The sequence below is a fragment of the Rosa chinensis genome, chromosome 5 (genome assembly GCF_002994745.2).
Source record: "Rosa chinensis cultivar Old Blush chromosome 5, RchiOBHm-V2, whole genome shotgun sequence".
Lineage (NCBI taxonomy): Eukaryota > Viridiplantae > Streptophyta > Magnoliopsida > Rosales > Rosaceae > Rosa > Rosa chinensis.
Window position 1 is genome coordinate 62,463,303 of NC_037092.1, and position 72,089 is coordinate 62,535,391.

The following is a 72,089-nucleotide window of genomic DNA, read 5'->3' on the forward strand; positions in this document are numbered from 1 at the left end:
TGCACCTCAACCCAGAAAAATGTTTCTTTGGCGTCACCGCCAACAAATTTCTGGGGCATATTGTCAGTGAGCGGGGCATTGAGGCCAACCTTGACAAGGTGCAAGCCATCCTCAACTTGAAGGACCCGGAATGGAAGGTGCACGTCCAATGCCTCTAGGGCAAGCTAACCGCCCTGTCTCGATTCATCTCCAGACTGACCGACAGGTGTGCCCCATTTTTCAAAGTCCTTAAAACAACCCACAAGAAGGTCATCGATTGGAACCCAGAGTGCCGGGCGGCGTTCCAAGGCCTGAAGGAATACCTGGCGGCAGTTCCACTCCTCTCCATTCCTGTCCAAGGAGAAGCATTATACATTTATCTAGCGGTATCTCAGTCAGCGGTGAGCTGCGCCATTGTCCGGCGGGAAGGCCAGGATGAGCTCCCAGTTTTCTATGCCGGTAGGGGCATTAAAGGAGCAGAAACACCGTATCCTCCATTGGAGCAGCTTGCTCTCGCACTCATCGTTGCCGCCAGACGCCTCCGCCAGTACTTCCAAGCCCATACAATCCATGTGTTAACCAATCAACCGCTGAGACAGGTAATACAGAACCCTGAACATTCAGGGCGCCTCAGCAAGTGGGCCATTGAGCTCAGCGAGTTTGACATAGATTACAAACCACGAACCGCCATGAAGGGCCAAGCGGTGGCAGACTTCATTGCTGAGCTCACCGAGCGTCAGCCTGAAACCAAGATCGACGTACCGCCAGGAACGGAAATAGTTACGGCCGAGGAGCCGGATCCCCAACAATCAGACTGGAACCTACACGTGGACGGTTCCGCTTCCGCCAAGGCCAGCGGCGCCGGAATCATCTTAATAGGACCAGGGGGGCTTAGCGTCGAGTACGCGTTGAAATTCAACTTCAAAGCTTCTAACAACATGGCGGAATATGAGGCACTCATTGCCGGCCTACTCCTCGCCATTGATTCAGGGGCCGACAGTGTCAACATCTTCAGCGACTCTCAGCTGGTCATTAACCAGGTCAACGACAGCTTTCAGGCCAAGGATCAGTAGTTAGCGGCATACTTAGGGTACGCCAAGACGCTGCTCAAGAAATTCAAGTTCCACACCATCACACAAATCCCCAGAGAAAAGAACGCCAAGGCTGATTCACTGGCAAGACTGGCAACCGCCCAGCCACACCAGAGCCCAGCGGACACAAGAGTAGAGTCTCTGGACAGGCCAAGTATCACAAAAACCCTGGCGGAGATCTTTAACATCGAGACCAATCCTAGTTGGATGGACGAAATTATTCAGTAAAAGCGCAACGGGACATTGCCAGAGGACAAGATCAAGGCGCGACAGCTCCAGCGGAGAGCAACCCGTTACAACATGCAAAGCGGCAAACTCTACCGCCAAGGATTCACTCACCCCAACCTCTGCTGTCTAACCCCAGAGGAGGGAAAGGTCATGCTGGCAACAATACATGGCGGGGAATGCGGAAATCATTCAGGCGCCAGATCCTTGGCTAATCGCACAATGCGACAAGGCCACTTTTGGCCTACGCTTGGTGATGACGCCCGGCGGATATCAAAATCTTGTCACAAATGCCAATAATATGCTGATCTTCCACATGCCCCAACGGAACCTCTGTCGGTTATCGTCAGTCCCTGGATTCACTCAACGTGGGGCATGGACTTGATGGGAAAATTCCAAACCGCCAAAGGTCAGTTCAAATACATCATTGTCGCCATCGACTACAACAGCAAATGGATAGAGGCGGAGCCTTTGACGGCAATAACTACCGCCAAGGTAATTCACTTCCTCTGGAAGAATATCTACTGCCGATACGGTGTCCCGCATGCAATCATCACAGACAACGGCACACAGTTCAACAATAAGGAACTCATCTCTTTCACCGCCAACTTGGGCACCAAGATGCGTTTTGCATCTGTCGCCCACCCCCAAACCAACGGCCAGGTCGAGGCGGCAAACAAGATAATCAAGAAACTGTTACAGAAGAAGCTCGCTGAGGCCAAGGGTTTGTGGGCGGAGAAGCTCCCGGAAGTTCTATGGGCCATCAGAACAACCCCAACCTCCGCCACAGGTGAAACTCCCTTTTGTATGATGTTCGGAACTGAGGCTGTCCTGCCTATCGAGGTAACCCAACCAACCGCTAGGGTCGAAGGCTACTGCCCCGAGACCAACACCGACGGCGTTAACCTCGACAGGGATCTACTAGAGGAAAAGCGAGACGCAGCCCATTAGCCCAATCTCCAGAACAAGAGGCGGGTATCACGTTTCTACAACGCCAGGGTCAAAGCCCGCAACCTCCAACTGGGGGACTGGGTAATGAAAGAAGTCATACCACCGCCAACAAAACTCCGCCCAACTTGGGAAGGTCCATACAAAATTGTAGAGGTCGTTAGCCCAAGCACCTTCTACTTAATGGACAAGAATGGTGTCACAACGACCCACCCTTGGAATACCGAACACCTTCGGTATTACTACAAAGAGTCATACCGCTACCCAAGAGCATCTTGACTTAACTAAATTTTTGTTCAATATTTAGCTAAGGGAGGCTACCCAACGGGCACGACCCCGCTTTTGTAAACGCTGTTCAGACAGCTATCAATGAAACGAGGAATTATTCAAACCATTGTTACCAAGTCTAGCACTGAGGAGCAACTGGCAACGCCAGTCAGCGGACCACGTCGGCTACAGTGCACTGGGACCAATTTTAATTCCTTTAATGTTTCATTCATGGCCAAAAAAAAAAAAAAAAACGAAATTGTCATGACCTCTAGCGGTACACACATCATCACAAAAAAAAAAAAAAATTGAGTATAGGAGCTCAGGTTCCAAAAATTTCATTTATATCCCACAGAGAATTACACAATATTTATGCCTCAGCAGCTACAAAAAATTTCCTACTCCTATTTTCAGGGGTTGGCGGGGTTGGCAAGGTCGGCTCCGCTACCTTCAGCATTTCCACCGGCGGCTTGCGGTGGATGGGAACGGCTTGTCTGGTCGGACCCTCGGGCTGTGGGACTGGGGGTCTCTATTGTGCCATCCGCCCGGGTGTGGGTCGCCAAGAACCCAGCACGGGACACCTCGGACTGCGTAGGCGTCCGCTGGGAGTCACCCTCTGGAAGCCCGCCACTATCCCCGCTACCCGAGCAGGCTCCCTCAACATGACCAGGAGCGGCAGGAGGAGCGGTACTTGTTGTTGGCGGAGCTTCCTTAGTGGGCTGCCCGACCGGCATCGACGCTTTCGCCCAGTCGATGGCGCCCTTCTGCTGCAGCATCTCCACATTGGCCAGGGCACCGGCCTTCGATACTTCAGTCAGCGCCTTCTTGTACTCCGCTGACTGCTTGTACGACTCAACAGCAGCGGCTGCAGCACGGCTTCCCTCAGCCTCCAGGCGTGCGACTTCACCCTCTAGCCACTAAACCTCGGCCTGTTTGGCGGCGGACTCCCGCATAAGGATCTCAACCTTCTTATCCTTGGCGGCCACCCGATCCCGCAGCAGCGACATGTCTTGCTCCAACTTGGCGACCTGTTCGTTCCGCTCCAAGTGCCGCTCAATGGCAACGTTTAGCTTGCCACGGGCGTCTGCCGCATCGCAGTCGGCCTTTTTCAAGCGTCGCTCGACATCAGCCAACTTTTCCTGGGCCTTCCCCAATTCCCTCTGTAGGCCCGCCACCTCCTTCCTGAGCTCCCGCTCAACCAGGGGCTGTTTTGACACCGCCTGGAACATCTCATGCAGCCCAATGGCGACGTGCCCAAAAGCTGTGCTGAAGGGCGACTCGCTGACAGCGGTCGACCGAACAATCCCTTCCAAGCCGCCGAACCCCAGCCGCTCGCAAAGGTGATACAGGAAGTCCCGCTCACCATCGTTGAGGAATTCAACGTAGGCGGCAAAAGAGTCCAAGCCGCTTGTACCCGCCGCTTGTACCCACCGCTTTCGCCACGTCGGCGAGAGCCTCGGGCGGAGCCTGCCTCGACTTCTTCAGCTGCTCGCGGGCCCCGGTTACCTCCACTTCCTCCTCTTCCCCGCCCGAGTCGGGCTAACGGCGTTTTCGCTGAAGCACCCGCGTGCTTCCAGCAACGGCAGGCCTCGAACCCCCCGTCGGCGGCTCCAGCCCCGCTATGGTAACACCCTCGGTGGGGCGCACTGCTTTCTTCGGCACCCCGCGCCGCAGGGCCGGCGCACTCTCTTTCCGCGGCGCCGCCTCACTCACCTTGCAGGTCCCCGCCTGAACGGCAGGCAGCCCGTCACCACCAAGATGAGAGTGGTGCGACATTGGCAGCACCACAGGAACCTCTGACTGGCTCAACACCAGCGTCTCTGGGTCCACCACCGTCTTCTGCGCCGCCATCCCTGAAGCATACATGGCTTCCAGGAAGTTGTAGATTTCTGCGCGGTCCATGGCTTTTGCAAAGGCGTCACGGCTAGCCTTGTTTCCCGGCGGAGTCTCTACAAAAAATATAGTGGCAGGCCAGTTAGCATGAGGCAACCTCACAAAGGGGTGCGGTACGGCGGAGAGTACTTACCAATGGCACGCGTCAGCTATTGAGCTACCAAAAACTCCCACCCAGTAAGGAGACGGAAGTCTAGTAAGTTGCGATTCCGCCAGCAACCCCTGATGCGTGCTACGCGGCACTCTTCCTCACGAGTTAGGCTGTACCGCAACCCCGCTGCACAAAAAAGGTCATTATCAGTATTAAAAAAAAAAAAAAACTGAAACCCCGCCAGTCGTGTTCAGCGGAAATGACAAACAACCTCGGATGGGCTGAAACTCCGACTTAATTCTAAACGTCGGCTCCCCCTCGTTGGACCCCGCTTGGTACTCCCACCCCGCCGTGGCAATGTAAAAGGAACCCCGCCAGTACGACATTGAGTCCCTCAGGTTCTCGATCAGTTTGGGGGCTCCTTGGCGACGACTGAGGTTTACCTGCCCTCTACAACCCTGGCGCTTCACGTACACCAGTTCGTAGAAGTGTAATACCTCCGCCACGGTCGGTCCTTCGCAATCAGACAACCGCCACAATGAGTTCAGCGCCAGCAGTAACCGCCACATGTTGGGGCACACTTGCCCAAAGGCGATGCCGAACTCGCACACCAGGATCTGTAGATTGGGCACCAGCGGGAAGGTCACTCCCTCGCGGAATATATTCTCGTGCACCCGGCGTGGCCCACTGGCAGGATCGAAGCCTTCTCCTCTACCGTTGGCGGACGCAGCTTCACCACGCCGGGTTAACGGATCACTCGCTTCAGCCGGTTGACGGCAACAGCGGTCATCCTACCTCCCGCCTCGTCAACAGGGGTGCCGTCCTCGAACACCCACGCCGACTCGGTATCCTCTCCCGCTACACCTCCCCCGCCAGCTGAACTGCTGGCTGCACTATTACTTTCTAGCCGCTCTTCGTGCAAAGTGTGTGCAGCGGCAGCCTCCCCCGCCCTAGAACTCTCCGGACGCGATGCACGACCCATATCTACGTCCCACGGAATCGTCTGTAGCGACTCGACCTCTAGCGATTCTGGCAGTGAGGTTCCTGCATGGGCAGACGGACGCAACGAGTCAATAAAATTTCTATCCGCCGCGCTGAACGACACTTCAGATCCGGAATCCTCACTGCTTGAAATCTCTATGACGTCGGCCATCCCAAAACCCTAAAACCCAAATCAGTTAGCTCACACATGATCTAACCTATCCCTATATCAGTCAGTGCCCAAGAACATCAACAACACCCAACCCAGAAAATACCAAAACATGAACAAACGCACTCAAACCCAGATTCAACCATCTAGAAAATCCCTAAAAACCCCAATTCTGTCAAACACAGCAACCCATCCCCAAACCCACTCTCACATCCTCACAACACTTCAACAAAGGACATACCACAAAAACACCCAAAAACCCAAAAATCACCATGCCAGACATCCAATGAAACAGGGATATAAGTCAGACTACTAACCTCAATGATGGTGTCTCTGACAGCGGTGAGAGCGCTTGTCTTCGGGGACGGAGGTAGTCGGTTCTTCCACGTACGAAAACTCGGCAGTATCGCCTCAACCTTCTTCTCCGATCTCAGACGCAGAAAGCTTTAAGACGACGAAGCACAGTTCAAAGTTAGAGCAGTGTCAAAAATGCTAACTTCCCCTCCCCCCTTTTTATGTTAAGTCAACGTCAGACAGCCCTACGCCGTCCATTAAAAAAACGACATCAGATGTCAGCCGTACACGTGTCCCACAACTACAGTTACTCTCCGGATTACTAACATTAATGGCGAGGAGACGGCTAGGCGGAGGAGACACGCCTCCGCACGCTAACCCTTTAGGGGTTCGCCACGTGTCAACCACCATCAGACGAAGCGTCTGGTAGAAGTCACGACTTTTGGGAGGAAGGCACCAATCGTCGGCCGATGCCGCTGAGCGAAACCCCGCCAGCGGAACTTCACTTGTCATCTTCCATGTGTTGAAACCCGCTGAGCGAAACCCCGCCAGTGGAACTTCACTTGTCATCTTCCACGTGTTGAAGCCCGCTGAGCGAAACCCCGCCAGCGGAACTTCTCACTTGTCATCTTCCAACTGTCGAAGTCTGCTGAGCGAAACCCCGCCAGTTGAACTTCTCACTTGACATCCGTCGAATTCTCCAATAAGCGGATCCCAGCTAGAAAACTTCCACGTGTCAATTCGCAAGGGGCAGCCTCAGCTATACGTGGCACCGCCGGCAAAACCCCTTCCATCTTGCAAACCATGTACGTTGCTGAGCGCAACTCCGCTCACTAACCACCACCAAACACGTCTACGCGACGCTGTTTCCTGCTACATCCAGCGGGGGGTATCCGCCAGCGGCGAATCCCGAGGCTACGCTTCACTCTGACAACGACCACTACTCAGCGTTACGGTCAGATCATCCCTACGGGACACGGGGACTTGTCAACAGTCTACGACGACCCTGATCAGGTACGTTGACCCCCGTCACCTGGGTACTAAGATTGGGCTCGCTACCCAACACCCTCTGCACCGCGCAGCTTCCCCTCAACAAACAATTTGCCGACCATCCGGAGGTCCGTCTTGGCTAGGGAGTGGGGGACTCCCTGGCGGGCCTGGCAGGGGCCCACCCGAAAGGGTATAAAGCGTTCGCTCAGTAAATCTATGGTTGACAACGCACTGACGCTAATTATGTTGTTACAAGTCTAGCGGAAGTAACGCTTCACACCGCCGATCAACTCCCCAACCAAGATTGCCCTCCTTGACTGGGCACTTGGGGGACTTGTACCTACATGTACCAGAACGAGCATAATTAGCTATAATGAGCCACGATCATTGCACCGCCAGAGGTACCGACTCCCACCAAAGGGGTGACCTGCGAAGGCACGGCCAGGCAGGCTACCGCTTGAGCCCTGGACCGCCCCCAGATCACCGCTGACGCGTCGCCACACGCCGCGTCAATATAGCATCAGAAGCTCCAGACGCTGGGAACCGAAGCACGTCAGTCCCACATCGGAAACACGAAGAAGATCAACCTCTTCCTCAACTATAAAAGGTTCTCTCCTCTCTCCTCATTAATTACGCAATTACTACTCATTTATTATTATGCTGTCCATATACAGTGACTGACTTAGGCATCGGAGCAGTGAAGACCGCCCAGCGCGGTCTCCCTCTAACGCCCTGTCTATCGTGTTGCAGTAAACGGGAACCATATAATCCTCGGAGTAGCGGTCCGCCCACCGGACCCGCGTTAAACAAGGAATCGGCTACTGCCGGACTTGAGCATTAACACGTTCAGATGAAAAGAATGATGGGCCTATTCAGTTTGAGAAAGGCGCCTGCGATTTCTATGCAGAAAAACTTGATTATGAATCCAATTACTTCAAAGAAATTATGATAGTCGACGGCTGCTTTCTAATCCAACTGTTTCGAAAGTGTACTGATGTGCAACCTAGGGGTAGTGATGACCCGTTGTTCAACATGGATTGCATGTTCCATTTCTTATGCCATGACCTTTTGCTGCTTGAAAACCAACTACCCTGGTTTGTTCTCGAAACTTTATATAGCCTTGTCCTTGCCTATTCCGGAGGTCCTGGCCCTTCCCTCTCTATCCTCATACTTGACGCCTTCAAGCATTTACCCTCACTGAAGCATTGTTAATCCTATAGAGATCATCTTCTTCAATACCATCCTCATAAACAGAATTGTCGGGGTCATGGCTATGCTGACGTTCTGCACATACTTGATCTTATGAGAGATTCAATAGTTGTACCAATAATGTTCAAAGAGCAGACAGAAAAGAGATTTGAACAAGCCTTCCTCGATCCAGATATACATGGAATATACACTGCAACTGCTCTGTCAAAGGCGGGGCAACAAAACAGAAAACATAATGGACATACAATTCGAAGAGGGCTGGCTATTCTGCAATGGAGTTCTTAAGATTCCGCAGCTGAACGTCGGAATGCTAACCGAATCATTATTCAGGAACCTCATAGCTTTTGAGCAATGCTATCATGGTATTTCAAATGAAATAACATCTTACGCAGTGTTTATGGATAACCTCATCTCTTCCCAAGAAGAAATGGAATTACTTTGTAAGGCAAAAGTAATAGGTAACTGGCTGAGCGATGAAGAGGGTTGCAATTTCTTCAACAACCTTTACAAAGGCATCCCGCGCACCAAGTTCTAGTATGGTCCTCTCTGCAAGAAAGTGAAGAAACGTTACGAAATGAATTGGTATACATATGTGGCTTCATTCAAGACTCAAAAGCTTTCTAATCCATGGGCAGTGCTTGCCTTTGCACAGCTCTTATCCTTCTCGTTCTCCAGCTATGGAACAGCACAAATAGCGTCCGATCCTTCAGGAAGCAAAACCATGGTTTTTGACATCTTCTTCCGAGTTGAATTTCAGCCACTTGTGGCTTTTCTCCTCGTGAATATCGCCTTTGGCTTTTCTCCTACTACTGGAACGATCAACTTAATTTCGCAATGTATTTTGGTCATTAGATTTGTTATTTTGGTTCCCTGGGTCTTGAAATAGAAATGTGGAGTTAGTGAAGTTAAAAAAAATTCAAGCGCGTGAAGTTAATAAAATTCAAGTGCATTTTCAACATGTATTCCATTACAAGTTTAATTAAAATGAAGAAGGTATTCTCCTAGATAAATTAAAAAAGGAGTTGCGTTTCCTAACTTCTAATTACAGTAAAATATTGTCTTTGCAAAAGATGATTTCATTGATTTGTAAGTCAAAAGAGTTATTGTTTGTCACCGAAACTGAGTAATTAAGCAGCAATGTATGATGTATGAGACAACCACATAATTAAGTGATTAACAGCACGGCAAATGCAATACGATAGTTAATTCTGTCACTAGAACAAATGCAATTTAGGGAAAATTTTGAGAAGGGTACATCAACTTAAGGTCACTATGCATTTCAGTACATCAAGTTCCAAAATATAAACTCTCTCTCTCTCTCTCTCTCTCTCTCTCTCTCTCTCTCTCTCTCTCTCTCTCTCTCTCTCTCTCTCTCTCTCTCTCTCTCTCTCTCTCTCTCTCTCTCGCAAAATAGAGGGCACGGCTAGATGGCTCGTAGCTCGCACCCATCTTCTTCAGACCCAATTTCTCCACCACACCACCACCACAAACTAACCCACCTCCGTCGCCCAAAATCTCATCTTTGACAACAATTTCTTGATGTAGAAATTGCCCACCGTCGCCCACATCGAATTTTCCATGAACTTGCCCACCATCGTCGCCCAAAATCCCATTTATATTAATCCTGGCATGTTTTGTCTTCCAACATTTACTGGAGACTCTCCAAATGACGCTGCAGTCTTCTTCTCCAATATGAAAGCCCTCTCACTTCCTCTTCAAGCTCAACCAAATAGTTAGAATCATACACACCCACCAAATCAGGAAGAGAGAAAAAGACAGACACAATCAAATCAAAAGCAACCCATCTGAGTAAGAAAAAGAAGAGGGCAGAGGTTTCAACCCCTCACAGCCACCAATTGTTCCAGATCAAGCAAACGAGAACCAAAGGAGGACGAGGAGGAAATGGAGGTGGAGCAACGACGGGGAGATTTCGGCGACGGAAATTATGGGAATTCTTCTATTTGGGGTTAGGGTTCTTCGTTTGGGGCTTTTCCATTCTGGAAATTTCGGGGGTCTGATAGAGAGTGAGAGTCATGGGCCTTCTGAAGATGGCGGAGAGATATGGCGCCGACCTTCTGCAGGTGGCCTATCTCCGGCCTGGTAAGCTTCCGGTCGCGGCCATGGAAGAAGAGAAAAGGGATGGGTTTGGAAGGTGGATGAGATATGGTGGTCGTGGACATGGAGGAGAGAAAGAGGATGGGTCTGTGTACATAGAGAGAGAGAGAGAGAGAGAGAGAGAGAGAGGAGAGAGTGAGTCAGAGAGCGTGTGAGAGTGAGAGTGAGAGATTGAGGAAACTGAAAGTACTAAAGTACCCTTAGACAAATGAATAATGACACAAGAGTTAACACCGTTATTGACGTGTGTACATATATTGGGTCGGGTTTGCAATTTGATGTACTAAAGTTTATATTTTGAAACTTCATGTACATAAATTAATAGTGGGTCAAACTTCATATACTATTTCTGAAATTTTCCCTTACAAAAAATCCAAAGCAGTCATGATCCTAAGAGGTAGCTAGTACTTCTTGGAGTCGTATGGCGGTCTTTTTTATTTTTAATTAGCATTGGTGCAGGTAATGTACTTGCATTGTAACTAGCTAGGTCATGGCCCAAGTAACGTCCACAATTCGTACCCCTTGATCAAGTCCCAAAGCATTCCACACAGCTGCAGAGCCGTCAATAATATTGCTCAAGCACGGCGCCTGACGGCCATGTTCTCCGTTACCTCCAGCACGCGAATCACATTCGTCCGCCACTTTAGCCATCACACCCGCCCCATTAGTTGCCGCAACTGTTATCATGCTCCCACAACGGAACCCACTATTGTACCACCCGGTGGATAGTGCCACACTGCCACAATTAGCTCACTGTTGTCATGATACTGCCCGTCACACTCCTATGGGTGCCCGCCGTCACCGCCTTTGCTGAAATCATTGAGGGTCAGTTTGGCTCCAGTTGGTGACGTTACCGGCGGCGAGCATGTGAATGTAGGGAAACATCCTGGCAAACTATAGAGCTTGAGGGATCACAAGAGAGAGTTGAGGCGACGGCATTGAAAATGAGGAAAAGAGAAATCAACATTACTAAAGTAGTTTCCATTCTTTATTGGGACAGATTTGAGCTGAGGAAGGAGATTGATTTCCATGCACTTACACAGTACTGAATTAACCTGAGGTCTATTTTACTTCTTCTGGCATGCAGAATGTACATGCATGTCCATTTGCAAGCATAATTAGCTATAATGAGCCACGCTCATGGTACCACCGGGGGTACCAACGCCCACCATATGAGTGACTGACGTAAGGACAGTTAGCCGGGTTACCGCCTGAGCCCCGGATCAACCCCAAAGCACCGCCGACGCGCCGCCACGCGCCGTGTCAAGATGGCATCAGAAGCTACTGAAACTGGGAACTGAAGCACCATCAGTCCCACATCGAAAACAAGGAGAAGATCATCCTCTTCCTCACCTATAAAAGGTCCTCTCCTCTCTCCTCATTTATTACGCATTCAATACTTACCTACTGTTACTTTGTCAACATAAATACATTGACTAACTTAGGCATCGGAGAGTTGAAGACCGCCCGGCGCGGTCTCCCTCTGACGCCCATTGTATTTTATTTGACAGGTAACGGGAACCATTCACAACAAAGGTATCGATCCGCCTGCCGGATCAGCGTTAACTAAGGTCCAGCTACCGCTAGACTTTTAGACATTAACATTGGCGCCGTCTGTGGGAATCCTTGAACGGAAGGTCATCCCATCACAGTTACCATGACTAACGGTAGCGGGGGAAATATCGGGGAGCAGGCAGACCAGTCCGCCGTTCCCCAACCCGCCCGCCCAGCGGTAAGCATCAACCGCGCACTATTCAACACCCCGGTCAACCCAGGCGGTGAAACAAATCCAAGCAGCAGCCGTCCCCCAGGTCAGGACCTCACCGCCTTGTATGAATTGGCGCTGGCGGACCTCCACAAAGCAAACAGAGAGCGCGAGCAGGAACGCAAGGAGAAGGCGGAGGCCCAAAACCAAGTGGCCACGCTGATGACACGTTTCGACGAACTAAGGCGAACGCTGGACGCAAACGCCAACCCTGCACGAAGTGAGCAGTCACACAGCACCAGACACAGCCGGCCTACCGCTGGTATAGGACCCATCGTGCAAATGCAGGTACCGCTAAGCCCACCTGAGCTGGTAGGAATGGGACCACCCCCTATCCCACAACTGCCGGAGCAGGAGGCGGAGTCATCGCTGCGCACCCACCACTCGAGGACTAGAACAAGGACTGAGGGTAATCTACCCATTCCCGGGCGGGGGTTCGCTCCGCGGAACGCCCGAGCGGGCCCCGCTGGCGACGCAACCACCCAAATTTTGGAGAGGATGCAGCAATTAGAACGGAGATTAATCCTGGCGGAGGCAGGCACCCCGGCGCCAGCCCCAAACCCACTCTTCGCGTCCAGGCCAGGCCCATTCACCGCCACAATTTTGCAAGCCGTCAGACCAGCGTTTGCAAAGACCCCAAAAATGTCACATTATAGCGGTAAGACCGATCCCTTCGTCCACATGGACACGTTCAAGAAGGTCACCAACAACAAGGGATTTGATGACCCCACCCTGTGCCACTTGTTCAGCGAAACGCTGGATAGTGAGGCAATGAGTTGGTTTTTCGAGTGTCCGCCAGGGTCCATCGACTCATTCCACGCATTATCTCATGCTTTCCTCTCTCGATTCATCTTGTTGTCCGCCGGTCATCACAACACGAGCCAGTTGTTTGGCGTCAGACAGGGAGGGGACGAATCATTGAAGGCATTCGTCACAAGATGGCGAGCGGCAGCATCTCAGTGCCGCGATCTCGATAAAACAATGGCTTCGGCGGCTTTCAAGCAGGGACTCCTCAAGGGACCATTCCTATATCACCTCAACTACAATCATCCAAATGCGGCGTATGATCACATTATGAGTGAGGCGGTCATTCATGCCCAGGCAGAGTTTATCACATATGGAGAAACCCCACCGCCACCAGCAACACCAACAAAGTCATCTCAACCCTCCTCCAGCCATCAAGAGACCGCCAGCAAAGCCCCCACTGCACCGCCAGCTGACAAGAGGAGGGAGTGGCAGCAGGGCGGTTACCAAAGCAAGAGGCAGAAAGACAACCACTACAAGGGCAACCGCCAATCCCAGGGGGACAATCGCAACAAGCAGACGGAATCCTCTCAGCGGTATGCAGTGTTCACCGTCCTCACAGCCTCGTACGAGGAGATTTACAATCAGTGCAAGGATCAGATACCACCGCCACCCTCGCCGAGATTCCCCAAAAAGGGTAAGCCAAGAAACACCGGCATGTGGTGCAAGTACCACGAGGACAGCGGTCACAATACCAACAGTTGCAACGCTCTCAAAACAACCATTGAGACCCTATACCGGGACGGCAAGATGGATCAATTCAAGGTGCGCCAACCGCCACCTGTGATTGCCAACATTGAGCCACTGGGCCACATCAACACCATCGACGGCGGGGCTCCAATCACCAACATGTCTCACAGGGCAAGAAAGCGTTACGCACGCGCCAATCACCCAAAGGAAGTCTGTAACATCCGCTACGAGAGATCCACCAAACTCCCAAAGTCTGGTTGGGAGCCCATCACCTTCTCAGAGGAGGAGGAGCGAGGAGTGCATCTACCCCATGACGACCCATTCCTGATCGATGCCATTCTCGACAGATGGTCAGTAGGAAGAATCTTGGTGGATAGCGGATCTGCTGTCAATGTCATATTCAGCGGTTGTTACAACAACCTTAAGCGGAACAAGAAACTACTACAAGACCATGAGCCGTTGCTTAGCTTCTCCGGCGATATCACTCAGCCGCTGGGCTCTGACTACATGCGGTTAACCATCGGCTCCAGTCCATGTATGGCGGAGGTACATACCGAATTTATAATTGTGGACTGTTTCAGTTCGTATAACGCCATCATAGGACGGCCGGCACTCAACAAGCTCAAATGCATCATCGCCGGATACATGCTTCTCATGAAGTTCCCCACACCCAACGGCACAGGCTGTGTCAGGGGAAGTCAGCAACTGGCACGAGAATGCTACTCTACCACCATTGCGCGGTCAACCCGCCGCCACGAAATCCTAACGGTAGGAAATCAGGCACCGCCACCGGATATCTTCGAGGATCCTAGGGATGAGGAGGAGAAATACGTAAGGAAGGAACCGGTCAATCCTGAAACATCGTTGAAGGTCATCAGCATCTCTGACGAGCACCCAGAGCGGACAGTCCGCATAGGAGCTCAGCTAGACCCAGAAGTAGCCGCAGAACTCACTCAATTCCTGCGGGACAACGCTGCCGTTTTCACATGGTCATATGCGGACATGCCAGGTATCTCTCCCGAAATCATCACACACAAACTAACCATTAAGCCATCCTTCCATCCCATCAAGCAGAGGCGAAGGGCCTTCGACGAGGAGAAATACCGCGCCATAGGAGAAGAGGTCGCCAAACTCCAGGGCATTGGATTCATCCGCCAGGTAATCTATCCCCAATGGATCTCCAACCTGGTCATGGTCAAGAAGCCTAGCGGCAAGTGGCGGATGTGTGTCGACTTCAAAAATCTCAACAAGGCGTGCCCAAAGGACAGTTTCCCTCTCCCACGCATTGATCAGCTGGTTGACGCAACCGCCGGGCATGAACTCCTCAGCATGATGGACGCTTTCTCCGGCTACAATCAGATCAAGATGCATCCCAGCGATCAGGAGTGTACCACCTTCACCACCGACAAGGGCCTCTATTGCTACAATGTTATGCCTTTCGGTCTGAAGAACGCCGGAGCAACTTATCAGCGGCTGATGAATGCTATGTTCGCTGAACATTTGGGCAAGATAATCGAGGTCTACGTGGACGACATGTTGGTCAAGAGTATAAAAGCCAGCGGACACGTGGCAAACCTCAAGATCATAGTTACCATCCTCCTGGCCTATGGCATGCGCCTCAACCCAGAAAAATGCTTCTTTGGCGTCACCGCCAGCAAATTTCTGGGTTATATCGTCAGTGAACGAGGCATCGAGGCTAACCCGGACAAGGTGCAGGCCATACTCGACCTGGCAGACCCTGAGTATAAGGTACACGTCCAATGCCTCCAAGGCAAGTTAACCGCCCTCTCTCGATTCATCTCCAGGCTCACTGACAGGTGTGCCCCATTTTTCAAACTCCTCAAAACAACTCACAAGAAAGTCATCAACTGGAACCCAGAATGTCAGGCGGCGTTTCAGGGCTTGAAGGATTACCTGGCGGCAGTCCCACTACTCTCTATCCCTGTGCAAGGAGAGACACTGTTCATATACCTAGCGGTATCGGTATCAGCGGTGAGTTGCGCCATTGTCCGGCGGGAGGGACAGGACGAGCTCCCAGTTTTCTACGCCGGCAGGGGCATGAACGGGGCAGAAACAAGGTATCCACCCTTAGAACAGCTAGCTCTTGCACTCATCGTTGCCGCCAGGCGCCTCCGCCAGTATTTTCAAGCGCACACAATCCACGTGCTGACCAATCAACCACTGAGACAGGTAATGCAGAACCCTGAACATTCAGGGCGCCTCAGCAAGTGGGCCATCGAGCTCAGTGAATTTGACATAGACTACAAGCCAAGAACCACCATGAAGGGTCAGGCGGTAGCGGACTTCATCGCCGAGCTCACTGAGCGCCAGCCCAGTCCCAGCACGGAGAATGAGCCCGGGACGGAAATGGTCACCGCTAAGGAGCCAGCTCCCCTACAATCAGATTGGAACCTGCATGTGGACGGCTCCGCCGGCGCCAAGGCCAGCGGCGCAGGAGTCATCCTCACAGGCCCTGGGGGCTGAATGTGGAATACGCACTAAAATTCAACTTCAAAGCCTCCAATAACATGGCGGAATACGAAGCACTCATTGCCGGCCTACTCCTCGCCATCGATTCAGGGGCTGACAGCGTCAACATCTTTAGTGATTCCCAGTTGGTCGTTAATCAGGTCAATGACAGCTTCCAGGCCAAGGACCAACAGTTAGCGGCATACTTGGGGTACGTTAAGACACTCCTCAAGAAATTCAAATTTCATAACATCACACAAATCCCCAGGGAAAAGAACGCCAAGGCTGATTCACTGGCAAGGCTAGCAACCGCCCAGCCACATCAGAGTCCAGCGGACACAAGAGTGGAATGTCTTGACAAGCCAAGTATCACAAAAACCCTGGCGGAGATCTTCAACATTGAGGTCAATACCAGCTGGATGGACGAAGTCATTGAATACAAGCGCAACGGCACATTGCCGGACGACAAAGTTAAGGCGCGACAACTCCAGCGGAGGGCAACCCGCTACAACATCCAGAACGGCAAGCTGTACCGCCAGGGATTCACCCATCCCAACCTCCGCTGCCTAACCCCAGAGGAGGGAAAGGTCGTTCTGGCAGCAATTCATAGCGGAGAATGCGGAAACCATTCAGGCGCCAGATCCTTAGCCAATCGCACAATGCGACAAGGCTATTTTTGGCCTACTCTCGGCGACGATGCCCGCCAGGTAGCAAGATCATGCCACAAGTGCCAACAATTTGCTGACATCCCGCATGCACCGGCGGAACCACTATCGGTCATCGTCGCCCCATGGATCCACTCAACTTGGGGCCTGGATCTGATGGGAAAATTTCAAACCGCCAAGGGCCAGTTCAAGTACATTATAGTGGCTATCGACTACGACAGCAAGTGGATAGAGGCGGAACCACTAACAGCAATAACTACCGCCAAGGTAATTCACTTCCTCTGGAAGAACATCTACTGCCGTTACGGTGTCCCACACACGATAATCACCGACAATGGCACGCAATTCAACAACAAGGAGCTCATCTCTTTCACCGCCAACTTGGGTACTAAGATGAGTTTTGCATCTGTCGCCCACCCCCAGACCAACGGTCAGGTCGAAGCAGCAAACAAGATAATCAAAAGGCTGCTGAAGAAAAAACTCGACAAAGCAAAGGGTCTATGGGCGGAGAAACTCCCGGAAGTTCTATGGGCCATCAGAACAACCCCAACTTCCGCAACAGGTGAAACTCCCTTCTGCATGATGTTCGGAACGGAGGCTGTCCTGCCCATTGAGGTCTCTCAACCTACCGCCAGAGTCGAGGGCTACCGCCCAGAGACCAACACTGACGGCATCAACCTGGACAAGGACCTCCTGGAGGAAAAGCGACACAGGGCCCACCTATGCAACCTGCAAAACAAGCAGCGGGTATCGCGTTTCTACAACGCCAGAGTCAAGGCCCGGAACCTCCAACTGGGGGACTGGGTAATGAAGGAAGTCATTCCACCGCCAACAAAGCTTCGCCCAACTTGGGAAGGTCCATAAAAAATTGTGGAAGTCGTTAGCCCAGGCACCTTCTACTTAATGGACAAGGACGGCGTCACAACGACCCACCCTTGGAATATCGAACACCTTCGGTATTATTACAAATAGTCATGCCGCTACCCAAGAGCATCTTGACTTAGCTAAATTTTTGTTCAATATTTAGCTAAGGGAAGCTACCCAACGGGTACTACCCCTCTTTTGTAAACGCTGATCAGTCAGCTATCAATGAAACGAGGAATTATTCAAACCATTGTTACCAAGTCTAGCACTGAGGGCAACTGGCAACGCCAGGAATCGTCAGCGGACCACGTCCGCTACGTGGTGCACTTGGACCAATTTTAATTCCTTTAATGTTTCATTGCTTGGCAAAAGAAAAATCTCTACGTCAAAACTCTAGCGGTACAAACACATCATGACAAACGTCAAACTCTGAAATTTCATTTCAGGGCTGGGACTCCCCACCCAAAATAGTTCAGTATTACAGTGTAAAAAAAAAAAAACCCCTATGGAAGTCTCAGCTGGCTTCAGCGGTTGTCTTCGGCTTCTCCGGCTTCAACTGGCGGCGGCACGACCGATCGGCTCGCCTGATCGGACCCTCGAGCTGTCGGACTGGGAGTCTCCATTGTACCATCCGCCCGGGTGTGTGCCTCCAGAAATCCGGCACGTGACACCTCCGACGGGGTCTGCTGGGGAGTCTGCCGGGACCTTTCCGGCGGATGGGAGCCACTTTCCCCGCTGCCCGAATGGGTACCTGCCGCAGTGGGAGGCACGACTTCTGTCTCCGGCGGGACACCCTCGACCACCGGCACGTCGGGCTGTGACGCCTTTACAAAGTCAATGGCGCCCTTCCGCGTCAACATGTCTATATTTGCCCGGGCCCCAGACTTCGCCGCTTCGGTCAATGTCTTTTTATACTCCACCGACATCTTGAACGCTTCAACGGCGGCGGCTGCAGAAGAACTCTGTTCATTTTTCAGGCGGTTGACCTCCCCGTCCAGCCGCTGCATCTCACCCAGTCTGGCGGCAGACTCCCGCTGCACAATGATGAGCTTCTTATCTTTAGCGGCTATCCGCTCCTGCAGCAATGCGATCTCCTGCTCCAACTGGGAGACGCGTTCATTCCTCTCCAGGTCCCGCCTTATGGCCGCATTAAGCTTGCCGCGGGCGTCCGCATAGTCACACTCCGCCTTGGCCAGCCCCTGCTCGGCCTCCGCCAATCTCTCCTTGGCCTCCGCCAGCTCCCTCTGGAGACCTCCGATCTCCCCCCTGAGCTCTTCCTCAATCCGGGGCTGCTTAGACGCCGCCTCGAACATATCATGTAACCCCGCAGATATTTGACCAAACGCCGAGCTGAAGGGCGATTGGTCAATTGCCGTCGGGCGCGATATGCCCGCCAGACCCCCGAACCCCAGCCGCTCGCACAAATGGAAAAGGAACGCCCGCTCCCCTTCTGTCATGAATGGCGCATACTCGGCAAAGGAGTCCAGATCACTGACGGCTGCTGCCTCCCCCTCCGCCACTGCACCCTTCGACGCAGCTTCTCGAGCCTTCTTTTGTTGGCGGACTCCGATCACCACCTCTTCTTCCTCTTCCTCGACGGGGGAGTCAGGCTGCCGGCGTTTTTTCTCCAACGCCCGTTGTGTCCCAGCAGCGGCCCTCGTCACCCGCACCGGCGGCTCACCCCGGGACTCGGTGGCAGTCCCCGTCGGCTGCACCGTCTTCTTTTGAGGACCGCGCCTGGTGGTAGGCATCCGCTCCCGCGGCCTTGTACCAACATTCCCCCTCTCCCCGCCACCCACTTGGGTGTCCGCCTGCACTACCGGCAGGCCATCCTCACCCAGATGGGAGTGGTGCGGCATCGGCAGCTCCACCGCAACCTCAGACTGGCTCAGCACCAGCGTCTCCGGGTTCACCACCGTCTGCTGGGCCGCCAGCCCCTCGGCATACATAGCCTCCAGAAAATTTTCTATCTCGGCACGATCCATTGCTTTTTCGAAAGCGTCGCGACTAGATTTGTTACCGGGCGGGGTTTCTGAAAAGAAAAACACAAACACCCGTCAGTCCGGATCAAAAAAAAAAAAAAAAAAAAAAAAATGATGAGGTGTGGCGGAGTGGCTCTCACCAATAGAGCGAGTTAGCCCCAGGTCAACCAGCAATTCCCAACCGGTCAGAAGACGGAAGTCAAGCAAATTCCGGTTCCGCCAGCAGCCGCGGATCCTCGCCACGCGACACTCCTCTTCGCGCGTCAGAATATACCTTAGTCCCGCTGCACAAACACAATAATCATTAGCAAAAACCGCAGGTTTGCAAAAGTTTGAAACCGCCAGTTAGTTTTAGCGGAAACCAGTTGCCAACCTCGGATGGGCTGGAATTCCGACTTAGTCTTAAACGTCGGCCCCTCCACATTCGACCTAGTATGGTACTCCCAGCCATCTGTGGCGACGCAGAAGGTCCCCCGCCAGTAGGACATTGAGTCCCTTAAGTTCTCAATCAACTTGGGCGCTCCCTGGCGGCGGCTTAGGTTCACGCACCCTCTGCAACCTCGGCGCTTCACATACACTAGCTCGTAGAAGTGAAGCACTTCCGCCACGGTAGGCCCCTCGCACCCCGACAAGCGCCACAGGGAGTTCATCGCCAACAGCAACCGCCACATGTTGGGACAGATCTGCCCAAAGGCAAGCCCAAACTCGCACACAAGAATTTGGAGATTGGGCACTAGCGGGAATGTCACTCCTTGGCGGAATATGGCCTCGTGCACGGCAGCACATCCCGCTGGGAGCATCGAGGCCTTCTCATCCGCTGTCGGGGGGCGCAGCTTCACCGAGCCCGGCAACCGGAACGTCCGCTTCATCCGGTTAACAGCGGCGGCATCCATCCGCCCACCTGCCTCGTCGACGGCGGTGCCATCTGAGAGGTACCACGCCGACTCGACATTTTGGCCCGGCGCTTCCCCTTCGCCAGCGGAGCCGCTAGCAGCGCTATTGCTCGCCAAGCGCTCGTCACGCCTAGCCAACTCACCCGCCCTAGAGCTCTCTGGACGCGAGCCACGATCCATAGCTATTTCCCAGGGGATGGTCCGAAGTGGCTCAACTTCAAGCGGTTCTGGCAGTGAGGTTCCTGCATGGGCAGACGGACGCAACGAGTCAATAAAGGTCATATCCGCCACGCTGAACGACACGTCAGACCCGGAATCCTCACTGCTCGAAATATCTATGACGTTGGCCATCCCAAACCCTAAAACCCACATCAGTTAGCACAAATACAGATCTAACCTACTCTCACATCAGATACAGCCAAAGATGCCAAGAACAACTACCCACAAAAATACCAAAACAAAAACAACCGCACGCTCAACCCAGATTAGACCGTCTAGCAAAACCCAAAACCCCAACTTTCTGTCAAACACCATAACCTCCCTCAAATCTCTCCCTACACCCTCCGAAAACAGCACAGAGGCAATATCATACCATTAACAGAAATACCAAAACCCAGAAACCACCATTGCAGATTCAATGAAACAGGAAGAGGATCCGAAATACCAACCTCACGTCGAAGACTTTGGAGTGCAGTTCGTCTTCACTAACAGTTTTCGTCCTCTCCAGTCCGACTACTCCACGCAAGCCCGGAGATCTCCTTCGCAATTCGCAGGCGAACAAGGCTCGAAGCAGGCAACTCAGATTTGAAGATTTTCCAGAAATGTCGAAACTCGCTCAGTTCCCCCCTTTTTATGTCAACATCAAATAATCCTGAGCCGTCCGCTACAAAACTACATCACGTACCAACCGTACACGTGTCCCACGTCTTCATTAACTCCCTGGATTAACCGAGGCGTCGCCTCGGTTACGAGATCCATCATTACTCGCATTAATGACGAGAAGACGGCTAGGCTTAGGAGGCAAGCCTCCAGACGCTAACCCTCTCAGAGTTAGCCACGTGTCCACCGTCATCATTCTTTGGCTTCCAAGGGAAGTCACCACCTGACAAGTAAACCCCCCAACCATGGCAAGTCTCCGCTGAGCGAAAACCCCGCCCAGCGGATCCATCCTCACTTGTCATCTCCCAAGTGACGGAGTCTCCGCTGAGCGAAACCCCGCCAGCGGATCCTCACTTGTCATCTCCCAAGTGACGGAGTCTCCGCTGAGCGAAACCCCGCCAGCGGATCCTCACTTGTCATCTCCCAAGTGACGGAGTCTCCGCTGAGCGAAACCCCGCCAGCGGATCCTCACTTGTCATCTCCCAAGTGACGGAGTCTCCGCTGAGCGAAACCCCGCCAGCGGATCCTCACTTGCATCTCCCAAGTGACGGAGTCTCCGCTGAGCGAAACCCCGTCAGCGGATCCTCACTTGCATCTCCCAAGTGACGGAGTCTCCGCTGAGCGAAACCCCGCCAGCGGATCCTCACTTGCAGCTCCCAAGTGACGGAGTCTCCGCTGAGCGAAACCCCGCCAGCGGATCCTCACTTGTCATCTTCCAAGTGACGGAGTCTCCGCTGAGCGAAACCCCGCCGGCGGAGCTTCTCTCCTCATTTGGTAAACGGGGCGTCCTCCGCTACACAGCGCACCGCTGGCTGACCCCATTTCTCATCTGACAAGCTGCGTACTTTATTCAGCGCAACACCGCTCAATAAAATACCAAGCACGTCTACTTGACGCTGCTTCCTGCTACATCTAGCGGGGGGACTTCCGCCAGCGGCGGATCCCGAGGCCACGCCTCTCTGACAACGCCGCCACGCGGAGTTACGGTCAGAATGTCCCTACGGGACACGGGGACTAGTCAACAGTCTACGACAGCCCTGATCAGGTACGTTGACCCCCGTCACCTGGGTGCTAAGATTGGGCTCGCAACCCAACACCCTCTGCTCCGTGCAGCGCTGCTCCGTGCAGCTCCCCCTCAACAAACAATAACAACGACCATCCGGAGGTCCATCTTAGCCGGGGAGTGGGGGACTCCCTGGGGGCCTAGCAGGGGCCCACCCGAAAGGGCACAAAGCGTTTGCTCAGTAAATCCATGGTTGACAACGCACTGACGCTAATTATGCTTCTGCAAAGTCTAGCGGGAGAAACGCTTCAAACCGCCGATCAACTCCCCAACCAAGATTGCCCTCCTTGACTGGGGATTTGGGGGACTTGTACATGCATGTCCATTTGCAAGCATAATTAGCTATAATGAGCCACGCTCATGGTACCACCGGGGGTACCAACGCCCACCATATGAGTGACTGACGTAAGGACAGTTAGCCGGGTTACCGCCTGAGCCCCGGATCAACCCCAAAGCACCGCCGACGCGCCGCCACGCGCCGTGTCAAGATGGCATCAGAAGCTACTGAAACTGGGAACTGAAGCACCATCAGTCCCACATCGAAAACAAGGAGAAGATCATCCTCTTCCTCACCTATAAAAGGTCCTCTCCTCTCTCCTCATTTATTACGCATTCAATACTTACCTACTGTTACTTTGTCAACATAAATACATTGACTAACTTAGGCATCGGAGAGTTGAAGACCGCCCGGCGCGGTCTCCCTCTGACGCCCATTGTATTTTATTTGACAGGTAACGGGAACCATTCACAACAAAGGTATCGATCCGCCTGCCGGATCAGCGTTAACTAAGGTCCAGCTACCGCTAGACTTTTAGACATTAACACAGAACAAATGAAAAAGAGCCATCACATGATTCATACTGCGGCCAACTCCAATGGGCACGGAACGGCTGTCCATCATTTCTGAGATTTAAATGGCATACATGAAGAATAATTATAGTTAAGAAGAATAATTATAGTTAATATAGAGGACCTACACATATACGTTAGTAATCAGGTCAGCGTCTATTATATGTTTGTCAAGAAGATGACAAATAATTGTAGTTCATAGGGCAGTTTATTGACTTGAGGAGATTTTTCTTTATCTATTTCAAAGTTAAATAAGCCGTAGGTCTCCAGAGAAAAGAGAAGTTCACAAGCTGTACACAACTATGTGAAAAGCCACCCTGATGGCCTGATAAATATTCCCGAAGAATTGCTCTTAATTCTGTCTCATCAGAGCTCTCGCACTGTGAGAGTCGCCATAAACCCTAATTCCTATTTCACCGAGTCCGCTGCTTAGCCTGTTATTGGGAATTGCACAAAGTGCAGGTAGGACGTTTCTCTATCTTATAAGCAACCTCCTTTTCAGCTTATGATGAAGCTTCTCCATCTACGTTACTAAGGCTACCTCCAACTCAACAAACCAAAGTGCTAAAGTAGGGGTCGTCAACGGGCCGGGCCGGGCCGGGCCTTGCTATATTTTTAAATAATTGCGGGTCGGGCCTGGCCGGGCTTTATTAAAAATCAAATTATCCAAGCTCGTTCATATAAAGCGGGCCTTGCGGGCTTTTTCGGGCCATGGCCGGGCTTGGCCTTGCGGGCTTTTTTGGGCCGGGCCTTGCGGGCTTTATTTATAAATAAATATTTAAAGGCACAAGTTTTTTTTTTTTTAATCAAGCTTTGGAAATTCAATGGATAATGATCAAATACAACCAAAGATAACAATCTATATAACTATATTGTACCAAAAAAAATCTACATTTATATATAGATACTAATTTGTTGATAAATAAATTTTTAAAGACACTAATTTTTTATAAATCTATATTTATACATCATACACTCCAAAGGGCTCTATATAGCAATTCAAAGAAAATGAGAAACCGACCGTTGGATGAGTTTATTACAATAAATTACGAGTGTGGTAAAAAATTTAGCTAATTTCACCATATTTTTGAATCCGATCAGATTGGTCAACCGTAGTCACTTATATGTTTTATTGGTTGACCGATGACATGGCAATAGTGAAACGTGCTTATTTTTTCACATCACGTTTGTATATATTCCATCGATGGATGTGCGTGGACATAAAAAAAAAAAAAATTAATTTTAATTACAAACACATTGGACTATACCAATTTTATTCCTAAAGTTATATGACTTATACATTGCATTTAAATTGTTTAGGTTCATTCAAAAGCAACCATGAAGTGGAAAATGAATTCGGAGAAACCAACCGCTTGATGGAGAGATTGTAATGTTTTATGGTAGTTGTAGAAAATCCAGCCAATTTGGTTCACGTTTCGAATTCGATCAACTAGGTCAAACGTAGTTACTCTTATAAACCTATATTTATATATCATACACTCCAAAGAGCAACCCCTATCAATTCAAAGAAAATGGAAAAACCGACCGTTGGATGAGTTTATTACAATAAATTATGAGTGTGGTAAAAAATTTAGCCAATTTCACCATATTTACGAATCCGATCGGATTGGTCAACCGTAGTCACTTATATGTTTTATTGGTTGACCGATGCCGTGACAACCGCGAAACGTGCTTATTTTTTCACATCACGTTTGTATATATTCCATCAATGGATGTGCGTGGACATAAGATAAAAAAAATTAATTTTAATTACAAACACATTGGTCTGTACCAATTTTATTCCTAAAGTTGTATGACTTATACATTGCATTTAAATTGTTTAGGTTCATTCTAAAGCAACCATGAAGTAGAAAATGAATTCGGAGAAACCAACCGCTCGATGGAGAGATTGTAATGTTTTATGGTGATAGTAGAAAATCCAGCCAATTTGGTTATCGTTTCAAATTCGATCAACTAGATCAAACGTAGTTACTCATATAAATCTATATTTATATATCATACACTCCAAAGAGCAACCCCTATCAATTCAAAGAAAATGGAAAAACCGAACGTTGGATGAGTTTATTACAATAAATTATGAGTGTGGTAAAAAATTTAGCCAATTTCACCATACTTTCGAATTCGATCGGATTGGTCAACCGTAGTCACTTATATGTTTTATTGGTTGACCGATGGCGTGACAACTGCGAAACGTGCTTATTTTTTCACATCACGTTTGTATATATTCCATCAATGGATGTGCGTGGACATAAGATAAAAAAAAATTAATTTTAATTACAAACACATTGGTCTATACCAATTTTATTCCTATAGTTGTATGACTTATACATTGCATTTAAATTGTTTAGGTTCATTCTAAAGCAACCATGAAGTAGAAAATGAATTCGGAGAAACCAACCGCTCAATGGAGAGATTGTAATGTTTTATGGTGGTTGTAGAAAATCCAGCCAATTTGGTTCTCGTTTCGAATTCGATCAACTAGGTCAAACGTAATTACTCTTATAAACCTATATTTATATATCATATACTCCAAAGAGCAACCCCTATCAATTCAAAGAAAATGGAAAAACCGACTGTTGGATGAGTTTATTACAATAAATTATGAGTGTGGTAAAAAATTTAGCCAATTTCATCATATTTTCGAATCCGATCGGATTGGTCAACCGATATGTAGAATATATATATATATATATATGCACATATTTTATATAGAAGTATAATAGTATAAGAACTTCCACACACACACACACACACACACACACACACACATATATATATATATATATATATATCTCTCTCTCTCTCTATACACACACACATATATATTAATATATATATATATATATAAACACACACACACATATATGATATATTGATATATATATATATATATATATCTATATATATATATCTATATAAACACACACACAAATATATATCTATATGTGTCTATATATATATATATATATATATTTATAAACACACACACACACATATAGATATATCTATATATAACACACACACACACACATATATATATATATTAATATATATATAATAAACACACACACACACACACACACACATATATATATAATAAATATTTTGCGGGCTTTTACGGGCCGGGCATTGCGGGCTTTTACGGGCAGAGCCTAGTGGGCTTTTGGCGGGCCGGGCCGGGTTTTTGCGGGCTTTTTTGCGGGCCTCCATCGGCCCACCAAGGCGGGCTTTTGCGGGTTTTTTGACGGGCCGGGCCGGCGGGCCTCCATCGGCCCACTTGATCCGCGGGCTTTTTGATGAGGCTTATGCTAAAGGGCCATTTTTTAGCCTAATCCAACTCCAACCCAACAAGCTAAGGATCAAAGTGTTAAAAATTAGGGCTAAAGGTGAGTATATATGGCTACATTAAGGCCATCTCCAACCCAAAGGGCTAAAAATGGGGCTGGGGCTAAATTTTAGTCCTAAATTCTGTACTATTTATTGATTTGACATCAACCGTCTCCAACCCGTCAAGGCTAAATTATAGCCCTAAAATATATTTTAACATTTTGAATTGGTTATATATATATATATATATATGCTTATTTTTTAAAGTCAATTGACTTATAGTAATTGAAATAATTTATATAATAAAAAATATTTTTTCGGTTGTATGTTTTTTAAAGATAATTAAAAATATCTTTAGCTAATTTTGAAATGAAATAAAACTGGAATCATATTTTTAATATTTATTTTATTCATGACTTAAACATTTAAAAGTTACACAACAAAGTAAGAAAATGCAAACACTTGTCAGTGACAACCCTGACAATTATTAAAATCAGAAATTGAAAGCTTTGAAAACTCGATCACATGCTACTACAAAAATTGAATCAGACGACACCTCTCAGACGACGCATCATAGTTTTCTGTCGTCTGATTGATTTTTATTTTTTTGTACGTCGCTTTTATAAAACCTGTCGTCTGATATGGTATAATGAATTAGTTCAAAAGACGTTTAAGGATAAAACTGTTGTATGACCTTAAAGTAATTGAGCAGCAATTTTCCTACCATGTCTGTGGTGCCGAACTCTTCTTCAAACCCAAATTTTTCCCCCAACATGTAGTAATCATACGACGAGAAACAATAAAAATGTCGTCTGATTAATATGTGTGGCAGAAAGTAAGGAGATTTCCCACCATCATTTTTCTCCAACTCCCCAACAAGGGAAGCCAAATAGATAGGAGACAAATTTCAAATTTAAAACTCATATACTCATACCACATTGTTATAAAATTTTGTTGTGTGAGTCTGTGTGGGGGCTTATCCAAATTCATAGGACAGGGCTTGAAACCCTACATTTAGGCAAAAAAAACATGAACTTTTCACCTAAAAACCAAAACCATCACTCCTCACTCTCGACAGTTGCCCACTCTCTCTCGACACAAAGCCAGAAGCCCAGAATCAAAACCCTTACTCGATCTCTTCTTCGAGAAAGCTCTCTCTCGCTCCCCCCGACCCCGACCTCGACCTCTCTCTCTCTTTGACAAACCCTATCTCTTATTCCACAAACCCCAAAGAAAGCTCTCTCTCTCTCTCTTCGACAAACCCCAATGAAAGCTCTCTCTGACAAACCCCGACCAAAACCTAATTGGATCTGGGAAATAGCGAAGGCCTTCATTGAGACCACTCTGAGCTCGCCGTTGACCTCTACACCCAGGACATCGCCGTCGATCCCAACAACTCTGAGTTCTACTCCGATCGGGCTCAGGCCAACATCAAATCCAACAATCTCACCGGTAACAACCCCCTCTTTCTTGCAATTTCTGACGCCAGTTCTTCGTCGTCTTCTTGTTTCGTTTCTGAGACATAAAAATTGAAGGAATTAAATTGCATTTTTTGTGTGAACTGATTGGTTTGGGGTTTTCTTGTTCAGAGGCTATAGAAAACCTAATGGGTAGACCTCTAGTGTTCTTCAGATCTTTCGACAGTGGCGTGTTGTTTTTGGAGGATTTGAAATTCAACTATGGGTAACCAAGATTTGAATTCGAACATTGGAGCTGTGGATTTGGGATTGAAGGCAAAAATGTCAATATTGGGGCTAAGAAGATAATTAAGAAGGTTTCTGGGTAAGTTTTGATTCAAAGTTTTAGTCTTTTGATTATGGGTAACTAAGTTTTGATTCAAATGTCAAAATTGTTAGGTACCGGACATATGATGATCCAAAGCTAAATGTAGAAGTTTAGAAGAAGAATCAGGCTCGATCTCGAGTCCTTGAAGCATTAAATGCAAAGAGGGTGAGTTGAAGTTCTTTGTTTTGAATTTGGCTGCGTCGTTAACAATGTCGATTGAGCTCAAGCTTTCCCGGATTAATCGAGTTTATCGTCCTTCTGTAATTCTCTCTCTTTGAAATTCTTTATCATTATTTATTTTATATTAATGATGAAAGGTGATATTGGAATTTTCCAGGAACTGGTTGAGGGCAAGATCATAGTGAAGTCTGCGTCTTCAATCTCGCACTATGGAATTCGCATCGCGGTTTATGGATCTATCAACTTGCAGGTTCGAATTTCACCGTCCGTGTTATAAAATGAAACGTGGTTTAACTTGAGAAACTGGGTAAAGGTGGTGTGGTGAATTATAGGTTTCTTATTTTTATTTTTATTTTTGCTGTTGTGAAGGTTCGGGGAGGGACGGCCGGAGTTATAGAGACTTTGGTTGGTGCAGCCAAGCCTATTTCGATTCTGCGAGTGACATCTTTCTTAGCTTTTGGAGACATTACATCTTTTAGTAGTATGCTTTGTTTTTAATTATGTATGTATAGATAGGGAAAAATGGAGTGAAGTTTGATGTGTTTCTGGTGTGTTACTCTCCTGTTTTGGCTAATACGGAAGTGTTCTGCAACCAATTTGTTTTTCTCACTTGAAAGCAGGAACAAAATTGTTGAGCTTAGACCTGCTGGAAAGATTGCTTCAGGCATAACTGAGGTACGAATAACAAGTTGTTTAACTTTAGCAGTGCATCCTCTAGCCACTTTCGATTTTCCAGTTGCAGTAAATTATGGTGGATTCGAATTCCTATTATACCATTTGCGAATTAAAAGTTCTGTGTTTGTGGCAGATACCGTTTTCTATGCATATTAGACAACCAAGAGAAGATAACCTCGAAAAGTTCTATGAGACATTCCATGGAGGAAATATTAACATTCAGGTGCATCTTTCTGCCTTGGAAAGTACACATGTTCAGTAGTTAACCTTATTAGTTGGGAATGTATCATTGCTTCTGATTGCCTTTGAAATGCATTTTCCTTTTTCATACTTAACCGAGACATGATAATGAATTGTGCCATAGTATTTAGTGACTGTAGATATATCGAGAGGATACCTGTATAAGTCGTTATCTACAACAATGGAGTTCATAGTTGAAAGTGATAAAGGTATGTATTGACTATAGATTAAGATGCTATCTGATTTTATTCTGTGTGGTTTCATTTACATATATTAGTTAAAGTAACTTGCTTTCTGATTTTGTATTTAATCAGCTGATGTAATTGAGCGACCAGTTTCTCTAGAGATGGTTGTCTTTTACATTACTCAGGATACCCAAAGACATTCGCTACTTCCTCAACTGAAATTTGGTTTGCTGGTTACTTCCTGTTATATCCTATCTGTCTCTAGTTACTGTTCTTAAAAGTTTGGAGTATTGTCAGCCTTAGGGAATGCTCATTTTCTTTTTCATGATACCATGACTGACAAGAGGTATTGCTGAATAGGTGGATTTCTTTGTTTTTAACAAAAGTTTTCTTTGGCCTTTGCTTATTTTGTCATGAACGATACCTCTAAATTGAGGAAAGTAGGAGCAATGGTTGTGTTCAGCACTTGCAGGGTTTAGTTTTTGTTTACTCATGTGCATATATTCGGTTTGGAATGAATTATTTTTCTAACTTTCTTTGTTTTTCTGGTGGGTTTTGGGTCTTGCCGAGATGGTTATTTATGTAATTGAACTTGGTAGCTGCAAGTGTGTTTGGGTAGTATTAGAGATATACTGATTTGATAATGAGGTTTTGTGTACTGGTGTTAATCTCACTGCCACCCCCCTGAGGTTTTGTGTACTGGTGTTAATCTCACTGCCACCCCCCTTATCATATCCATCACAGAAAATAGTTTCTGCGAGGGAGAAGGAGAGCCCCTTTGAGTGAGAGTGAGAGAGTGTGAGAGAGAGAGAGACAGATTTTCATATATTGTTGTTTTCACCATAAATTGATAAAGCTGTGGCCTATCCCTCATGTCAGCACAGTTGACTTGATGCACATTTACGCAAGCGCACGTATCGTTGTCAAGATAGGGAAATATTATGCCCAAAGTTTATCGTACCACGGGGATTAGTGGCTAACCCACAATCCTTGAGTAATCGGAAATAAAGACACTTAGCAAACAAAGAAAAAGAAAAAAAAAAAATAAATAAATAAAAATGCTACTCTAAGGCACCAAGCCTTAGCAATGCTCGGCTTTGGTTTGCACCGAAGCCTAATCAAAGCTATGAGCCTAGTGATGACTATTTACAATGAAGTAGAAATTGTCACTAAAAATGTAATTTGCATTTCTAATAACTAAAGTGCAAGAATTTAAATAGAAACTTTAATTAATAACTAAATTAAATAAAGGAAGGAAAAGTAACAAATGAATATAGATATGGGATTGGTAGTTAGGGGTGATTCCTAACCCTAATTCAATGCTCTAGATGCTAATTTGATTTACGTGCAATCTATTAAAGATGGTAGAAGCCGTACCCAAGGCTTTTCAAGGCTCAAGGGTCGAAATTCCCTTTTATGGTATTCCTACTCCGGTTCAAGGGCCGTAGGAACTCACTTGACATGAATTAGAGCTAGTTCAAGGGTCACTAATTCACATCAAGAGGCCTAGAGTTCGAGGAATTAGGCAACCAAGCTCACCATAATTGCGATCAAGCTAATCATGTAGTGAACCATGCTTGTACTTCCCACGAATATTAAATCGGGGTTCTAGCTCTAAAATCTAAGGATGTCATCCCCTAAATTTTAATCTAGAATATTAAAACACATACCCAAGAGTTGACAATTCCTAAGCATGCATTCTAATCGATTATCACAAAACACAAGCATCCAATCATTAACAAATTTCATATATAAATAAAATTAAGCATCCATTACATCAAATTTGGGCTAGGGCACACAACCCTAACCCCCAACAAAGAAATTACTCACAACCCATAATTATGAACATCAAAGATACAAAATTCAAAGAGAAAAGATTATAGAAGTGTAGGAGAAAACAAAGGTAGCCACAATTAGCTAGAAAACTAATATGACTTCCCTTGAATTACAACTCCCACAAATACCTAAAGCTTGAATCTTGTAGCTCTTGATGAAATCTTGAAGCTTGTGTGAGAAATTCTATGAATACCCAAAAGAAAACTAAAACTATTATGAAAAATGGAGGAGGATAATGGGAAAGAGAGCAGCCCAAAAGGGCTGCCTCTGTTTTAGGTGTGGTGCGGCCGTCTGTTGGTGTGTGTCTCTAGAGGAAGAGATAGGGATTAATATATATATATATATATATGGCTTGCTGTTCGTGCAGGAAGAGTGAAGGATGGAATGGGCTGCCATGTGGCAGCATGCTAGTGGCCAAAGAGAAAACAATGAGGTGATGGTGGGTGAGCAGCACGTGCAGTGCGTTTTGGTAGTAAAAGAGAGAAAGAAATGTTGTTCCTCCTTGAATGATTAAACCCCGATGTTTAATTGTATTGATGCCATGTGTCAAAAGGATAATTAAGCAATGGGTGATTAACCCATCCTTCCTTGCACATGGGCACGTTTTGTTTTGTGCTTAATTAGACTCATGAATATATCTGAAGGTAAAATTTCACTGAAGTATCATATCTGAGTCAAACATCTTTGGCCTCCAAACTCACTGATCTGTTCTGCAGTTTCTGCTGTGCCTTGTTTCTGACCTCTGTTACTTGGAACATTATATCTGAAGATAAGAAGGTTCAGATCAAAAACTGTTTCTTCTGCATATAGAGGACATGTGAAGATACATCTATGAAAATTGTTAGCTCCAAATTGCTTGGGATGTGGAAGGGGTAGCTTCCCAAAGTCACTCGACAGTAGCTATCTCTGTTCTGAACTTCATGCATTGAACATTAAATAACTCGAGTTTGAGTGACTGGAAGGGGTTGAAATTTCTGCACATGACAATAGACATATAGGAGAATACCTCCACAAAATTTCAGCTCAAAGTACTATGTAAGTCAGAAGCTATCGCCATCCAAAGTCAACTGAACTTTCTAGACAAAAACTGCACACTACTACATTCTTGCTTTCTTCACACTTCCAACTCCGAACACCTCCCATCCTCCAAAAAAGATGGCTAAATAGCCTTATTGATGCAAAATAAACAAGAAAATTACAAAACTACTAGGGTTGCCTCCCTAGAAGCGCTTGTTTTTAAAGACCCCAAGCCGGTCTATAGAACTTGGTCTCTTCAAGGTGGCTCTTTCTTTCCACCACCACCCACACAAGCCTTAGTCGAACTAGAACCTCCACAAGATGGTGCAAGAAATTTGAGGTTCACCGGAGTGTTCCACTCAAGATACCCTTTCTTCTTCTTCTTTTTCAACCCACAAATCTCCTCTATTGTCTTGATTTGATTCTTTTGCTCCTCACTCAATGCGAGATCCTCATTCACATTTATCTCATTAAGAGTAGAAATTGCAAACACTTGGCATGGAGAGGAAGAATTAGAAACCAATGGCTCTTGGTTGTGGTGTGGGACTTGGTTCAATGGGCCAAAAATTCTATCTCTCTTTGCTTCATTGCCCTTGACCAAGTTAATAGAAAGCACACTTTTTACCACCTCCGGAGGATAAATGAGTTCAAGACTCTTGAGTAATACTTTTTCTCCCAACACCTTCATTTTGATAGTGCCCTTTTGAACATTAATTTTTATCCCCGCGGTCGCCATAAAAGGTCTACCCAGAATGATAGGTATGTCCTTGTCACAATGAGGCTCATCATCCATATCTAATACCACCAAATCCGCTGGTAAGTAAAACTTGTCAACTTTGATTAATACATCTTCAACAACACCCATGGCTCTAATGATGCTCCGGTCCGCAAGTTGCAAATATATAGGAGTGGCTTTAATAGGTCCAAGGTCAAGTTTCTGAAAAGTCTCAAAAGAAATAATGTTAACACTTGAACCAAGGTCCATCAAAGCTCTATCAAAGACTTTCTCTCCAATAGTGCAAGAGATATTGAAGCTCCCCGGATCCTTGAGTTTTGGGGGAATTCGTCTTTGCAAGATAGCACTAACCTCCTTACAAATTTCAAACCGCTCATCATTCTTTATCTTCCTCTTATGGGTGCACAAGTCCTTTAGAAATTTTGCATAAACCGGCATTTGTCGAATGAGCTCAATCAAAGGTATATTGACATTGACCTTCTTCAAAATATTATGCACTTCGGACATCAAGCCAAATTTCTTCTTTTTCCCACCCTTTTTCACATTTTCCTTTCTTGGCACATTAGGGTAAGGAAGTTGAGGCTCCGGTATACTCAAATCAAGAGGTGGATCAAAGGTGAGGCTCCCGGTGGTGCCCCTAAGGGTAGTCACGGTCCCACTAGGGTTCTTAGCCCTCAAGGCCTCTCCTAGTGATGAGTGGACCAGACCACTCCTATCCCTAGAGCTACCATGCACATGTAGGTCTTTCTCCTTATTTCTCCCCTCTTTTTCGGTAGAAGTAGACGGCTCAAAATCATGAGTGGGTCTAATGTCATCAAGAACCTTCCTAGAGGTGTCATCGGCCTTAGATGGATCCCTAGCCTTCGTGGCCTCACCATCTAATCTTGAGGCCAAGATATCCTCATACCTAGAAGTGTTCTTTCTCAATAGAGCTCTTTCCTTGCCACTATCAATAAAACCATATTTTCTCGCATCATTCTCAAAGGACAAGAAACCATAACCACTATCAAGAATAGCTTCTCCGGAGGGTACATTTTCTTCCCCTCCGGCTACCTTATCCACCCCCTTATTTCTTCCTTTTGCATTCAAAGTCACATCACCTACTCCATATTTACCGGAAGGTACATTTTCTTCCCTTCCAGTCCCATCCTCCTTATAATAAAAAGAATCATGATGTGTATGCAATTGATCATCAACAACATGGCCAAGAGGTACATTTTCTTCTCTCTTGGCCCCATATGAGTGCAAATCATCATCATGCACAAATAAAGGATTTGAATGGAAACTAGAAGATGAGGGCATGTATACATGATTATCATATACCTTTCCCGAACGTAAAGTGGTGACAGCATTGCATTCATGGACTTTTCCTCTTGGATTTGGCTTCGGTTGTGAAGGTAGGGCTCATTGTGGATGTGCTCCAAGCTCTTTTGCCATTTGACCCAATTGAACCTCCAACTTTCCCACACATTGTGCAAGTGAACTTTGACCTTGAGCGAGAATACTCAGAGTTTGATCGGTCTTTCCTTGGCTTTGTGTAAGAGAAGTATGACTTTGAGCTAGGGTGGCCAATATATCATCCATATGAGACTTCTTTGGTTCCGGTTGTGGTGCTTGCCTATTTTGAAATCCGGGAGGAGCATTTTGTGTAGGATTGGCACCTCCAAATGAATGGGAACTTTGTCCAAACCCTTGAGTATCATGTGAGGTTCCTACATAAACATTTGGAGCACCAAAAGATTTCCCTTGGCCTTTAGAATTGTAACTAGATGCTTGCTGCCCATAATGATTTTGTCCACCAAATTGTGTATTTCCATGACCGTGGGGTCCAAAAGATGAAGAATTAAGGCCTTGATTCCCTCCATATGAATAAGAACCACCTTGGTGTGCATTAGAGGACCCTCCACCATCTTTCCATGAGAAATTTGGGTGGTTACGCCAACCCGGATTATATGTAGTAGAATAAGGATCATTTCTTGGTGGCCTTTGATAAGAATTAATAGCTCTAACTTGCTCCTCAACAAATTCCGGAAATTGTGAAGCCAAGTGACAATCATGAGTGGAATGATTAGGGGACTCACAAATCAAGCAAAGATGTGAAGAAGTAACACTCTTGACATGTGAAGAAGACGAACCACTACCCTTTTGAGCTTGAAGAATCATCTCAAATTTCTTGTCAATCTTTGCTTCAAGCCTCTCAAGCTTGAAATTCATAACTCCATCATCTTTATCAACATGAGAAACATCGTACACACCTCTACCACGAGGCTCCATATCAACTCGGCCTCTAGATGTGGTACGGTCATCTCTACCTCCTCTTCTCCTTTGATGATTATCCCATTGACCGGATTATGTAGCCACTTCCTCACAAATATCCCAAGCGGCATTAGGACCTTTCTTAAGAAAATTTCCACCCGATGCATTGTCCAATCTCCTTCTATCATCAATAATCAACCCATTGTAGAAAGATTCACAAAGAAGCCACTTGGTGAGTCCATGATGAGGGCAACCTAACTCAATATCCTTGAAGCGCTCCCATGCATCATAAAAAGTCTCATTATCCTCTTGAAAGAACTTGGTCAAGCTATCCCGCATATAAGTAGTCCGATGATGTGGATAATAAGCATTCAAGAAGACTCTTTGCATATCGGCCCAAGAGAGAATGGATCTTGGCTTGAGCTTATGAAACCATGTGCGTGCTTGATCTTTCAAAGAAAATGGGAATAATCGAAGCTTCAAACCCTCCAAGGTTAATCCTCCCAAGTGCATAGTGGAACATATGGCATCAAACTCAATTATATGATCATATGGCCTCTCACTAGCCATGCCATGGAAAGTAGGTAGAATAGACAACATTTTAGGCTTGATCTCAAAGTTGGCATTTATCGGAGGAAGCACAATACAAGATGGAGCATTCACAATGCTAGGACATGAATAATGGCTCAATGGAATCTCCTCCTCATCTTGTGGTCCTTGACGCTCGTCACCCATATCTACTACTCGAATAGGAGACCTAGAAGGTGCTTGTGAGAGATGTCTTGGTCTTCTAACTCTCCTTGTTGGTCTTCCTCTAGGTAGTCTTTGCAAAGCACGATCACTTCTCAAATTGATAGGTAGTAGAGTGTCGCTCATATACCTACGAAGAACCAAAAAGAAATCGAGTATCTCAATAACCAAAATATAAGCAAGATAAGCACCAATTCAACTCACGAAAAATTGACAAGTAATTAGAGGGGTAACAAGAGAATAAAAAAACAACTAGTACTAAATTTGACTAAACTAACCGAAGAAATAAAATAAAATAAATAACAACTAAACAAAGAAACAAGAGATAAAGATAAAAATAAAAATAAAAATAAAAATAAAAGTATGCTAAAAGTGACCCTAAATGCCAATTACCAAGGGATTAAGATCCGAAGACCCTAATCCCCGGCAACGGCGCCATTGACTTGGTTCATAAACTCTTCGCAAGCGTACGAATCGTTGTCAAGTAAGGGAAGTATTAAAACCTTGATTATCGTACCTCGGGGATTAGGTGTTGGACCTAACCGAGATAATTGGCGCTAGAGTGACTCAAAAGCATACAATGAAAAAGTAAAAATAAAGTAAAATAAAATATTCACAAGGCACCAAGCCTCGGCAATGCTCGACTTAGCTCACACTAAACCTAATCAAAGCCACTAACTTGTAGCCCAAATGAGTTATGCACAATGGAAGGTAGAATTTTGTTTGGGAGTTTTGAATTGGAAATTAACTAAATTAAATGCAAACTAAAATAAAAGCAAACAACTAATTATCAAGTAAGAAATTAAAATTCGGATTTCAAATTAATGGGAACATGGGAGTGTCGGGTGATTCACACTAACTCTCTTGCAAATATCGATGTCAATTTCATAAATGCATGCATTTCCTATATGTGTTAAGTCCCGTATTTAGTACCGGTCAAGGCTACTAAACCAATTATCCTTTCGGTGTATCGATTATGCCGGTTAGGGCCACAATCAACTCTCTAACTTAGGCATTACGCCGGTTAAGGCCGCAATATCTAAAATTAGAGGCCTAGAGTGCAAGATAATAGAGACCCAAGCAAGCTTAGCTACAATTAAGCTAGCTAATGGTTACCACACTTAAATCCTAGATACAACAAGACCAATAAGTTGTCAATTTATCAATCTATTCATCACAATTGCCCACAACATAATTTCAAAGGGTGACAAAGCCTAGAAACATGCTTCTAAGGACCAATACTTTCGGATTTAAAGCATACACAATGAAAATTGCATTTATTAAAATTAAAGCATCAATATTTATACAAGATGAGTTAGGGCTTCACAACCCTAACTCCCAAAATTAAACTACTCACAACCCATACAAGAATTCATCAACAAAAGTATATAAAAATTATGAAATGGATAATAAGGAAGAGAGGGGAGAGTGAGCTTGGTCACTTCTAGCTATGAGCTAGTATGAATCAAGTAATTTCTTCACTCAACTACCCAAATTAAGTTGTGGTACTCTTGATGATAATTCCCTTGAGGTCTTGAGTATCCAATCTCAAAAGATTAGAATTAACAAATGAAGAAGGGAAGAGGAGAGAGTGTGAGGTGATGGGTGAGTGAAAAATGGTAAGAGATTTAAAAAATGGTGGAGAAAGAGAGATGGAGATGGGTTCGGCTGCTGAGAAGAAAGAGAAAAAAAAAAGATCTGGGGAGAGGATTGGGGTCTGCGGCAACCTTTGGTGCGGCAACCTTTGGTGCTCTCTTGTAGGGTTGAGAGAAAAAAAATGATTTGATAGGAGAAGAATCAATATATAATTATATATGTGGTCTCCTTAATTAAATGACCAGCCACACGTTTTGCAAGAGAGAGGAAGATAAGGTCATGCTAATGATGTCAGCAATTGAGAAAGAAAGAAAAGCAGCACGTGGTGTGCTGGTGGCTTTGGTTCATAATTAACCAATTAATTGCTTAATTAACCAATTAGTTAATTGGCTAATTAATTGATTATCTGCCATTTCATTTAATTAGTTCTCCCTTTTCTTCTATTTCTTTCTTTCTCCTCTCCTTCTTTTCCTTTTCCCGAGCTCAAACTAATGATTGTCACATATTTGCTTGCATTGATCGATTGACCATTGTTGACTTTTCGTCTTTTTTGTCGATAACTCCAATTAGCTCCATTTTCGCACAACTTCTTCCGAACTCCACAACACCGCTTATTTACTACAATACGAATAAAAATGGATTAATTACATAATAATTGACTTGAGGATTAACTTATTTATAGTATTTTAGACACAATTACATGCATAGAAATGCGTGTAATCAACAGTACAAGTAATCAATGGAATGGAACCAATTTAATACCCACGCACCAAACTATCTTTCATCCCCCCTTCTCTGCCAAAAATTCTCATACTTTTTGCAAATTTCTCTGTGAGATTCGCTGATGATCAAACTCTCTATGAGACGCGAGTGAAGAGGAGGTTTGGCCAAGCATATCTTAAACTTTATTTTCTTTATGTGCTTGCTCTGATGCACATAAATTCATAAATTTATGCTACCCCAAGCATATGATTGCATTCATAAATTCATCCCACAGTTTCCAGTAATTAATTATGTAATCCATTTATGTGCTTGCTCTGATGCACTCTTGTTTATGTGTTATGAATGTAGGAACTGATTACTTTTCCATTTCTACCTATGATGAAGCTATTCCGGCTCATATTGCTTTTCTAAAGGGAAGGGTAAGAATTCTTATTCAATAGAAAAGAGAGCTTCAAGTTTATACCCTTATATTAGTACAGCTGCTTGCCTGCTTCTTATTTAAACCAATTTTTGGTCAATTACCATTTACCAATTCCTAGTTATTACTTATTACTTTCTATCTTTTAGCAAGGAACCTTGTGAAAGTACTAGTATCTTGCTTAGAAACTAGGCATTTGCAAAATCTTCAGCCAACTATTAACACTGCAGTTCTCCCCTGCTCATTTCAGAGAAAAGGTACGTGCTAACTGCTATGTTAGTAGAATGTTTTTAATGGCTACACGAATGCAGAAGGATGTTTATGTTTGTAACATGCTCAATATACAAATCCATACTCATTTGTATTTGTAGGCAATGCAATTTCCAGCTGCATTGCTAGCACAACATCATATTTCTTAATCAAGGTTGGCTACTCTTTGACGATAGTTCGAAAGATCATGCAGGTATCTCTTTTGGGTGTCACTATAATTATAGGGCAAAATAGTACCTCTTCAATCTTATAAAAGAATTGTCTGCAAAAGGGAAACAGGAGTTCTTGAATAAATCTTAATTTGAAACAAAAATCATGTACCATGTGACAGGGAAATTTCTTACTTGTTTAAATTATCTGTTTGATGGAATCTGCTTCTATAAGGAAAGTCTAAGTTGAATTTAATTGAATCCAATTAGGAAAGCAAAGTCTTTTGTATCAAATGCTGATTTACAGTAAACTCACTTGAACATATACATGTTTTAATGCACCTTTTTGACATATATGTGTACCAAACAGTCTATTGGTTTCATTGGGCCTGGAGTGTCATTGTTGTGCTTGAACTATGCCAACACACCCACGGCTACAGCGGTACTCCTTACAGCAGCCTTATGTTTAAGCTCTTTCAGTCAAGCTGGCTTTCTCCTTAATATACAAGTAAGTTCCACCCATCCAATGATCATATTGAAAAACACACAAAGATGTTACATTCATAATTAATTAATCTAATTGCAAGTTTCTGTAGATGTGATTGATCATTCACTTTATTTCATGGTTAGTGCTGGAGTAGAACCAAATGTTCACACATATGGGGCACTGATTGATGGTTATGGCAGAGCTGGGGAAGTGGCAAAGGCATTTGGTGCTTATGGGATAATGAGGTCTAAGGTACTATTACACTGACAAACATTGACTTTGAAGCAGCAATTGGAGAACTTGAAGATGAAGATAATGCCGGGAAGAATCAGCTGCATGTTGATGCAGTGAACAATGTTATAGACGAAATAGAATCAGTCGATTTGACCCTCCTAGATGTGCTCCATATTTTGGTGTTGGAGTAGTATATAGTGCTCCTTTTTGGCAATATTGTCTAATACATTTCAGTACAATTATGTGGATTATAACAATATTAGATATATATATATATATATATATATATATATATATTGGAAATTACTGTTCATTTGGTAATTTTTGATTTCATTTTCTGTTGTACGTACACAATGTTCACAACAGCCATACAATAAAAACTGTTGTGTGAGAGTAATACAGATCACGGGTGCTATCAATGTTTTGTTATTCACACAACAGTTATAAAAAAAAAAGACTTCTGAATCACAATCACACAACGGGTTCTTAAGTTGCCCGTTGTCTGAGTGACGTTCACACGACAGTTAATGATGTCGACAAGCTATCGACAGCCTGTCGACATGCTGTCGACATGGATGCCGAGTTCTTCAGACGACAGTTCTCTAAATCATATTTCATCAGACGGCAGCGAGATATAAGACAGTCAGCTCTACATCAGACGACAGTTTTTAGCCGTCGTCTGATTCAATTTTTGTACTAGTGACATAGCAAATGTCAAATTCATGGTGATTGACCTTACAGACTCTAGAGGTGTTGGACAAGATCATATTGTAAATGTCAGTTGCCAACAGGAGAACGTATCATTCTGTATCGAGACATATATTCTGACATGATGATTCTTCCGGATCTTGGATCCCTTTCCAAATTTTCTCTCGAACAACGGCTAAAAAGAAAAAAGAAAACCAACGGCTAGTTGACATCAGCTAGCCGTTGCTGACGTCATGCTCCCGTCAGCATCAACTGCAGCCCGTGGGCCACCACCAATATGATCCATTTTTTTCAAGGGGCAAAGGGCTACTCAAAGTGCTATATTTAGCACTACAACCTCACCTTTGGCCCTCTATTTTGGCCTTTCAGCCCTTAGTCTCATGGGTTGGAGATGATTTGGGCTAAATTATAGCCCTTTAGCCCTTAGTCTCCATGGGTTGGAGAAGGCCTTAGTCCTTTGCCCCTTTAAACAAATGGGATCAGGAAGCTGTGACCCACAAATTGGGAGTGGAATGTGACATAAGCAACAGCTAGTTGCGTTGCTTACGTCAGCTAGCCATTGGTTTTTTTATTTTATTTAAATAGCCGTTGGTTTTGATTTTTTTTTATAGCCGTTGGTTTGCTTTTTTTATTTATTTATTTATTTATTTTAACTTTTACACTATAAATACATATCACCTCAACCTTCTTTTTCACATGTTCCTTCTACTTCCTCATATATATCTATTCTTAATCTTTCATTTTCTCCCTAAAGCTTCATACTTTTTTCTTTTTTGTTTAAACACTTTCGAAATGAGTTCTAATTAGTTCAATAAGTGGCAAGAAATTTTACGCACAGAAGAGGAAGAGGATGAAGAAGATGAAGAGATGGAAATGCATGCAACACAAGTTATGACGATGGCAGCTAGTTGGTTGGCAAATAACCAACTCCGTCCACAACCGCAATGGGGTGGGTCGGTTCCCAGGCGCAAATACATCCCTCAACTTCAAAAAATGATTCCATTTCGAATTCAACTTTATTTCATTTCGAAATCAACTTTATTCCATTTCAAAATTAGTTTTATTTCATTTCAAAATCAGCTAAAGATCTTTTTGATTACCTTAAAAAAAAAAATACAGCCGAAAAAATATTTTTTATCATAAAAATGATTTCAATTACTATAAGTAAAAATAAGAACATATATATACGGAGGCGTTCCAAAGAGGATGTCCGCACTTTCGCTAAAGTGCCGACGTCGACGTTGCAGCTCTACTCAGGCCGCGACAGAGCGGCACCGCTTGCCGGACTGAGGCCAGGGGTCGGACGGACCAGTTTGCAGTCGGGTGGAGTTGCTGGCGACGAGGTTGCAGCGCTCCCCAGAAACTTGCAGTTGCAGGTCAGGTCGCTGCCCAGAACCTGCAACCTCGATCTCCTTCGACCTCAATCGCTCCCCAGAACGGTTTGGGATGCCTCCGGCCTCTGTCCGGCAAGCGCTGAGCCGCCTGAAACGCTGCAGAACCGTCGACGTTCGCACTTTAGCGAAGTGCAGACGTTCGTTTCAGAACCCACCCGTATATATACATATATATAACATATCCAAAATATTAAAATATATTTTATGGCTATAATTTAGCTTTGACGGGTTAGAGATGGTTAATGTCACATCGATGAATAGTACAGAATTCAGGGCTAAAATTTAGCCCCAAGGCTATTTTTAGCCCTTTCGGTTGGAGATGGTCTAAAGAGACCAACCAATGCTTTCCATAAATTCAAATTACACAGAACTTTAAGTTATACTCATCGGATAGCTAACACAGTAATGCACGAACGAGTTTCAGAATGAATAGTAGTGTCACCTATTTGAGCAAACAAGCTAGGAGAGCATCAATGCTTCAAATTAATACCCCGAGGTTTGATGTCTTAATGGCTTTTAACCAAAGCCCAAATGATGTAATTATATAACACAAGTTTCGATCACAATGGAAATAGTGCCACTTCCAAAGTTGCAAAGAAGTTGGGGGCACTAATGTTGTTTTTACCCAAAGCGGAAATTAGTTATATTTTATGTTTTTCCTTTCAATCATCATATTGAACATAGAATGGATCACGTTATAGTGTTATACTACACGGGGGAGGATTCAGTGCACCGACGTGCACTTGCATCGACATAAATGGATGGTTAGATTATATTAAATACACTCTTAAATTATTAATTAAAATATTAATTATAAATATCAAGGGTTGAGATCATCTTATAAGTGTTGGGTCATTTACACCGTCGGTGCATAGAATAATTTCCAATACTACACTACCAAATTTATCATTTAATAATTACTCTTTTTTTTTTTTTTCAGAATTCATTTAATAATTACTTGGAATTGGCTTTGAGGTCTTGCAACAGGTTAGGATAGCGCCTCGCACCTTGTCGACTTGCCTCCATATTAAATTTGTGAGCAGGTCCCCAAAAAAGTGAGGAAAAATTAAATGCGGCCAACTAAAAGCCCATCAAATCCAGCCAGTCCTGGCCCAAAAGAGCCCATAAATTAATTTAATTAGCTTAATTTTATTTATTTTACACTTCCATAAATTGTTGAAAATAGCTCGGGTGTCCAAAATAATTAAAGAAAAATTTCATGGACTTGTCATGTAGTGCGTGTTATTATTGTATCCAAAGCCTCGTATTTGCAGTTTTCACGCTATTGGTCAACCAAGGAGATACACAAGTGACACCGGTTGACTAATTCGATCGGATTCAAAAATATAGTGAAATTGGCTATTTTTTTACCACACTCATAATTAATTGTAACAATCTCATCCAACGGTCGGTTTTCCCATTTTCTTTTAATTGATAGAAGTTTCTATTTGGAGTGTATGATATATGAATATATGTTTATAAAAAATAGAAAATTACACACAAATGATCTTTGAAATTTTAGTTAGTCATAAGATCACCTAATTTTTCTTGTACACATAAGGCCACTTGCCTCACAAATTATTTCATTCCTGATAATTTTACGCTCCACTTAACCCAATTCCATTAACCTTACATCGATCACAAATCTCTCTCTCTCTCTCTCTCTCTCTCTACCCGATCACAGTCTGTCTCTCCTCGACCACAGATATTCACGTCTTTGGTCTTCGCCTCCGATTTCGGCGACCACCGGCACGGCGCTCTCTCTCCTCGATCACAGATCACGTCTTGGTCTCCACCTCCAATTTCGTAGACCACCGACACGGTGCTTTCTCTCTCACACTCTCTCCTCGATCACAAATCTTCACGGCGCCGGCATGATGGTGCGCCGAGAAAATGGTGATGGTGATGCTCTGATCTGGTGCGCTCTGAACCGCCCTGCGCGGTGACTCTCTTTCCTCTCCTCCACCACCAGCCACAACCATGCTTGTAATTTCCAATCTCTCTCTCTCTCTCTCTCTCTCTCTCCCTCCCTTTCTCTAATAGTCACAGCTTCACGCACACATATACATGTTCATTTGAATTTGATATTGGGCGAGTTTGATGTTATTTGTATTTTAGAATTTTGTGAATCTCAGTTAAATTTTGGTCTAGAGCTATGATGCATATTAGGGTTTTCTCCCCAATTTGTTTGATACACATAGAGTGGGAATGTTGAATAATTATAATTAAATTTGGGGATCCTATCGACACATTGATTGGAAGTCTAGACTATGATAGAATTGGAAACTCTTTTCTCTGTTTACTGCATTGTTTGAATCGGTTATGTTTTACTGTAATCATTAGGATAGAGATGCTTTTGATAGTTACTATCTTATTTGCTAATTGTGATGAATGATTTTCTTATCAAATGACTACTGCAATTGCCCTTGAGGATGTGAGAAGGGAAGTCAAGATATTGAAAGCTTTGACCAGGCATAGCAATCTAGTACAATTTTATGATGCATTCGAAGACCATGATAATGTCTAAGTAGTTATGGAGTATGCACTGATTGCTTTGTTTTGTTTGATTATGTGATTCAGTTATGCATACTATCACCAACCCATTACTGGTGTAGTAGTTTTTTTACATGTGTTACAGTAGCTTTCTATTTCTATGTCAGTAGCTTTTAGATTGCTTGTTTTTTATTATCTAGTTAATAAAAATTGCTTGTTTTGTTGTATTTTTATTCTTGCAGAATTCTTCCCCTTTCCATTTGCAGTAGTAGATTTTGAAAATCATGTGAATTTAGACAGTGAAGTCTTCATTGACTAAGAGATCATTCGACCAACCAAAAATTGTTGAAATGAAGTTTGGTGCTGAAGGTGGCAAAGTTATGCCTATGGTTAGTGGAATGTGGTAGAGCGTCACAACAAGAAACATCAATAGTGGCCAATTGAAAAATGATAGTAGTATTGCAAAATTGACAGTAGCTTTCTACAATTATTGTAATAGATTTTCACAACTATGGAAGTGGCTTTTTACAACTATGGAATTAGCTTTTTACTTATTTATATCATTATTGAACATTGCATACTTTTTGTATCATTGAATATGTTTACTTTCCCTTATAGCAATAGCATTTTGATTTTGATTTTGGTTGTATCATATACATTACCAAAGCTTTGTTAGTCTCTAGAAATAGTTTTTGCTCTGCTTGGTAGTGTTGGTGTTGGTGAGTGTAACTTTTAGTATTGATGGGAGTAACTTTAGGTGTTGGTGGGAGTAACTTTTGACTTTTGGTATTAACTTTTATTATTGGTGGGAGTAACTTTTAGTGTTAGTAGGAGTAACTTTTAGTGTTGGTAAGAGTAGTTTTTGGATTTTGGTAGTAGCTTTTGATGTTGGTCAGGGTCAGAGTAGATTTTGTTATTAGTCAGAGTAGCCTTTGGTGTTGGTTACAGTAGCTTTTGGTATTGGTCAGGGTAGCTTTTGGAGTTGATGAGAGTAGCTTTTATTGTTAGTGACAGTATCTTTTGTTGGTAACAGTAGCTTTTGTTATTGCTGACAGTAGCCTTTGTGACCTGGGCGGAAGTTGCCGGAAATCTCACCAGATTAATTTCTATTGTTAGTGACAGTAGCTTTTGTTGGTAACAATAGTTTTTGTTGCTGATGACAATAGCTTTTGTAACCTTGCTAGAGGTTGCCGGAAATCTCACCAGAGTAGCTTTTGTTGGTAACAATAGCTTTTGTTGCTGATGACAATAGCTTTTGTAACCTTGCTAGAGGTTGCCGGAAATCTCACCAGAGTAGCTTTTGTTGCTAGTAACAGTAGCTTTTGTGACCTTGCCGGAGGTTGCCGGAAATCTCACCAGAGTAGCTTTTGTTGCTAATGACAGTAGTTTTTTATGCTAGTGACAGTAGCTTTTATGGTAGTCGGAGTTCGCCGGAGACCTCGCCGGAGAAGAGAGAGAATGATTGTTAACTTTTTACTATAGTGGCATTTATGTAAATATGTTAATTTTTATATCTAAAATTTAACACCCTTTTTAATCTAGTGTACTTATGAGGAAAAAAAAATAATTGGTGGCCTTATAGCTAAAAAAAACATTCAAATATGCACTTGTATGTAATTAACTCACTGGACCCGAGGCCTATTCAGATGGAAGAATAACATTTCAAATTATTTTAAAAAAAAAAATTATAGTGAAAAAAAAACACAGTTCAATGAAGAATTGAAGATGCCTTCGCAGGATAAAGTGACGTGCAGACGGAATGTATATATGGAGCAATATTTAAAGGAAAATGGAATAATATATCAAATTACTTGATGGTGAAGTACAGTAGTATCGGTACCTCAATAAGTGAATTCATGGTTTCCAAATTGTCTTTTGTACCAACAAGTCTGATCGAGGTGGATAAATTGGAGAAAAAATCCAATATACAAATAGTACGTAGAACACTAGCTTAATTTCTTTGCAAAAGAAAATATATATTGCTTTGGCGTGGTCTGAGTATCATTGGGTGAAACCTTCATTCCCTTATTTCAAATTAAACGTGGATGGTGCGGTTGATCAGCATGCTAGTTTACATGATTTGGGAGCATTATTGCGGCACGAAAAGGATGAGCTTTTGATGGGGTTGTCGAAGGGATTAATGGCTAGCTGTTTCAATCCTAAATCTACAAAACTCTATGCTACGGTTTTGGGACTTCAAGCTTCTCTACAGGCAGGTTTTCAATCATCTTCCATCAATCTAAAAATGGATGCTTTCGCGATTATTCAAGATTTACTCGGAGGGAGGAGAACCGACCGATCTGTAGATCGTAGGTGCTTTAGTGGAAGAAATGAAGTCTTTGTTTTACTTCATCTGTTCGGTTATCTGTGCATTTATTCATAGGAATTGTAATCAATTGTAGCACATACTTTAGCTAAAACCGTATCTTGTATCCTACATTTTAATCTTGGGTAGATTTTTTTTTTTGATGGTAAGAGGTCAGCCCTTTCATTAATATTCAGCAAGCAGTATAAAAACGAAACACCCCTATGGGGTCGACAGAAAGAATCGTTCCTTAGAACCTCATGAACCCTATTCTAGCAGAATAAAATCCCAGAAATCCCTAGTACACCTACCTTTTGGAAAATTCACGCACTTTTATTCTAACAAAAACCTAGACACCTCGAAGCTTACATAAAATGGTTCCAACTAAGGCACTGGTTTTTGCGACCCAAACAAAAATTAAACGGCACTATGGGCCATAGAGACCCACAACATCCAATCCTCTAGCAATAGGGTAATCCAGCCCCAATCCCTAGCAGACAGAGTCCAAGCCGGAAGTTGTAGGACCCAGCCCACCCACTTCCAGCCATACCACAAACCCTCCAAACAGCCCCAGGCCCAGCTGGCCCAATAGGGCGAAATTGCTAAGGGAACCCCAAGCACTCCGTCACAGCCGTCCAATCTGCCGCCGCCACCCCCATGGATCGCCACCCTAAAGGGATCAGATTCCGAACAGAAACCATCGTCGCCTCCAGCCAAAGTACCACCTCCACCATCGAAGACCTGATACTCCGCCGTCTTGAAGCAAAGGCAGCCCACTGCTCCATTACCAACGTCGGAAGACAACGAGAAACTGGAGCAGAAGACGAAGCCAGCAGCTCGCCTAGATTCCTCATTTGGATGTACACAGCCCTGCCACCAAGCCTTACCACCTCCAACAGAATCAAGTTGGCCGCCGCTTTGGACGCTACCACCACCATCAGTGTCAACGGGACCATCAAACCAGATCTGATGGTGATCAAGGGTAGATCCCTCATCACCACCAAACCAGATCTCACCATCTTCACTCGGCCCCGATCGAGACAGCCGGTCGACCCACCAAGCAAAATCATCAAGATCGACATCACCCTCGCCACCAAAACTCGAAACTACCATAGGAACATCGTCACCAAAAGCAACGAAGAAGAGAAGAATCAGCCAGAGAATGGCCATGGCCTCTATTGGCAAGCAATAAAGGAAGTCGGAGAAGCCGCCGCCGTAAAGGAGAGGTTTCTCAACCCTAGCAGAGAGGCGGCTAGGTCATCTAATACGAGGTTTGAATCTCTTGTATTAATTTTTGGTAAATCTTGGGTAGATGATAGACCTCATTGGTTATTCAATATACTTATATCTAATGTATTTAACTCAATTGCGTAATAAAATGCATTCTCTCTTTCTCAAAAAAAAAAAAAGAAAAAAAATATGTATATGTTTGTCAATTTCTAAATATTAAGCCTAAAATATTTTTAATATGTAAAAATTGTTATTAAATTTGCGTATAATTCTTAAGACTTCAATAGTGGCTGCATGAACGGAATTTTAAATTTATTATCATTGTTCATATTTTTGAAAACAATCATTAAAGTACACATACTTTTGGATAAGAAAATACTATATAGGTATTCAACTCGTTTTATTACCTAATGTATTGAGCAGTGCTTAATGTTTATTGAGGTTGCTGCACCTTCATCCTGTCATCTTTTTGTCGGGTCTCAATTCCCACGGGTTTGGCCCGTGTTCACGCCGCTCTCCGCTTTTGGGAGGGAGATGGGTGGCGGTGTTGTGGTTTGGGGGACCCAAACCAGATTTGGGATCCCGGCCCTATTGTCTGGTGGCGGTTGGTTGCTGTGCGTCAAGTGCTTGGACGTAAGAGTTCGTCTTGGCTTCAGGAGGTGTCGAGGATGCAGGGTCCCCAGGTCAAGGTGCTACGACTGACGATGGTGCCAAGTCCTCCTAGTGAAGGGTCTTCCGATCTATGGCTTGGCAGAATAGGACAAGGTGTGCTGGGGCTAATTGAGGTTGGTGGTGGCGGCGCTGTGGATTCTTCCACTGCCGACTTTCGACGGCTGCAATGGGAGTGCAGACGTTTGCGTGTCCAGAGAAGGTCTGCTTTGGCAGATTTGATTTTTGGGCCTGGGCAAGATTCAAATCCGGATCTTGGATCCGAGACAGCTATTCATATTGATCTGGTATTGGTTCTGGTTCTTAGGAGCTCGTTTGCTAATTTTCGAGTTTTTGACACCCTCAGTTACTTTCGGACTCCTGGTGAGTGATTCAGCTCTCCTAGATGATCATATCACCGGTTACCTTTACACTACTCTCGTGACATATGCAGTGCAACGATGTCGTTCGGCATCAAGTCACATCCTGGTTACCTTCCATTCTAGATGCATATGTGCATATGCATCTTGTTATCTTTTATTGTTTTTTCTTCATTATAGATGCGTTTGTGCATCTTGCTATGCTTTTTTGTTTTCTTTCGATGCTTATGCATTGCTCCATGTACTCCTTAGTTTTCATCTAATATAGTTTGTCGTCTTTCCCCTAAAAAAAAAAAATGTTTATTGAGGTCAGACGACAGCCATGTAATTATTTTCATCTGATAAAATTACAAAGCCATGTTCCGGACAGTACCTGAAGTCATATAGCCTTTTATTTAGGTATTTTGGTGATTTGGTCCGGTACTATTATTGTACGTATGACCCCATTAATGTTGCTATAGCTAGGCCACGGTCCAATTAACGTCCACAACCCCTATATCTTGGTCAGGTCCCAAAGAGTCCCACACAGCCGCATACCCGGCGCCAATATTTGCTCCCACACGGCGGCTGACCTGCATGCTCTCTATCACAACAATGAAGCGAATCACATTCGTCCGCTATTTTTGCCTCTACACTCCTCCCATCACTTGCCGTGATTCTAGTAATGGAACTAGAAAGTTATTTCGGGGGGCTAAAAAAAAATTATTTATAAAAATACATAAAATATATTTATTCTATTTCATTAAGAGTGTAGATATTAAAGTATGTATTAATGTTTTTCTTTCAAATTTGATTCCTTAACATGCATTTTTCGTTCTCTAAAGCACTAATTATTAGGTTGAAATCTCATACATCAAAGAATTTATTAATATTTTCCTTTTAACAAAGTATATAAAATAAAGTAATTGGGGGGGGGGGGGGGGGGGGGGGGACAATTCCTAGGTTCACCCTTAGAGTGAACGAGCATATTGACCCCCATTGTCGATTAACATACTTTTACTTAATAAATTTATAATTCAACTGTCAATATCTTAAATTGGCATTTAAAGATCATCTCTGTAAAAAATCAATTGAATCAAAAATCATTTAATTATCTAATTGAATCAAACAAATTGATGGTTCTAACAGCACTTACCAACTATTATGATGAACCATCCATGTATTGGAGGCAGAACATAATTACTTTTCAGACAATTCCTAGGTTCACCCCTAGAGTGAACGAGCATATTTACCCCCATTGTCGATTAATATGCTTTTACTTAATAAATTTATAATCCAACGGTCAATATCTTTGTTAATATTAGAATCGAAGGCTCTAGTTAGCTTTAGAGAGAAAATGAGACACGAGAAGTATAGTGGTTCGTCTCCCGCCTTAGCGGTAGACTACGTCTACTTAAATATTTAACTATGTGTGTTGGGCCGCAATTATATGAGGATGTAATGGGATGATGTTTAAGTGGGAGGAGGGGTCCCTTTTATAAGGAATGGAGTCATTCTCCTTGACATGTTTTCCAATGTGGGATGCAAAATAACTATTCTAGTCTAGAAAGCCATATTATGAAGACAACTTGGCAAGGCCGGAAAGGTGGCTTCCCGGAGAGGTCTCACCCGTTTCCGACTATCATGATGTAGCTTGGACATCAGGCTATGGGATGCATATTGCAGTTGGGTCTCACCATGGCTTGTGGGCCCACCAAAAGAGTGCTACTTATGATTGGTGATGTAGCAAATCCTCCATATTGTTGGAGGTATGTACAATCTTAAATTGGCTTTTAAAGATCATCTCTGTAAAAAATCAATTGAATCGAAAATCGTTTAATTATCTAATTGAATCAAACAAATTGATGGTTCTAACAACACTTACTACTATTATGATGAACCGTCCATATATTTCATAGAAATGAATAACTAAAATGTCTTCAATTTGATTGATTTTTTACAAAGCTAATCTTTGTATTACGTTATACAACATGAATGGTTGGATTAGATAATTAATAAGTTATTATGCGTTAATCGCAAAAGAGGGTGAGTATGCTCATTCACCCTAGAGGTGAACCTAAGAATTGTCCTTATTTTTCAATTTCTCAATAAACTCCAACCAATCATACATGGCCACATCAGATTTTAAATATGTCTTTTTTTTTTGGGGGGGGCGCAGGCCATCTCTGGCCTAATGACGTTCCGCCTTTACGTGATTCTAATCATCCTTCCACACCTCGACCCATTGTCATATCATTCAGTGGACAACGCCGCAACCAACTCGCTATTCTTGTGGAACTTCTCATCATCCTCCGTTGGGTCACCGCCTTGGCTGAAGTTGTTGAGCGTGAGTATGGCTGTGGTGGATGACGTTATTGGTGGTGATCGAGAATTTGAATGTAGGGAATTTTTTGCCATGGCAAACAAGAAAGCCTGAGGAATCACACGAGAGTGTGTGGAATGATATTGAAGAGGAGGTAAAGTGAAACCAATAATAACACTACAGTATTCACCATTTAATTGATGATGTTTTTATTTTGAGGAATTAAGGAGGTTACATGCATTTTTTTAGTAAAGTTGAGCTAATGTCTAGTTGTTTCTTCTAGGCGTAATCTTTGGAATTTTATTGGACTACTCATCATAAAGTTCGTAAATATAATGCGCATGTGCACACTGTTAATATTTTATTATAAGAAAATGTTAATTATGTAGAATTTGACTCAGTTGAAAGTAACGGATTTACAAGTTATAAACTCTAGAAGAGAAAATTGAAAAAACAAAATTGATGGATATGTATGGCAAGAGGGTCCATTTCTGAGACAAAATTTTTATGCAATACATTTATAGACTGATGATATTAGTAAGATCAAGACGACCTTGTACTTAACTGATGGAAATTATCATAATATGTCTATATCAACTTGGTGACTAACGAGTTCCATTATTATTATTTTTTTTTTTAATTTTAATTTTTTTTAATTTTGTCATCCTCACGAAAGCAACATCTACATTTGCTCCAACAATGTCCCAACAATTTTGATAAAAAGACAGTAAATCTGATCTCTTCAGGGAATGGCATCGCAGTAAGCATAGAATTTTTCATGCACAATGTGAAAGTTGGCACCATCATATAAGAGTAGGTCTCACATGCTTTTCATTAGCATTTGTAAACAATAATTTTGCACAATTTGAGCTTATTTTTGTGGGTTGTATATGTGCTTCCTGTTACGTTGTATGCTCCTAGCTGTTTGTTTTTATGTTGAAAGAGGTTTTGAGCCTTATATTGCACAGGCATATATAATATGTATGCATGGAGTCATTATTTGTCATATTATACCTGATCGAGCGGCATTGCAGCAACGTAATTAAACGAGTTTGAATAACCAGCTAGGACAAATCATATTATCCCATAAATAATAAATATTTGATCCGAATCAGGTTACAATTGTTAATTGTAGGCCATTTAGCCAATCTATTGCTTTAGCTAGAACGGTATTTAACCTCATTTAGCCATTTGTAGCTTCATTTAGCTCAACTAGTACCACCATTAAACCTTACGCCATGAACCAAGTTACGTCGACAATCCCAACGGCTTGGTCTATCCCCAATGCGTTCGCACAGCTGCAGAACCGTCAACAACATTGTTGTCACACGGTGGCAAACCACCATGCTCATCGTCGCATCTGTTGAGAATATATACATCCCACATGGGAAAAATGAGACCTTACATATAGGTTTATAAGGGTTTGGGCCACTCAATCCATTGCTAATTGGTTTTGGATGTGAACCCCAAATTACTTTATCATGGTATTAGAGCGGGTTACCCACATGTGCATGCATAACGGCCACACGGGCTCCACGTCACCCAAAGTTGTCCACGTGTATGGCTTGAAAATTCGCCACACATGCGGGAGCGTGTTGAGAATATATACATCCCACATGGGAAAAATGGGACCTTGCCTATGAGTTTATAAGGGTTTGGGCCACTCCATCCATTGCCAATTGGTTTTGGATGGGTTATCCACGTATGCATGCCAAACCGCCACACGGGCTCCACGCCACCCAAAAGTTGTCCACGTGTATGGCTTGAAAATTCGCCACACGTGCGGGGGCGTGTTCAGAATATATACATCCTACATGGGAAAAATGGGACATTGCCCATGGGTTTATAAGAGTTTGGGGCACTCCATCCATTGCCAATTGGTTTTGGATGTGAACCACAAATTATTTTATCAGCATCCAGTACGCGAATCACATTCGTCAACCACTTTGGCCGTCACACTTCTCCCATTACTCGCCGTAATTGTTATCATACTCCCACACCTCGACCCACTATCATACCACCCGGTGGAAAGTGCCGCTATCAGCTCATTGTGTCACGGTATTGGTCGTCACGCTCTGATCGGTTACCACCTTCGCCGCCTTCACTGAAATCGTTGAGCGTAAGTCTGGCTCCTGTCTGTGACGTTAGTGGGGGAGAGCATGTGAAGGTAGCTAACGTTTGGCCATTGCAAACAAGAGAACCTATGGACTCACAGGAAAATGTAAGGGAGATGGCGTTGAAGATGATGGAAAGAGAAACCAACAGCGCTAAATCGAATTCAATTCAGGAGATTTTATTTGAGGAAGGAGATAAATTTCATGAACTTATATACTGAACTGAAGCTGAGATCCATTTTGTTTGTTTTAAGCGCAAGTCTAGTTGAAAGTTTATGGAATTTCAGTACAGTACTCGCCACAAAGTCCTAGCTATAATGAGCATGCAGTTATATTTTGATTCTTTAATCAGGATAAAATACAATATGTGCACAGATATAGCAAACGTAACAAACAAAAAAGCAATCACCCATACCGAAAGTGGAAGGACGGCAAAGGAAGTCCATCACTTTGAGATACAAATGGCAATCATTTCGTTTAATGATGTTCAACAAGAAGATAGAAAGATAAATTTAGTTAATATATGTTTCCCTTTGGTTCATGTCATGTAGGTCCGTTAGAGTCTTAGAGAAGTTCTATGGATTATACTCTTCCATCTACAAATTCGTTAGCGTTTAAATGCTTATTTGCACATTTTAGTTTTTAAACAATTGATTTAGTTGTTGATCAAAATAAGTACACTTCTCACATGAACATAAATACAAAATATAGTATGTTTAATATGAAAATACATCATAAAGAAAATTCTCTTGGATTCTTATATAAACATTTATCAAACATTATGCAACACATTCGCTCGTAGAGAAGATAAATGCCTACATCTCCAAAATGTTTCGACCTAGCAGAGCTCTACTAGGGTTCGGAGAGAGCTACCCTTGGGTTTGGCCTCTCTGTACCTCTCTTCATCTTGTATGGAGTACACCTACGGCGTCTCCTTTGGGGGTTCCTAAATCAAGACAGGCTTGCACTATGTCTTCTCTGTCACGGACTCCTTCTGCGCGATGGTGGCTGGTAGGCATAGTGGCCTGTGTCCTACCAAAGTTTCTACCTCTTGATGTTAGTGGTGGCCCAAGGAGACCAAGGTGGGCGAGGCTCAAAGGTCTATGTACGGTACCAGAGGCGCAGGCTAATCTGATTCGACCATGGCGGAGGGGATCGAAGTTCTCGTCTGGGTTGGGTCAGACCCTATTCGAGTCTCCTCTCCACGAATGGCAGCACCACCATCGTGGTTGTTGTCACGCCCTGAATTTTGAATAAATAGATTCAAATCCGAAACGCGAGAACAAACACAAGAAAAACACATAGAAAATTTTTCATTTAAATTAAGCAACTAAATAACTGAGCTCACAACGTCAATACCGACTCATTCTTTAGAGTCGCATATTACATTACAAGAGTTTACAAATTAAACTGAACAACACTTCAATGAGTAATTACACTCACCAACTCACTACACAGCGGAAGACTACAATTAGAAGCACCCTTCTACACCCACGCTACCGAACGTACACCTCAGCTTTGACGACGATCACTCGATATTCTAACCTGCACAATAAACCCTACACCATATAATAGTGCACCGGGATTGCAAACAACAAACCTTGTAAGCTTTTTAAGCCCGTATGAGTAAACTCAAATAAAGTGACTCACGTCACGCATACTTATAATTTCTCAACTCGTGAGAAGAATTAAAGCAACAATATTTAATTCCACAAAATACATGTTTTCACCATCTTAGCCTAACAAAAACAATATGCAATTATCACAACAAAAACGTCAAGTTCAAATTAAACAATAACATGCTCAATAATTTCAACCCAACTCTCTCAATTCATTTTATCTTATTTCCCACAATCTCCAATTATATAAATAACTCCCAATATTTTAAACATTTTACGTCCCCACAATCTATCAGATCACCATTCCTTTGCCTCAACGGCACAACCAGGAAATCATACTCATTTCCCTCAACATAACGCGGTTGCCAAAATCATGTCATCCCAACTCATTTTCCTATCACTACATATCACAACCCACAACTGTACCCACAATAAGAATTAAGAAAAATCAGTAATCCCTGCATAGAAACTTAGTTCAGGAGATCACATTAAAAGCAAACAATAGAAATCATATAAATCCCTGCATAGAGTTTAGTTCAAGAATTTACAATAAAACAAACAATTCAAAAAGCGGTTGTACCTACATGTACGTTTGCAAGCATAATTAGCTATAATGAGCCACGCTCATTGTACCGCCAGAGGTACCGAATCTTACCAAGTGGGTGACCTGCGGAGACACAGCCAGGCGGGCTACCGCCCGAGCCCGGGATCGCCCCCAGATCACAGCTAACGCGTCGCCACGCGCCGCGCCAAGTTAGCATCAGAAGCTCCAGACGCTGGGTATCGAAGCACATCAGTCCCACATCGAAAACAAGAAGAAGATCAACCTTCTCCTCACCTATAAAAGATTCTTTCCTCTCTCCTCATTAATTACGCATTTACTACTCATTTATTGCTATGCTGCCTACATGCATGGACTGACTTAGGCATCAGAGAAGTGAAGACCGCCCGACGCGGTCTCCCTCTGACGCCCTATCTCTCGTGTGATAGCTAGCGTAGACCATCAAATCCTCAGAGTAACAGTCAGCCCACCGGACCCGCATTAAGTTAAAGATCGGCTACCACCGGACTTTGAGCATTAACAGCAGTAATCCCTGCATATAACTTAGTTCAGGAGATTAAAATTAAATCAAACAATAGAATGAGAAGGAAAATCAATAAGAAAGTCAAACAACTCACACTAAAATCAATGATCACCCATCAACTCCAAACTAAAGTCGATGATCACCCATCAACTCCCAATAAATCATATTATCTCAACTCACACCCTAATATAAAATCAAGTCCCTCCTCAGACAACAAAAGAAAGCATACACTCGAAACTCTCTTTTAAAAACATGTACCCTTGAGTGCCATAACACAAAGTTATCCCCCAAGAAGTACAACTGCAGACAGACTAGAGCTCTAACTGAATCGTAACCTATCACCTCGACCGAGGTTCAGCCTTATGATATCATTACACCCAGGTTTACCACTGTAACCTTCGGACTTCAGACCTTTCAGCCCTCAAAACATAACCTAGGTTTACCACTGTAACCTTCGGACTTCGAACCACTTGGCCCTCAGAACAAGACATTTAAAGAAATCCCACACGACTCACAAATATCACACCACAACTCCAAATCACTCTTTTATCAATATAAATCATCAAAAGTCTACATATCATAATGCCACACCATCCAAATATATATATCACGTAAATATATATATATATATATATATATATATACGTAATCATTCACGCAGGAATGACCACTAATACCAATTACAGTTCATAAATTATACTTCTCAAAAATCATTTTATATCAAAACCATGTTTTAACTTACCCATGAACCGTTGTTGATCAAGTTCATATATTTTAAAACAAATAATTTATTTTGATAAATATGATTTTGCATGCTAACAATTAAATCTACTAAATTAAACATAACTAATTTATCGACCGAAACACCGTGAGATTTACTCACCTCCATATCCTGCTACATCTTCACACAAAACCAAGACAAGCACCAAATCACAATCACAACCGTCCGTCCAATACAAATCCATCAATCACCTAATCAAATATGATATTTCATTTAGCGTACAATTCATAAAACACACTTATACTAAGATCTAGCGGTCGGATCTTCACCCATGACCACATAATGTCATCGGGACAGTCTTACGATCAATAAATCAAAACTACAAGTCGATCGGACGGCCAAATCCTCACGGATCGAACATCGATCGAACCGAAAACCCTAAACTTTGAAAATTCATGACTTGTTCATACGATTTCCAAAAATTACAAACTATATATCAAAATGCTCGTATCGACGAGTAGATCGAAATCAGGAACAGAAACTGTCCCTAGGGTGGCCGGAAGCTGCCGGAAAACACCACCACAGTGGCAGCACCGCAGCCCATCCAAAGTCAAAATTTGACCAAACTCACAACATGAAAATTCTTCATTTCGACTCCAATTTCACTTTTCATAACTACACCAAAGTCAGATTATAAGCCAAAAGATCGAATTTTACCTTGGAAGTCGACGGATCCGATGAACCCTAGTTTCAAAAACTTCAAAATTTGATTTTCACATATCAAATAGTTGCAAGCCGTTTTGTGGAGAGTATCTACGTCCTCTGGGCTTCAAAAGCCCCCAAGGATCACCAGCTATGGTGGCTGGAAACGTGATCTCCAATCTGGGCAATTTGCAGCTCCACCGTGCGACTTCTTGGCCTTGTAGTGTCGTGCACAGGTCTACCCACACAGTGAAACTTCACAGGGTGATAGATGGGAGTGAGACGAAGAAATAGGGACAAAAATCATGGCCTATGGTGGCCGGACGACGGAGAACGAAGCCGCCAAAGTTGGCTAGGCGGAACTGAGGTCGGGTGAGAGGAGAGAGAAAACTTTCTGAAAATGGAAAGTTGGTATTTTCTGAAATAATTTCCGGAAAAATCCAAGATATACCAAAATGGAAACGTTTTCCAATGGCCATAACTTCTTCATACGAACTCCGATTTCCGCGTTCCGCATATCCACAAACTCGTATCGACGCGCTCTATGACTTTTGTGAAAGAAGTTTTTGTAGAAACCTAACGAATAAAAAGTCAACCTTTGCAACCCCCATAAAACCAAATTCTTCAAATAATTATTCATCCGAAACACTTCCGCTCCATCCATGAGTCACGAAACAGTCCAATAACCACAAATTAGATTCCGGAAAATCCTCGGAAAATAATAACTAATTTCTGGGGCATCACAGTTGTTTTTCGGCTATTCGGCGTATGTTGTTTATCTGGCAGCAAAGATGCAGTTCGGTAGTTGCTGATCTGCCTTTTGGATGGTCTGATTTCTGAGGCATTGACGTTGGTTTAGCTAGATAGACTGGTTCACACTCTCGTTACGGACAGGTTGAAGGCACGGGGTATGTTGGCGTTCTCTCTTTCCCTAGGTCATCTGGTTGTATTGGAGTGAGGAGCTTTCTGGTTCCTTGGAGCCGGTTGACCGGAGGCATGGTGGTAGGTTGGTGCGGCGGTGGCAGAAAGAGCAGAGTCACCATTGCGTTGGCTACAAGGACAAAATCTAATTGGGTGTGGGCTCGGCTCTACTTTCCTCACTTGGGCTTGGGCCCTGATGAGTTGACTAAGGCTGCAGAGTGTGGGCTTATTTTGTTATGGATTCAAATTTGGGATCCCGGTGGATTTCTTATAAAGATTTGGGATCCAGAACGATATCTCCAATTGTTATTCAATTTTGTTAGGCCGCAAAGATCATAATCTCTTAGGATTTTTTTTATCTTGCTTTAGAGATTACTGATGTCTGTTTGGAATAAAAGTGCGTGAACTGTCTAAAAGGTGGGTCTACTAGGGGTATAGTGGGTTCTTGTTCTTACTTTGAATAGGAATCTCAGGGTACTCTGAGAAAAGATTCTTTCTGTCGACCCCTTAGGGGTGTTTCGTTTTTGTACTGCTTGCTGAATCTATATAATGGGCTGACCTCTCTTCATCAAAAAAAAAAAAAACATTATGCAACACAATATTAAGAGAGAAATTGTTACATTAAATATTATACATAATATAGTTTCAATTTAAATATGAGTCCACGCAACTGATCCACAGTTGCCTCAACCTCTTTTGTATTACTCGTAAATCCTCCAACAACTCTTTACATTTCTGAAGCAATTTTTCTTTTCACATATTTTAACAAATATTTTTTTGATATACATATATATGTGTGTGTGTGTGTGTGTGTGTGTATCCAAAATAATATATCGTAATGTATTTGAAATGTAAATGTAATGTAGATTTCTTTATAATAGATACAAATCTAATTAATTTTATGGAAAAAAGTCACTGATCTAAAAAATACATTTTTGTCATAGTGAAAATAATCGCTAGCTATGACATAAAGATACAGTCACTAGGACATAAATATTATGTCATAAAAAGGTCATTATGATATAAATATATTTTTTATGTTATAGAGTACCTTTATGTCATATAGACTTTTTTGACATAAAGGTATTCTTTATTTTTATTTTTTTTTTTTTTAAAAAGGAGGTACTGGGAAGGACCACAAGGAGGCACGCAATGGCATTTTTTACCCGAAGTCCAGCACAGTGCCGCGCCAAAGACGCAGCGACACCCCCCCTCCGGGCATCGAGTACACCAAATAGGTGGGCTTGCCCTCCCCGCATAGTCTTTTCCATACACAAGGCTCGAACTTGAGACCTCTGCCTCAAGTCCCTCAACTTGCTTAAGGAGCACAGTCAACTTGCCAACTTGCTTAAGGTATTCTTTATTTATGTCATGGTGACTATTTTAATGGGCAGATAGTTTGGTATTCTATTAAAGACAAAATTCTTTCTTGCCATCCAAGTCACTATGACATAAACAGCTCCTATAAGTCATAGTGACTTTTTTTTTTCTAGAGAAACGAAAGCACAGGTAACGCTAGTTGGCGAAGAAAATCATTATGATATAAAAGATTACCTTTATGTTATAATGACATTCTTTGAAATTCATCTAGTCGCTTGATTAGAGCTGGTTAAAGCAAGCACAAATACTTGTTTGAAATTCATCTATGTACTTAAATATTTCCATAAATGGCGATGTAACGGAAAATGTATCAAATAGCTTGTTTAGGGAGGCAAAGGAAAATATTCCAGCAAACAACTACTAGTTTGGTGAGCTTCCCAATGTTTTTAATTAGTTTGCTTTAACTTGGATAGGTTTTACTGGATTTTCTTGTCAGGATTCTTATGTAAGCTTGTAAGTTATGGCCAATTGGCTGTTAATTATTGAATAACAATCAACTTATATTCCAAAAAACTATTAGTTTGGTGAGCATTGATCTCATACTCACGTAAATAGATTATTAAATTGTTGCACTTTTTTTTTTATCACATCAACAATTACTTTTTTGTGAGTCAAACTCATGACCTCCCAATTGTAAAAGAGAGACTTTGCCACTAGACCAAATAGTATTGGGTCGTTACACTTGTTTTTTTATAACGCAGTTTTATTTATTGTTGAAATTGAAGACAGAAGAATGCTATTCTATCTCCCCTTTATTTCAAAAGAAAGAAAAAACACACATGAAAGAGAAGAGGGGGGAGGGGGCAAAATATTTTACCCCTCAAAATAAAAACTAACTCAAACACCAACTAACGAAAATGAAAATTGGAAAAACCCAAATAATCTCTGTACACACCGATGAAACAAAATTAGGAGACAAATCCCACCAAACCAAACCTGCCGATGAAAGACCAACATCTGCAAAAGCATTTGCAACTTGCTTTCCTTCCTGAAAAATGTGTGAGGAGCGAAAATGCGTTTGAGAGATATATTGCAAAAAATTACCTCACTCAACCCGCAATTGCCAAGGCACCAATTGAGGAGAATTGAGGAAATTTAGAATCAAAGAAGAGTCCATTTCTAATTAACTGCATATGTTTCCAATCATGAACCCAAGCTAATTCAATTACTTACTCACCCATTTACTTCTGCTACCACCGAACTTAGGATATCAAAATTAGAAGAAAAGGCACCAAGAAAATTACCTTGATAATCCCGAAATACACCACCATCACCAGCTTGACCTAATGCACTTTTTCAAGCTCCATTTGTGTTGATTATAACACATCCAATTAAAGGAGAAAACCAATTAACCTCAACAATTGGCGTGTACTTATTGTGGAGACAAAGGGCATACTGAGCAAAGGTGCTATGAACTGGTGAGGTATCCAGAATGGTGGGATTTCACCAATAAGCCATAGAAAAATATAGCTATGAAGAAGAGTAAAGTTGTTGTGGTCACTAGAAAAGAACGTCCCTTTGCAGACATTACTCAGTCAGGTATGGATGGTAAAGGTAAAGTTTTTTTGGCAAATTTTTCTAGTAGTACTTGGTTAATTGATATTGGTGTATCTGATCATATGTATGGTTAATGATTCTAGTATTCTGTCATAATGGTTAATGATTCTAGTGTTGTGTCATCATTCTAGTATTGTGTCATCTTCTCAAACTTCTATATTTACTGCGAATAGTGGTTCTTCCCAAGTAACTGGGGAGGACTTCATCCGTATCTCTGAATCGATTAATTTAGACTCTATCCTTGTTGTTCCTTCTCTAGACTATAACCACCAGCGGATCCAGTACTAGCTGGGGAGGGCTCAAGCCTACCCAAAAATTTTGGGAAAAATAAAATAAAATTACATATATATAGTGTTAACAGTACAATGTTGTTTTGTTGTGAAGCCTACCCCAAAACTTTCAGATCAGTCTCTCCGTCATTACTCCCCATTGTTTCTACACACCCAATTACCAAAATACTCCACTCTTATTTTTTCAGCTTCACTCGAATCTCTCTTTGCTATCAGAGCTCCATTAATGTCTTTGTATCCATATTTCGATGTTGAATAGTCTTTAGGACTGATTATGTAATATGGCCGGGTCTTGCTCTATTTTATCAGTTTCATTGAGTTTTATTTGGTATGCATGCAATCTATGTTCATCTTGCCCAATTGGGTTTTATTCTCATTGAGGCATTTGGGGCTTTAATTCTAATATTATGAACTTATCCTTTATATTCCAATGTTGAATTTCCGATAATGAGTTGATAGAGAGATCAAAACAAATCCAATAGACAAAAAATTAAATCAATCTAAATCAACATAATAGGCAATAGCTAGTCTGGTTGTGTGCTTGAAAATGATAAAACTATATTTTATAAGTTTTATTCTATAGTTCTGCAGTATGGATTAACAGGGGTTTGGTTAAGTTTGTTGAATTGGGGATTTTGCCATTTTGCCTAGCAGTCTTTGTTTAGAGTTATTAGATTAATCAATTCTATTTTTTATTTTAGGCCTTAATTAAAGATGGAAGATGAGTTTGTATGGTCCTTCACATTGAGAAAGAATATGCTGAATCTATCGACAATGAGTCAATGATCAAAGAGTTCACCTTTAGAGACTTGTAGAGTTAGACTTAGCTGGTTTAAATCTGTAGTTCATTACACATTTATTTTATTGTATTTTTAGTTTTTTAGTTCTCTATAGATATGCATTTGTGGGTAAGGCTCATTACGCCCCCTCCTACTAGGTGTGTGTGGGTGTGTGTGTTTTTTTTTTTTCAATTAATAAAATTATCTCTCACCGTTGAAATTCTCTACGATAAATTTTTTTTTTATTAAGAAGTTCTAGCCCACCCAAGTTTGCATTCCTAGACCCACCACTAACTATAACCTTTTATTAGTGAGTCAAATCACTCTAGCACTTGTATGTATTGTGACCTTTTAGCCTTACTTTTGTGTGTTTCAGGACATTCTGACTCGACAGATTCTTGTTTATGGTGTTAGAAAGGGCAATCTCTACTATTTGGACCTGACAAGTGGTGGGGAACAGAGGATTCATCAGGCAAATAAGGTTGGAGGGGCAAAAGAAGCAAAACCTGTTGTTTGGTTATGGCATCAGCGTTTGGGATATCTCTCCTTCAGCTACCTTCAGAAGTTAAATTCTTCTTTATTTTTGAAGTCTAGTGTTTTAGATTTTAAGTGCGATGTTTGTGAACTAGCCAAGAGCCATCGTATTTTATATTCCCCAAATTTTAATAGAAGTTTAGAAACTTTTAGTATCATCCATTTGGATGTAATCTCTTCATTGTCAAGTGCTCGGTTCTTTGTTACTTTTATTGATGAATATAATCGCATGGTGTGGGTATCTCTTCATACCCATAAAACTGAAGTTTGTGATATATTCTAGAAGTTTCATCGTACGGTGTCTACCCAATACCACAAGCAGATACAAATATTTCAATCTGATAATCAATGTTCTAAAAATCGGCCTAGGCGGCCGCCTAGGCGGCGCCTAGGCGCTAGGCGGCAAGGAACCGCTCCGATTTTGGCCTAGGCGTTTCCCTTAGGCGCTGGGCGCCTAGGCGGCCGCCTAGGCGGGCTAGGCGGGGACTAGGCGGGCTAGGCGGTGGTGCTAGGCGGTGCTAGGCGGTGCTAGGCGGTGCTAGGCGGGGACTAGGCGGTGCTAGGCGGGGACTAGGCGGTGCTAGGCGGAGCCTAGGCGGTCATAAACCCTAATTTATTCTATATTTTGACTATTTTTATATTTATAATTAATTTTTAGACTTTAAATATTATCATTTATATTATTATATGTCATTAAAATAATTTAAAAATTAAAAAAAAAAACCGCCTAGTCCCCGCCTAGGCTCCCGCCTAGGCCCCTAGGCGCTAGTCCCTGGGTCACCGCCCGACTAGCGCCTAGCGTTTTTTAGAACCTTGCTGATAATGGAGGTGAATTTGTTAATAATATCTTGTCTGAGTTCTTGGTGAGTAATGGGATTTGACACCAAACTTAGAATGCCTATACTCCTCAACATAATGGTTTGGCTGAACGAATGAAGAGATAGTTGTTGGAGTTTGTTTGGGCATCTCTCTTTGGAATGAATATGCCGCTTGAATACTGGGGTGAAGCCTTGAACTTTGCAACATATTTGATAAACAGTACGTTGTCCCGAGTCATTGAGTTTCAAACATCTTTTCACAAGATGCATAAGCTTCTCACCATTCTTGCAATGCCGAACTTAGAGCCTCCTGTGTTTGGGTGTGTCGTCTTCGTTCAAATACCTCAACATCAACGAGGCAAGCTGGATTATTGTGCTCGCAATTGTATTTTTCTCGGGTATGCTGAATTTCAGATGGGCTATTGCTATTATGATCCCAAGGAAAACAAGGTGTATATTTCTCTAGATGTCTCTTTTTGTGAGTCGAATGCGTATTTCACGGGTTCTACCTTTTAGGGGAAAATCATCAAGTTGAAGGGCAATCCACGATCATTGGAAAAGGAGTTTCAAGAATTAGAAGACTTGAAAAATATGCTTCAAACTTGTACTGAGACTCAATCGGTCAGATTGGACGACACCATAATGACGACTCTTCACCAAGAAACGGTTTTGGAAGCCCAAGTGAGTCTAGAAGTGAAACTGGTCAGTCGACAGGGAGAGATCAACTAGTAGGATTAGGATCAGAAGCGCAAATTGAAGTGGAGCATGAACCTGAAATACTAGATTTTGGCCATGATCCCAGCATTCTAACAGTGCCAACTGAAGAACTGTCTCACCTAATCCTAATCCTAATCTTATTGATAATCTACAACCTAGGTATCCACAGAGGTCTAATAGAGATATCCTAAAGAAACAATATGAACCTGAAATTACAACCAAAATGAAATACCCAATTGGTAATTATGTGTCTACCCATAGGTTGTCTGAATCATTTACCTACACTATAAATCAATTATCCTCTATATCTATTTTGAGTAATTTGTAGGAAGCTTTATCAGATGAACCTTGGAAGAAAGCCATGAATGAAGAGATGAATGCCTTATAGAAGAATTCTACTTGGGAACTTGTTGATAAGCTTCAAGGAAAAACAATTGCTGGATGTCATTGGATCTTTACTATGAAGTTGAATGTTGATGGAAGTATTGACGGATACAAGGCAAAATAGTTGCTAAGGCATATACTCAAAAGTATGGAGTAGATTATCAAGATACGTTTGCTTCTGTGGCAATATCAACACTATTCGAATATTTATCTCTCTTGCAGCTAATTAGAATTGACCATTACAATAATTTGATGTGAAGAATGCATTCTTGAATGCAAATTTGTAAGAAGAATTGTACCTGGATGTGCCTCCCAAAGTTATAAACTCTGAATCTGGGAAGGTGTGTAGGGTAAAAAAGTCTTTATATGGTCTAAAGTAGCACCTCGAGCCTGATTTGGATGGTTCAAGAAGAGTATGAAGGCCTTTGGATATAGACAAAGTAACTCTGATCATACTTTGTTTATAAAGCGGAAATCAGGGAAACTTATGACCCTTATCATATTTGTTGATGACATGATTGTTACTGGAGACGATCCAGCAAAGATGAAAGCACTAAAAAACTATCTATCACGTGAATTTGAAATGAAAGATTTTGGTTAATTGAAATATTTTTTGGGTATTGAAGTTGCTAGATCAAGTCAAGGTATCTCCCTATCTCAAAGGAAGTATGTCTTGGATTTTCTTGCTGAAACTGGAATGTTTGATTGCAAACCAGTAGAGACACCTATTGAGATGAATCATCCGTTAGTTAAATTTCCTAATCAAATTTTAACTAATAAATAGAGGTATCAACGTTTAGTAAGAAGATTGATCTATCTTTCTCACACTCGACCAGACACCACGTATATCGTTAGTGTAGTCAGTCAGTTCATGCATAATCTCAGTAAAGAACATATGAGTGCAGTGTATCATATTTTCGAGTACTTGAAGACCTCTCCAGGAAAATATATCTTGTTTAAAAAGAGAGGTGAGACGGAAACTGTAGGATATACAAATGTGGATTGGGCAAAAGATCAGACTAATCAAAGGTTAACTTTTGGTATGTGAAAATTTGGTGACTTGGAGAAGTAAGAAGAAAAAAGTAGTTGGAAGGCCTACTCCTGAAGTTGAATTTCGGGGTATGGCTCATAGAGTTTGTGAATTGTTGTGGATTTGAAATGTATTAAGGACTTGGGGTAGAAGTTTATAAAACCAATAGACTTAATTGTGACAACAAAACGGCAATTGAGATTGCGCATAAGCTAGTACAACACGATCGTACTAAGCATGTAGAAGTGGACCGGTTCTTTATCAAAGAGAACCTTGATAGAAAGATCATTCAGTTTCCATTTGTTAAGTCTGAAGATTAACTTGCTGATATTCTTAAAAAGGTGTACGTGGACGAATGTTTAGGGAATCAGCTGACAAATTGAGCATGATTGACACGTATGCTCCAACTTGAGAGAGAGTGTTGAATGACTTGTGTTAGCCAAATAGCCACCATCAAGTATAAGGGCCAAGTTATAGTGTAGGGATTATGAGTAAGAGATATCGTACCCAAGGGATTGGAAAACCCACTCTGGCTAAGGAAAACCTAAAGGGTGCTAGATGAATATGGAAATGTACAAATCACAAACAAGGGCACACAAGTGAACCAAAGCTCATGGTGAATATATGCAAGATGGTGTAGTGGTTTGATTTTGGTGTTGGAGATGGTTTAAACTCAAATGAACACACAATAAAAACTTGAAATGTAAACTAGGCTATGCTAAACTAGATGTGATAGAATAGATGGAAGTTAGAGTTTTGGGTTGTTCACCATAGTCTCCCTTGCATGCATTGAAGTTCAAACTATAAGTAATGCAATCTCAAGTATCAAATTACCCTCTTATCATCTGGATAAGACTACTAAGGCTTAAACTCCTTTGATTTTATCAATTCCCACGGATAAGTGCGAAACTAACTATCTAAGAACAAATTATATTACCGGATAAGTATCAATTCCTTGCTCCTAGATGCATAAATGTTTGAGTTTAGATAATCAAGCAAGCAAACCAATCCTAGGTCTAGGTGATTTTAACTCACTACCTTCACATACAGACCTAGTGAGCTATAATTAATGTTCAAAGCTAGGCACTCTCTAAACATTGTTCATGTAATGACAAATGCAAAGTATTCAAATAAACGATAGATTCAAATACAAGCATTCACTTCTTGATTTAGTATGTGAAGATGATCATGTAAATTGCATCAAATAAGATTCAAACATCAATTCATTACAAGTTTGGCTAGGGTTGAAAACAATAGACTACTCACACATATCTACATAAACTAGCATCAACATAGTGGAAAACATTAAGCTATCAAAGAATAAAGTTTAGAAATGACTAGGGATGATCACAAGTGAAGGATGATGAAGTGGTTGATCATGGAAACTTTGTCATGGAGATGATGTGGTGGCTCCTCTTGTGCTCTAGCTTCTTCCTTTTCTTGTGCTCTAGCTTCTTCCTTCAACTCCTTCTTCAAGACTTGAAATGATGATGATGATGCTTGGTATATGTAAGATATTATGAGTACGGATGTAGTTGGGAAATAAACTGGTGGAGATGGAGGTTTTGTGGAGGAGATGGTGGTGGATTATGTAGAGAATAGAGAGAGAAAATGATGTAGTGGCTAAGTGTGGGTGATGCTCCCTTCCTTGAAAGAATGAGTGCGTAAATAGATGGAGATAGAGGTGTGAAATGGTGTTGTGAAGCAAAAGGGAGCAGCTCACAATTTGTAAGAAGCATGGAAGTGGAGTAGAAAAGTGGTAATAGATCCCAAAATTAAGGGAAAATGGCATGAGAGTGATGGTGTAGGTTGGAGTAGGAAATGATAAGTGAGGGATGGTGATTAAGACTAAAACATGATAGATATTGGAGTGTTGATGATGATGGACTCTTGGGTAATAGAGAGTGTTTGGTTGAATTGGAACCAAGATGGTTGGAATTTGGTTTAGATAGAATGATTGTGAATGAATGTAATGGAATAGATGTTATGGTACTCATCCTCCATGTTCCTCCATGAATGTGGCCGGAAAATACATAGCACCACCGTGAGTGGTGGTGCGCCGCCTCTTGTGCTGCCAAAAGTGGTGGTGCACGGAAAATTTGCCAAAATTTCACTTTTTTCTCCTCTTGTCAAGATTTTCTACAAAACATAGAATTGGATTAGTCAACATTAAATTGGACTTTAGAACAAGTAATTTCCATGTTTTAGGGCACAAATATGTATATGAATTATGATCCAACAAAATACCCCCAAACTTGAATTTTGCTTGTCCTCAAGCAAACTAACCCAAATCCGACAATATAACAACTACCTAATCCTTCCAACAATTTCCTCAAAGAACACAATATAGATAGGGCATAGAAATGAAGTTAGGTCTTAAAACTTTATGGATCATGGATCAAATGCTTGCGTTTTGAAATGTGTAACATGTCTCTAATTTATCATTTCAATATACCAAAATTGAGAATGTATGTTAAACCATGTTAACCATAAACTCACAAGATATTCACTCTATTTTCTTTTCACTCAAGTGTTTATGGGTTAACTATTCTACACTCAAAACAATCTCATGCAATACCGTCATATGCTTGCTCTTCAATCTTATCTCCACTTATCAACAAAATCACATCTTGGATGAAAAAAGACTTTTATTGGATGTAATGAGGCTTAGGGTGAGGGGTTAAAGAAATGAAGTGGAATGGAAAAACAATTTTCAAGCAACTTAATAAGCAACAATCCTTTTTAGATTAAGAACTTAAGAATTAAAGATGCTCAAAATTTTCACTTCCTCACCACTCCCCCAAACTTGAACAAAAACTAATTATTGAATTGAAATAACATTCTTTTGTGATTTTCTTTTGTTCAACTCTTTTTTTGTTTTTTTTTTTATACTACACTTTTTTTTTCTTTTCTTTTTCATTAAGTAAAATTGCAAAACAAAGAACAATCCTACACTTACTCTTTTCCGAGTACCCCCAAACTTGTTTCTTTTAGCATCGTGACAAAAATAATCTCGTATTGCTCATTAAGAAAACTTGAAAGGGTAACGCAAGTGTTGAAGTTAAGGGTAGACATTTATGGTGTGAAGAATTGAAAGGCTAACATAAAGGCTCAAAATGGCAATCTAAGGATATTCAATCATTTTGGGACATACTCATTTGACCATGGTGGATTCCTAATTGCCTAAATCATTTCCACGATGTTAAAATTGAGACAAAGAGTTTTGAAAGATATGAAGCATGTTCTAGAGATGTTCACTCATGAAGAAATTAGTGCTTATAAGGATGCATGCACTTCAATTAAGCTCAAATCTCACTATATGGCATGTAATAGCTCCCACAAGTCTCACTATGCTTCTCTAGCCCAATATATTGACATGACAAATATGAATATAAATGAAAGCAAACACATTATGGCAAAAACCTTATCAGACGACAGTGAGAAACCGTTGTGCGATATTGAGACCAACCGTTTTAGACTGAGCCGTTGTCTGATGAAAATTCAGATAACGGTGGAAGACAGTTGTCTGAGAAACACACAGACAACGAGTATGTGTTAAAATTGTTGTCTGATAGCTGCTGCTTTCAGACAACAGTGCTTGTTTTCAAGCTGTTGTATGTTAAGCTTATCAGACAACATACTTTTATTCTGTGAGTTGTCTGATTGATCTTCAAACTTCAGTTCTTGGACTATATATGTTGTATGATTTATCTTTGGACAACTTAGTTCAATTGCACTACTAGAATTTTGCTCTTAGACATCACAACAATTACATCGGTGAGGAATTCCCGTGATGTAAAAAAATGTCATTAACATCGATTCTTTAAATACCAATTTGTATGCATATAACTGACATCATTTTTTACTGTTGACTAATGTCTATATTTTGATTCCAAAATTTTTGAAAACGCGGAAAGACTTGAGTTAAAAAAATTTGTACACACGGGAACAAAATTTTCCCACTTTACTTCACTCTCTTTCTCTCGCCCTCCCCCGAAACCTTATCCCTCTCCTCCTCTCTCTCTCTCTATCTCCCCCCTCCCCCGCGTCCCAATCGAACCGGAACCACAAAACCCTAGAAAACGAATTCGCAGAGATTTCTTTATGGCTCATCTCAGAGGTGCAGCCTGGCGTTGACTCGTTGGAGGAAGGCGAAGAAGATGGTGGCTACGGTGAGCCCACTCCGATAGTTGGAGATCGTGACGGAGGAGAGAGAGTCCTCCAGATCCACTTTCTCTCTCCTCCACGAATATGAGTTTAGGGCTACGGTAAGCCCACTCTGGTGGTTGGAGATCGTGATGGAGGAGGGAGAGTCCTCCAGATCCACTTTCTCTCTCCTCCACGAATATGAGTTCTTGTTTCCTTTCTGTTCGGCACCCAACCTCCTTCTTGGTCTTCACAGAGAGAAAGATTGAAAGGATTGATTTTGAATCAAAGATTTAGGAATGGCTTCGAGAGTCGTTGATCAACAATAAGCCAGAGGTATTGCTTTCTGATTCTAATTGGGGGTTTTGTTATTCTTGATGATTATTCATCTAATTCGTGATACGAAATGTTCATAACTGGGTGACACATCATTGCTTTATAGAGAAATCTGGGTAATTGGTTTTGTATTTGTGCTTTTGTTTTCGTAATTTCTTCTAATTGCTGAGAATTTACTTTCTGATTGCTTTGATGTCTTCAGGTTCTCTAATCGTTTTTTTTCAGGTTTCATACTTCGTCCAGGTGAAAGGTGTTTTTGTTGGGTTTTTTTTTTTTTTTACTTGAAACTTATTTGATTATGTTGTTGATAGGTGGGATCTGATTTTTGTATAGTTTGTGCTTTAGGTTTTTGGCCTGATTTGATGTGAATTCGGAGGTTCTGCATATTGAAGAAGTTAGCAAAGCAAAGAAAAGAGTTCGGGTTTGGTTGCTCTTAACTGTATGGAGCTTTGAAATTTCACTTGGTTTTTGAAGAAAGTCCAGCAACTACAGTCAAGGTATGTGAAAGTTTAGAAAGCATGTGCTACTGAGCTTAGTTGGCTTACTTAAAAGTTTAGAAAGCATTGTGCAATCCTTATAAGTCCAAGGAAGCAGTCTCTTACTTACAAGCAGTGTGGATTTGATGGATTGAGTGTTTAGCTCTCATTCACCTAACAGTCACAAATCCCTTTCTTTTAATTTTGAGTCTTCAAATTGGGAAGAGAAATGAAAAGGTAAAAAGTAGGGGGTAAAACACAAACAAATCCCCCAAGTGAATGGAGACGTAGTAGTTTTAACATCAAAGAGGAAAAGGAAGGAGAAGAATAATGGTCATTCTGGGCAAACAGGTAGTTGTTGATGAGTTTTGTTAAAGATTTGGGCTTTGCAAATGTGGTTTGTGTTTTCATGCATTTTGTGAATGTGTGTCTGTGTGTTTAGGCTATTGATGATGATTGCAATAAAACTGGGCAAATGGTGGCAGGGCTGTTGAACTGGCCTCAAGGGACTTTTGCTTCAAAGGTTAGTTCGAAATATGATACTTGCAACTGTCAATGTTTCATTGGATTTCTTGTGTCGTGGGGCATGAGATTACTAGCGATTCAACTTTGATTCTTTGTCTTTAATTAGTTTTACATTGGATTTTTTTTTTTATAATATTTAATGTGCTTAGGAATGTGGCAATTGCCATTTTCTTTTTGGAGAAACTTTCTATCACTTTATTGATTTTTTTGGTAACTGAATTGAGAAAAGGGACAAGACAATTTGCCTACAACCATGCCAAATGAACTCTTTCTTGATTCCCTATTAGTAGCCATCTTAAATCTGTTTTGTATTTTTTTTTTAAGTATTTTGTAAAACTGCTCATACCAATTGACATATACATGTTCTTTTCTGTGCTTGTTCTGTGGCAGCTGCAGACTACTTGTTGACATATTTTTTTTGTTAATTAATTCATG

The 72,089-nt window shown here is 42.7% G+C and overlaps 1 protein-coding gene, 1 long non-coding RNA gene and 1 pseudogene across 2 annotated transcripts; all 3 read left to right on the plus strand.

Annotated features, from left to right (window-relative positions):
- The first annotated feature begins 28,173 nt into the window (after positions 1-28,173).
- LOC112163810 (vacuolar protein sorting-associated protein 26C-like) lies at positions 28,174-29,866 on the plus strand. Its single transcript, XM_024300068.2, has 8 exons — positions 28,174-28,305; positions 28,380-28,568; positions 28,646-28,738; positions 28,858-28,922; positions 29,109-29,163; positions 29,297-29,386; positions 29,528-29,612; positions 29,718-29,866. The coding sequence occupies exons 2-8, from the start codon at positions 28,518-28,520 to the stop codon at positions 29,864-29,866; spliced, it is 588 nt and encodes a 195-aa protein (XP_024155836.1). The 5' UTR covers positions 28,174-28,305; positions 28,380-28,517.
- Positions 29,867-35,668: 5,802 nt separating this feature from the next.
- Positions 35,669-35,781, plus strand: LOC112168503 (annotated as a pseudogene).
- A 34,719-nt stretch (positions 35,782-70,500) lies between these two features.
- LOC121049576 lies at positions 70,501-71,062 on the plus strand. The gene is made up of 3 exons (XR_005800779.1): positions 70,501-70,653; positions 70,856-70,896; positions 70,999-71,062. It is a non-coding gene; the product is annotated as an uncharacterized LOC121049576 (long non-coding RNA).
- Positions 71,063-72,089: the final 1,027 nt, after the last annotated feature.

Excerpts from the sequence above, each read along its gene's own strand:
- LOC112163810 (XM_024300068.2), top strand. The coding sequence starts at position 28,518 with ATGTCGATTGAGCTCAAGCTTTCCCGGATTAATCGAGTTTATCGTCCT. Across the intron at positions 28,569-28,645 it reads ATCGAGTTTATCGTCCTTCT|GAACTGGTTGAGGGCAAGAT; the intron begins GTAATTCTCTCT and ends GGAATTTTCCAG. Across the intron at positions 28,923-29,108 it reads GCCAAGCCTATTTCGATTCT|GAACAAAATTGTTGAGCTTA; the intron begins GCGAGTGACATC and ends ACTTGAAAGCAG.